Source organism: Panthera leo, chromosome B1 (assembly GCF_018350215.1).
Source record: "Panthera leo isolate Ple1 chromosome B1, P.leo_Ple1_pat1.1, whole genome shotgun sequence".
NCBI classification, from domain to species: domain Eukaryota; kingdom Metazoa; phylum Chordata; class Mammalia; order Carnivora; family Felidae; genus Panthera; species Panthera leo.
Window position 1 is genome coordinate 166,494,444 of NC_056682.1, and position 72,089 is coordinate 166,566,532.

The 72,089-nt window shown below is 35.0% G+C and overlaps 1 pseudogene; it reads right to left on the minus strand.

Moving 5' to 3' along the window:
* Positions 1–35,600: 35,600 nt before the first annotated feature.
* On the minus strand, positions 35,601–35,754 carry LOC122218857 (annotated as a pseudogene).
* Positions 35,755–72,089: the final 36,335 nt, after the last annotated feature.

Sequence of the window (72,089 nt, forward strand, 5' to 3'; positions counted from 1 at the left end):
CTGATAGAGCAGGCACGTGTACATGTTTTGGTACATGTTTGGTAGAAGGAGGGGGCTCAGCCTTGCCTATCTAACAATTTATAGTCCTTCCTACTTCTTCAAGGGTGTCCTTCAGTTGTGTTTTTTGAAAACCCTGAGTATCTGAGAAAGGTCAAAAGATCTGAATCACATCACCTTGAAAGGTTTTTTGATGTTTTTTTTTTTTTCTGAAATTCTAAGATCGACAGCTTTAAAAAAAAATCTAGTCAGCCTTCACACTAGAGATAATGGTTCATTTAAGAAGACACACAGTAAAGCTAGCAAGGTCTTTAACAAGCTGACTAAACTTAAGGAATGAAGGAGAATACTTGGGGGAATAAATAAAGAAGTAGGCAAAGAAGGTTTAGTATGATACTCTATTGATGAGAGATATCTCTTAGTACTTAGAATTATAGAGAGATTGGATATTGTAAACTTATTTATAAGTTCTGGAATGTGTTGAGGAGATTCCAGCTACTTAGATCACTGTCAGTCATGAGATAGATGATTGCAGATACAAGGGTGCTCGCTATTTATTGTTTGTAGTAATATGCATACTGCATACTTCACTGCTCTATTGAAAAACGAGCTTCATTGTTCTGATGTCCTATGGTTGTTCTTCAACCTGAATTCTGCTGAGGGGTAGGCGGGGGTTGTATTGCTAATAACAATTAGAGGTTTCCTGATTGTATAATTATCATTGTTGGCAGATTATGAAGTGTTCTGGTCTGTTGTGCATAAAATCTATTCTCACAATCTTAAAAATGCATTCTTATTTTGAAGCAACTTGCTGTATGAAACATGATTTGTTAAAGACATTTTTAAAAATCCATGGCAACACATGTTTTATAGAGTAGCTCTGGATTACTCACTGCAGAACAAATCCTATGATGCACTTGGCGTCGTGGTTCTTTATTTGTCAATCCTCATGTTAATATTAGTGAAAAATGGATGGAAATCAAACTTTTGGGTGGTGCTTGAAAGAGTCCATCAAAATAAGAAGTTGATTGGATGTTTCCAAGGACTAGCAATTAGGGAAATATGTGAGAATGATTTTATTTAAACCCAGTGATTGCCAATTAACAAAGCGACTGGTAATCACTAAAACAAATTACATATTTATTCTTTAAAAATATTTTCCTTTAAACACATATTTTTCTGGTTTCAGCTTTATTCATTTGGATTAAGAAATCCTTCCTTCCCAAGGACATTAAAATATTGCTTCTTTATTATTTAATATTTTGTATTAATTTGCTGAATATATATTAGGTAGATTATAAAATCTCAGAAATGAAAAATGTATATTTGATTACAGTCTTCCCACATTTGTCTTCTACTTACTAAGGTATTATACGATCTAAGAAGTAGAAAAGCAGGGTGCCCGGATAGCTCAGTCAGTTAACCATCCGACTCTGGATTTCAACTCAGGTCATGATATCAGGGTTTGTGAGTTCAAGTCCCGCATTGAGCTCTGTGCTGACAGTGGAGAGCCTGTTTGGGATTCTCTCCCTCTCTCTCTGAACCTTCCCTGCTCACTTTCTCTCTCTCTCTCAAAATACATAAACTTAAAAAAAAAAAAGAAGTAGAAAAGCTGTTATCTTTTTGTTTACCTTCCAAAGATTTCTTCGCAAATATATGTCAATATGAAAAGATACTACATTATGCCTTTTATAAACACATTTTAACATTAGCTTTGTACAGTTAAACTTTCTTTTTCATTTAAGTCTAAGTTTCAATTTAAAGATAGACGTGCTTATAAATTTCTAAGGTTTCAACTTTTAGAATTTCATCATAAATAGAAAATTCTCCAAAATCATTGATTATTCTCTCATTGTTCCATGCATGTGGATGTCCAGAACTCAGGTTTGTATAATTATCTATTTGCCTACTTATCAAATGCCATGTGTTAAATTATTATAGCTTTATATTTCACTGTTAGAACAAATTTCTTTCCCTCTCTCCTCTTCCTCTTATTCAAAATCATCTTGCCTATTAGTTGTTCTTGATTCTGCCATATAAATTTTAGAATTACCAGGTTCTGTGTGGGAAAATAATCTAAGTAGAATTTTTACCAGAAAAGAGAATTATGTAATAACTTAAGATAGGAAGTGTTTTGTGTAGACTATTTAAGGTAGTTATCTGTACAATGCACTATTATTAATAATAAAAAAATTAAAAATTATCTTGAACAATCAGGAAGCTCAGCAGAATGAACAATTGTCACTAGTAGGTTACCACATTTAACAGGGTCTTGATTTTTATAAAATTGGGTATTTCCCTTAGTTTATCTCTTAATTTCTATTCTTTTTAACATTTCCATATTAATTTTCTTCATAAGGTTGTTGTTCATCTTCTGTTAAATTTACATTTAATAGATTTGATGTTGGTTTGTTTTGCTTTTGGCAGTCAATATTTGGCTACAAACTTGTCAGTATGGAAGAAAGAGTGTCTTTTTTAGACTTCTAAACTAAGAAGGACAAACCTTTGAAGAAACAAATCCCACATGAAGATTACTGAAAGAATTAGTGTGGTGTTTAGTGGATCCTTTAATTACCACAGTAGGAACCAATCAGCCAAATCCAGATTATAGGGAATTCTACATTTTTTTCTCCAGAAATTCAAGTATCATGAAAATAAAGGGAGGAGCACTGCAAGAAAACAAAAAGTAATTGAGTGGCACACCAAAAAATATATAATCCGTGCTTTGTGGATCCTAATTTGAACAAAACAACAGTAAAAAGACATCATTTGAAACAATTGGGGAAATTTAAGTATGTATAGTACATAGCATTTAAGATTTATTGTTAATGGCTTTATGATTTATTTAAACATGTCTTTATTGAGCATACTAATGTATATAGGGAGAAATGACATGATGCCCAGACTTTCCTTTTAGAAAGACACACACAGTGGTGCTTGGATGGCTCAGTCAGCTAAGCTCTGACTTGACCCAGGTCATGATCTTGTGGTTCATGAGTTCAAGCCCTGATTCAGGCACTGTGCTGACAGCTCAGAGTGTGGAGCCTGCTTCAGATACTGTGTCTCCCTCTCTCTCTGCCCCTCCCCACTCAAGCTTGCTCTCTCTCTCTTTTTCTTAAAAAAAAAAGATAAATAAACATTAAAACACACACACACACACACAACAACAACAACAACAACAATTCTAAGGGGTGTGAATAAGGGTTGCAATAGATGTGACTCTGAAGACTGAGAAAACAAGAAACATGATTGCCAAAATACTAATAATTGTTAAAGCTAGTAAGGGCACATAAATTTAATTATGCTGTTCTTTCTCTTTCTCTATACTTATTTGAAATTTTTTATAGTAAAACTTAAAATTTTGTTGCAAAGTCCTGCATTCAGATTGTTTCACAGGAATCTTTCATTTAACATTCAACTGAAAAAATACAATTGAGTATTGTAGACTATGCATTATAAGAATAGCTTTTACAAGAATAAATATCTGGAACCCAAAACCCGAATTGAAAAGTAGGCAAAGGATATAATCATATAGCTGGCAAAAAGAGAAATACAGTTTTGCAATGGAAAGAGGTGGCACTTCATCTATATAAATAAGAGAAATACTATTTGAAACTACAGTATACATTTTCCTCCATTATTTTCAGTAGTAAATATTTTCTATCTTGCAATATGGCCGCAATTGAGGAAAACATGTATTTTCAGATATGATTAGGGAGCAAATCATTCAATCTCTTTGGAGTGTATTTTGACACCAAAACTGTTAGGAATTTATCAGAAAGAATATCATGCATCTAATGATGTCTGTGCTGACAATGAACGAAAAAGCACAAAGTTTATAATAAACACTGAATTCTTTAGATGAGGACTAATGAATTGTTTACTCCTACACAATGTAACAAAATGTATAGATAGTGATATGGATTAATTTTCAACATGTGTTGAGTGAAAAGAAAGGTAAATACAATGTGTACAAACTAAATGTGTGGACAACAATATCTGCACTCTTGAGTGTGTGTATGTGTGTGAGTGTGTGTATGTGGTGATACTCTCAACAATCAGTCATGTTATGTGCATGTTCTGTTCTGTGCTACCTGAGATGACTGGGTCACTGATACTTTTGAAAATATTAAGAATATTTATGAATTAAGAATATTAAAATTTTTTGTGTAAGGTAAAAGAAGGAAATGTTATTCAGAAAAAATATTATATTCCTGTAGAAAAATAATATACTGTAGGAAAAGTGCTTAAATTACCTAAAATGCACAATATTATTTAAAAATAAAAGCCATCACTCATGATTTAAAAGCTGGTATCAGCAAGTTTCTCCAACTGTTCTTTTCTCATCATGATGTTCCACTAAATTTAGAAAAAGATATTGCTATTCCCTTGAAGAAACCAAGGTTAATAAAGTGTAGTTATATTTTCACACCTGCATATCAGAATAGACAATGTAGGAAACATTTTCCTTTGTTCTAGGTTTCTAAGAAAATCTTCTCAAAGATAGCAATACAGGGTTTAGATTGGCTTACAGTTTGGGTCTATTTTAGATACATAACTATAGAAATCCAATTTGAATAATAATATAACATTTAATAAATTTTGCTTTTGATTAAGTTTGAAAAATTAACTTTAGTGATATCCTGGTGCTCTAAATATGAAGAGATCAAGTGGATTTTTTTAAAGCTGTCTAGAAAACAGAATGTAACCATCTAAGACAGGGATTTCATTGACTTTTCATGATACAGCATGGTCACAGTAACTCTTTTCATTAATATTCATTACTTATGTATAACATTTACTTTTTATGCATGGAAAGATGTAACTATAAGGTTCGTTGTCCCTCTAAGAAAGTAGCATTACTTCAAAAAATGCAAAAAATTAAAATACTTCTTAAATTCATATCTTGTAAGTAGTTTATGATGTATAGTTAATGATGCAAGAGAACTTTAAGCATATACTGCCTGCGTTGGCTCAAAAACTACTGCAAAATGCTTACATACAACTTATATTCTTGATTTTTAGCAATAAGAGTCACGGGAAGAAGAGCAGAGATTGAATGCCATCAACTTAGTCAACATTAGCATTTGTCGTTATTCCTTAGAGCACAGGTATGCTGAACCCAATGACAACTAGAGATATCAGAGCACCTCTTGTGATATTTATTTACTGTCACAACTTGATACTTACCTTGCCCACATGACATAATTTTTTAAAGAACCTAAGGAAAAATAAGAGGATAAATATACATGAATAAATTAGTACGTAGGGAATAACTTCATTCGAATGAGCTTTTTATTGAATCAAATTGCGTGTTTTGCATAAAGTTAAAGACTGTTAACAAATTACTACTGGTAGAATTGTGCATTCCGGTACTCATTGCACTGTGTTAATTCAAACTACTTTCCATGTGGTCACAGTTAGGATAACCAATCACTCATGATAAGTAAAACTTATCACTAACATTCTAAATTAGGATTCTCTAGTATGAATGAGAAAATTCAGTGAATGGCACATAGTTCTGCATTAAGTATTAAGCCAGGAATTCAGTAGATATTAGATATTTCAATAAGCTCTTCATTCCAAATGCATCAAAAATGAAAGAAGGTGGTATTAATGAAATGTTTTTTTTGTTGTATTCTAAAGATACTCTTGGGGCACTTGGTGGCTCAGTTGGTTAAGCGTCTGACTTCAGCTCAGGTCATGATCTCATGGTTCTTGAGTTCAAGCCCCATGTTGGGCTCTGTGCTGACAGCTCAGAGCCTGGAGCCTGCTTCGGATTCTGTGTCTCCTTCTCTCTCTCTCTCTCTCTCTCTCTCTCTCTCTCTCTCTCTCTCTCTGCCACTCCCCTGTTCATTCTCTGTCTCTCTGTCTCTGTCTCTCTCTCTCAAAAATAAACATTAAGAAAAAATTTAAGATACTCTTAAATTCTTTTTCAGTGATATTTATTTGGTACCTTGAAAGGGAATGCTCCATGGGAGCAACAAAAGAGGCTATTTTGAAGAGCGATGTCCCTTTTTATGAGAGAAGAAAATCCTTAGGTCAATGGTTTCTGTCAGTGAAAAAATTAAATTATAAATGACTATGTCAAGGATACTGCCTTTAAACAGAAACCAACTCAAGTAATTACCAAGTCTAAGTAATAAAATCGGATAATTTTCCTTCAATCTCATCATGGTTTTAGCAAGTCAAATGTGAGAATTTAAATGTAAATGGAAGTCTTGAGTCAAAGCAGAAGCTGGGAGTTATAATTAATAATGAAATATCAGTCATGTGCCTCAAAAACTAAACATTAAGGTGTGGTATATAAGTTGTGTTGCTGTTGAATAAAATGCACTGACTTTTAAGAAAATAACATTAAATTAAGATCAAGTGAATGCAATATGTTTTCTTTAACAGGAATATCTTAAGGAATCAGGAATTACAAGAATACTCTTGATTATCAAAGCAGGAGTTTGAAAGGAGGTTTTTGTTTTTGTTTTTTGTTTTTTGTTTTTTTACAAATTAAATGTATCTAACTAAATGTAATGAACATTTACAGATAGCTCAATGTGTTAAACTCTATTTCTTATTTTAACTTTGGACAAAATTTCCAGAATTATTAATATACATTCTCTTAAATGTAATTTGTATGTAGATATTTGCCCAACTTCTCCTTTGTTCATTCAACAAGTATTCATTTCACAACTATGATATTTGAGGCACAAAAATGCTAAAGCATGACAGGGATAAAATATGCATATAGATATTTGTTAATGTGTCACTTCATTCATTCAACAGATATTTATGTGAAATGTATTATGTATGTACATATGTATATGGCATATATAAACTTTATATAAGAGGATCTGATCACCTGAAAATTGCCTAACAATTGAAGCATTTAGATCAGTGAGGCCAAGTTATCCTGCAGTAATAAAATTGCCCCACCCAAATCTCAGGAGCTTAAAGCCACAGAAGTTTTTATTTCTTATCATCACACTACATATTTTGGGGGAGGGGGGTCAGCTGTGGCAGCTGTTCTTGTACTGTCACTGGACTACACCCAAGGACTCAGACTGATACAGCAGCCATGCTTTCAAATACCACTGGTCACTTTGGAAGAGGAGGAAAAAAAAAACAAAATGAAATAATTTCTAACAGATAGTTCCTCTATAATAAAGTTACCAACTAAGTTGTGTGTGGGTGATACAAAAATGAAGAGGTTGAAGGAAGAACAATTCTTACAAGGCCTTCTGAAACAGTGAGATGTCAAACTCCTCCCACACTTGATAAGGTGTAGAAATTAGGGAGAATTCAGTGAAATAACATCTTACCGGTTGCTAATCTGATGTCTGAAAGCACTTTGAAAATGACTCATTTGCGGACATGGAAAATAACTGGAACAATATGAAAGACACCTGCTGACTTAAAGCCAAAATCGAACATAATTTAAAATAATCATGTAGGTCTTTTCAAATAGCCAAATTTCACACTGTGTTGCTCCTTATGAAGCATTGCTATCTGAATATTAAGGATGCTTGTTTCTCAACTTAATTGCATAATGGAATGAGTAAAATGGAATACATAGGAATTGATTGGATATTTTAGCATTAATCTATAAATTGTCCCTACAAAGAATTTTGCTGTATATTCACAGTAGTAAGGATTTCATTAAATACATCTTTAATATCTGGGCTTTGGTACAACAGATTTGCTGAGACACAAGACTGGAAGTGATTCAATCTAGAGAGTTCCTAAAGATTTACTGCAGAAACTTGAATTGCCCCAGAAGCAACTCTGCAGTCTGAATAATCAGTTAGCCAAATTAATGTATTTTGTTCCTCTTCATACTCCAACTGCTTTTGCTAAACCTAGCTGGAGGAGAGAATGGAGATAATCAGCTAGTTTTATAAACCTGTAATACATTCATGTACCTGACATTCACCCAGGCAAAAAAAAAAAAAATACAATTGTCATAGAACACGATTGAGTACTGTTGTAATGCAACTTAAGAAACAGTTACCTTAATACCAAATACTTGATTTTGTGTGCACTCCAGCTAAAAACTGGTTTTCATAAAATGGATGACCAAGATGTATAAATAGAAAAAGAACTCATGATTGTCATCCCAAAACTAACTGTGGCAAGAACAGAGGCCAATAAAAAGTAGAAATATAAGTTTAGGAGTGCCTGGGTGGCTTAGTCAGTTAAGTGTCTGACTCTTGATTTCCCCTCAAGTCATGATCTCACAGTTCATGAGTTTGAGCCCCACATGGGTTCTGCACTGAAAGCACAGAGTCTGCTTAGAATTCTCTGTCTCCCTCTCTCTCTGCCCTCCCAACATGCTCTCTGTCAAAAATAATAAAGATTTAAAAAAATCTTTTTAAAAAAGTAGAAATATAAGTTGAATGATGGTCAGTTTTCTCATCCATGAGATCTTCTTTGACTTTTTCATAAACCCAATCTCTCAGACTTCTATTTTTTTCATTCAGATCAAGACAGTAGTTTTACATACATACTTGATAATATCTGTCTGTCATAAAGTTGCAAAATATCTACACATCCATGAAAAAAAACCCTAACTGTTTAAAAAACTAGTCTTTATTTAAGTTTCAGCACTTTCTTTCACTCATTCTCACATCATGCAATGGGCAGTGGTTTGCTTTGGAAGCTAGGTTGCCATAGAAACATAGTTCTGTTGATTCATTAGCAGAGAACATATACTGAGGGTTTTTATAATTCTGGAAAATGCACTTACAGGACACTGGGACTGCACTTCAAAATCGACATGGAATAATATAGGATCAAGTGGACAGATGAGATGCTACTTGGTGCAGTGGGGCAACATAATTATACTTCCAACAGGTTCAACAATTATGACATGCTGATACTTGGGATCTAATTTTGAATTCAAACAAATAAAGTTATTTTATTTCCATGTCTTTTGAAAATTGTGCAGTGTATCTGACCATTATGATATTAAGATGGTGCAGAAATATGAGAAAGAGAAAGATTAGCTCATGTATATAAACTCCTTTAAATGTGAAGTGGGTCAAATATGAAAATCAAAACTCCAAAGGCAAATGGTGAAATTCATATACAATTTTTGCTACTAAATTGTGTATTTGATGAAAGTGTCAATAGAACTGTAAAAGATAGCAGAATGTCAGCAAATACCAGCTGTCTAATAAATACTTGTTAAGTTATATTGAAAAAAATATCTCCTATATGCATGGTCTCTCTGGAAGGGAAGAATGTTTGTGTAAGCATGAGCATTAGTGAGATAATACGTATCTGTATTTCAGAAATGAAAAATATTGGGAATAAAAGTAAATGACTCAAAGATGAAAATTATAACAATTCAAAGATAGTCAAATTTCATGTGTAAGCCTTCAAAGATTAAGAATATTATATATTTAAGCCTGTATTGGTTTAGGGATTAACCTTAATTTACTATGTTACTGAATTTTCCTTAGAAATGTAACTGGTATGGCACAAAGCAATCTACATATTCAATGCAATCCCTATCAAAATAATACCAGCATTCTTCACAGAACTAGAAGAACCCTAAAACTTGTATGGAAACAGAAAAGACCCTGAATAGCCAAAGCAATCTTGAAAAAGAAAACCAAAGCAGGAGGCATCAAAATCCCAGACTTCAAGCTATACTGCAAAGCTGTAATCATCAAGACAGTATGGTACTGGCACAAAAACAGACACTCAGATCAATGGAACAGAATAGAGAACCCAGAAATGGACCCACAAACGTATGGCCAACTAATCTTTGACAAAACAGGAAAGAATATCCAATGAAATAAAGACAATCTCTTCAGCAAGTGGTGCTGGGAACACTGGACAGCGACAGGTAGAAGAATGAACCTGGACCACTTTCTTACACCATACAGAAAAATAAACTCAAAATGGATGAAAGACCTAAATGTAAGACAGGAAGCCATCAAAATCCTTGAGGAGAAAGCAGGCAAAACCCTCCTTGACCTTGGCTGCAGCAACTTCTTACTCAGCACGTCTCTGGAGGCAAGGGAAACAAAAGCAAAAATGAACTACTGGGACCTCATAAAAATAAAAAGCTTCCACACAGTGAAGGAAACAATCATCAAAACTAAAAGGAAACCGACATAATGGGAGAAGATATTTGCAAACAACATATCAGATAAAGGGTTAGTATCCAAAATTTGTAAAGAACTTATCAAACTCAACACCCACAAAACAAATAATCCAGTGAAGAAATGGTCAAAAGACATGATTAGACACTTCTCCAAAGAAGACATCCAGATGGCCAACTGACACATGAAAAAATATTCAACATCACTCATCATCAGGGAAATACAAATCAAAACCACAATGAGATACCACCTCACACCTGTCAGAATGGCTAACATTAACAACCCAGGCAACAAGAGGTGTTGGCGAGAATTCAGAGAAAGAAGAACTCTTGCATTGTTGGTGGGAATGCAAGCTGGTGCAGCCACTCTGGAAAACAGTAAGGAACTTCCTCAAAAAATTAAAAATACAACTACCCTATGACACAGCAATTGCACTACTAGGTATTTATCCAAGGGATACAGGTGTGCTGTTTCAAAGGGATACATGCACCCCAATGTTTATAGCAACACTACCAACAATAGCCAAAGTATGGAAAGAGCCCAGATGTCCATCGATGGATGAATGGGTAAAGATGTGGTATATAAATATACAATGGAATATTACTCAGCAATCAAAAAGAATGAAATCTTGCCACTTGCAACTACATGGATGGAACTGGAGGGTATTATGCTAAGTGAAATTAGTCAGTGAGAGAATATTTGAGAACAAACAGAGGGTTACTGGAGGGGTTGTGGGAGGGGGGATGGGCTAAATGGGTAAGGAATCTACTCTTGAAATCATTGTTGCACTATATGCTAACTAATTTGGGTGCAAAATAAAAAAATATGTCACTGGTATGGATTTTGATTTATCCTGGATTAAAAAGTGTATCTTTTCATTTTAGGATTTAAAATTTTTTTCTTAAAATTTTCTTATATAACAAAATGTAAATATGGTTTACAAATAAAGAGTAACATTGTTATTTATGTTTAAAAATTTTTTTTAAATGTTGGATGTTTAAATGTTGGCTTAGTCAGTTAAGCGTCCAACTCTGGCTCAGGTCATGATCTCAGGATTCAGGAGTTTGAGCCCTACATCAGGCTGTCTCCTGTCAGTGCAGATCCCACTTCAGATCCTCTGTCCCTATCTCTCTCTGCCCCTCCCCCCACTCATGCTCTTTCCCTTTCTCTTTTAAAAATAAGTAAACATTAAACAAATTTTGTTGAGAGAGAGAGAGAAAGTGTGAGTGGGGAGAGGGACAGAGAGAGAGAGAGAGAGAGGAGAGAGAGGGAATTCCAAACAGTGTCCATGCTTTCAGCATGGAACCCACCTTGTGGAGTTTGATCTCAGGAACCATGAGATCATTACCTGAGCTAAACTCAAGAGTTGGATGCTTAACTGACTGAGCCACCCAGGCGCCCTGTTATTTATATTTTAACACTGTGTGTTTTGACATGTTTTAAAAATATACCTTTCTATATATTTTAATTATTAAAAAATTATATATTGTCGATGATACTATATTTCTTCACTTACATTTGAATGTGCATTTCAAGCTTAAGTCAACTATGCAAATAATAATCAGACCCTGAAGTCATTCAAACCATATTATTTCAGGAAAACACAGCATATATCTCAGTTTCTCAATGCTTTCACATGTACATAATATCCAGACCAATATAGTTATATAAATGACTCTCTGCTAAATAGAAATTTAGTAATTCAGTAATTTTTTTGAAAAAAATCATATTCATGGATCCAATAACTGCAACAGCATATGGCAGGGACAAAAATATAAAAGTTTTTCAGTTAGATCTTAATGCAAAGGCCCAATCTTTCAGAGATTGTTATATGACTCTCTGAAAAAAGGTTTCTTCTCCTGTAACAATAATGTGATGGTAACATTCACTTACACAATCTTTTTTGCCTATTGTATGCCAGGCATTATTGTAACAAATCACTTATATTAATTCATTTACCCTTGCAACACTTTGGAGTAGGTATTATATAATCATACCTACTTTACAGAGAAAGACATAGGTACAAGAAACTGATTGTCCTAAGGTCCCCTCAGGACGTAGTGTCAAACAAAGGTTTGAACTCAGGAGTGCTGTCTCCATGTATTTTAGGTTGGGTTTGTGAAGAATATGCACACATACATACACATATAATGTTTATCAAGCCCTAGGTATTCACATTAGTAAATCTCATAGAAGCATATAGGCCAATGTACTTGAATTAATTCAACAGAGTTACAGAACCTTGCATTATCAAAAGAAGGAAGGAAGGAAGAAAGGAAGGAAGGAAGGAAGGAAGGAAGGGTTAGAGGGAGTGAGGGGAAGAAAAAGGGAAGGAAGGCACACAGTTTAGAATAAAATAAAAGTAAAACAAACAAACAAAAAAAGAAGCTTCATAGAATTTAAGTTGTATGTAATCTAAACCTCATAATATGATGCTGATGGGCAATTTTATGTTGGAGATTATTTTCCATAAAGTAATTTTATACTATCTTTCTTCAACCGTTCTTTGTATAGTAGATTGTGTTATTTTTCACAATTCACTGCTCTATCACAGTTTGATAATTTTATGTCCTTTCCCTTTGAATATGATTTAGAAAATGCCTCATTTCTTTGCCTTATTGTTGACCCTGGCCATAGGATCTTCTTTGGTTATTGGAATGTTTGTGGCCATGAAAAATGCCATTCCCAAAGAGAGCTTTAAGTTTATTTGAGCTGCTTGCCTAGGTTCCCTCTGTTCCCCATCTCTCCCTCTAAGAGTACATCCAGAGATAGGTTTCTCCTTCACCCTGGTCCTATAGAGGAATTATAGAACCAAAGTGACAGTTTGGAATAGAGCTACAGCTGACCCATAACCCACATTTAGCTTGAAGGAGGAATTAATGTTCATTGACATGGAAGTCACATGGATTTGGAGTTTTTGTTGTTGTTGTTGTTATGCAACATAGCCTAGCAAAATTTACTAAAGCATCATGACAATTTCCAACCATTTATATCCCTGCTTAAAATATCTTTCCTTATGACACATCTCTGTATATGCATATTTTCTATAGCCATTTCTTCAGGCATTTTTTTAAAGTTTATTTTGAGAGTGAGAGAGACAGCACGACTAGGGGAGGAGCAGAGAAAGAGGGAGAGAGAGAGAGAATCCTGAGCAGGCTCCCTACTGTCAGTGTAGAGCTTGATGCAGGGGTTGAACTCAAAAACTGTGAGATCATGAATGGAGCTGAAACCAAGAATTGGATGCTTAACTGACTGAACCACACAGGCATCCCTCTTCAGGCTTTTTTTCTCACAAATAATGCTTGAGAATTTTTTTTTTAGGTTTGGGTTTTTTTTAGGTTTCAATGTCTGAAATTTTAATACAAATCCCAGAAGATTATAATATGAATGTTCTGGAAACCTAATTTTCAGAAATCAGTGATTGCTATTCCACTTCTTTGTTTTAATGTTTATTTATTTTGAGAGAGAGAGAGAGAGAGAAAGAGAGAGAGAGAGAGAGAATGCATGAATACACATATGCAAGCTGGGGAGGGGCAGAGAGAGAGAGGGAGAGAGAGAATCCCAAACAGGCTCCATGCTGTAAAGGCATGGGCTCCATCTCATGAACCAAACCATGAGATTGTGACCTGAGCCTAAAGCAAGAGTAAGACTCTTAACCAACCGAGTCACCCAGGTACCTCTCCCCTTATTCTTACTAAAGCATTTACTTCAGTGAAATTTCTCCTTTGCAAATGCAGAATAAAGTGGCGTCTGAAAACATATATTTTCTTAAATGTGCATTAACCATGTTCATAGGTTTATCAGTATTCATAGACTTTTTAAAGCTTTTTAAGTTCATTTTTATTCGTTTTTCATATCATAAATTTTGCATATGTTCTATAGAAAAAAGAAAACTGCTGTGAAATGTGTAATAAAAAAGTTAAAATTCCCCAACCCCATACAACTCTCTTTAACATTACTTCCTCTGTGGAAGCTACTAATAATATTTGAGTGAATCATGCTCCCTCATATTGTCTATGCATAATCAAAATCAGTATAGCCCTCACTTTAAATTTTGCTCTATACTCGCTAACTCTGACTTATCTGTCTCTCTTTCTCTATCTATTATCTATCTATCTGTCTATCATCTATCTATTATCTATCTATCTATCTATCTATCTATCTATCTATCTAATCTATCATCATCATCATGATCTATACCGTCTCTCTACCTACCAACTTACCATCATCATCATCATGTCATCTATTTACCTTCTGAAACTTTTTATTTAAGCAGAAACATACCCTGAACACAGTTCTATAATGTATGTATTTATTTAACAATGTATTGTGGATTTCTTTTCACATTAGTAAATGAAGAAAATACCCCATTAAAAAAAATACCAACATAGAATTACCTTCTGTGGATACTTTATGCTTGATTCAACCAGACATGTACTGATAGACATTTGATTTCTATGTCTTACTCTTACAAACACCACTGAATGAAAGTATAAGCATACACTTACAGAATGCATTCTTTTTTGAGAAAGAGATGTTTATTGCATATCACTTTCTGTATAATTTATTTCCACTTGTATACATCAACTGATTTAGCATCTAAAAAATCACTATATCTTCAAAATCTTCTTGGCAGATAGTAGTTTATGACAAGTGGACTTGCTATCTGAAAAGGAAATTTAAATACTGACTAAATTGGTATGTTTGAAATGTCCCTCATTATAGTTAAATGATGAGTTTTGCTCTTTTGATGTGAAAGCAGCAGATAGGATAGATGGCAATCATTATGCTAATCAAGCTTCTTTTTCCATTGCAATCTCAGTACATTCACTTCTTTGCACATTTTACTTTCGTGCTGAGATTACCTTTCATTAAAATAAAACTTAATAGTGACCTCTATAACCTACTCTATTAATAAAATCTCTTCAGTATTCTTCTCTTTTGGTCTTCATTGAAGTTCTGATTGTATTTTTGATAAAGGTTCACTTATATTTTCCAGGAAGCATTAAGTGATTTAAGTTTTTGAGGATTTCTGCAGTGAACATAATATACCACATTGATTTCTACTCTACTTATACCTAGGCAACCACTTGAATCTTACTATTTTATTATTATTTTTCTTTTCTCCTTATTATTCATTAGCGTAATTATTTCTTTAATTTTCCCCTAGTTTTCTTTAGATGCACATGCCGAATAAATACAACATAAATATATTTTCCTAATATAAAATACCAAGATTCACTCTGATGACCTGATTTGGAGATATAATTTATGAGAGCCTATTACTACAAACAGATACTTGAGCGAAAAAATTAGCAGTCAGTAGAATATATAAAATTTGTCAAATGTTTTGTTTTCCTGAGAAAGAGTTATTAAAGATTTAAAGAAAATTTAATGTGCTACATTTAGGAGAATTACGTTTCTCTTCTATTTTTCTACCTTAGTTTATATAGACTAAAAATTTTGTTTTCTCATCACATGTGGAGTTCTGGAGAATTAGCTCTGGCTTGTTTTCTCCATCCTTTTCTTAAAATTTTCCCTAAAAGAGGAAAAACTGTGGCTTGGTCAGATGTGAATGAATTTCGTCTCACATTTTATCAGTGAGTGAGAATTTGACTTTTTTTTTTCTCTTGATCTACATTTGTTCAAGGAGATGAAACAAATACTTTCTTCTTAATTTTCTTGTTATTTTAAATATATGCCTGTGAGCTACCTGTCTCTTTGTTGTAAGATGACCAAGTATCGTCCCCTTGGGGTTAGGTCCTCTCTCTCTGTGGTCCTACTCTCTGCCTATGACTCTGTATAAAACAGTCAGCTAGTGTCTACACAGTAGAATATAACTCTGGCAAAAGGGAATGGTGGTACACCCCACTTAGGGTGGAATTTTTTTTTATTTTGGTGACTTTGAGAAGATTGACCGACCATTTTAATTATGGCACTTACTCAGATTCCTTTTGAAGGAGAAGTGTGTCCTGTCATTGCTAACATTTTTATTACTATAGAGATGGGGACTTCATGATCTCCATTAGGAGTTTTCGTTGTTTTATTTAAGCCACAATCATAGCTGGCCTTCTTACCCTGCACAACTGAACACTGTGAGGTAATTGTCTAGGCTGCACATAGTAGAAACCAGATAATTATTGAAAACAAATTACATAGAAAAAAAATTGGTATATTGTCCTATTTGTATGGAGAAAAGTGTGTATTTAGAAAGGAAATATAGTATTTCCAAATTTGTATGTGTGAAGCAACATAAACTCTCCACAAATCATTTTGCTATTTGCGAAACTTTTGCTTTCTATGCTTTCCAATCTAATTTTATCTTATTTTTATTGATTATTTATTGATTAAGATTGACATGCAATAAATATTCTCTCCATGTGTGCATATGTAATAACCGTTCTCTCCAATTCGCAAATGTAAATAGTGTGGGAAGGAGGGACACATATTTTCTGATTTGTTTTAAAAAATCTCAATGTACGGGCTAAGTTGTCTGCTTCTACTCATAGGATTAGCAATTCAAGCCATTTTAGATAGTATCAAAGATTAGTACAACCCCTCTGAATAATTTGTCATGAATCAATTCTAAATAATGGAAGTGGATCAAGTATTTACATGTTCGGTATGTCAGTTTGAGAAGAGTGCATGATGACCACTACCTACTACCATCACCATCACTCACACATCTGTAAACAAAATACACCCAAAGCAATACTTATCATTGCATAAGCATAAATTTGTGGCTCTTCCAATCCAAGTTTTGACTTAGTGATCCCTTGCGTGGTTCTGTGATTCCTTGTTTTGACATCCAGTATCAATATAAATCAGCCTAACCTAAAGAGTCTGGCAAGCATGTTAAAAAAGCACTTTCAAACTTATACTACAATCCCATATTACAGTTCTAATTTTGCATTTATGCTATTTTTAAGATATGCTAAATAGGGAAAAAACAATGAAAGATTAGGCTAGAAACATTTTGTGTTACTGTTTTCATTCTTTCATAAAAGAGCATTTGATATTTTCCATGCACAAATATATCTAAGCAAAGTTATTAATGGCTCTAAAGAATATCTCATTTCAAGCTACAATTAATTTAGAACAGAAGCGAACATGCTTTCTATAATGGAAATCTAAGGCCTCTTACATGGCTCAGTCAGTTAAGCATCTGACTCTTGATTTCGTCTCAGGTCATGATCTCATGGTTCATGAGACTGAGCCCCATGTAGGGATTCTCTCTTTCTCTCTGCCATCCCCCACTCACTCACACACTCTCTTTCTCAAAATAAATGAATATGTTAAAAAATAAAATGGAAATATAAACCTCTCTTATGTTAAAAGTTCCAGTTTTTTTTTCCCCATTGGTAAAATTTTCAGCCTCTTTGTTACTAATTCCAAGAAAAATAGGTTACCAATCCAAATATGTGTATGCAATACAATAAGAGAGAATAAGATTAAGAATACAGCCAAAACACATGATCAGTTATGCTGCATTCTGGATAAAGTAGAAAAATTGAATTCTTTAAAGAATATTGGAATAATTACAGAAAACCTGTTTCCTAAATCATTCCATAATACAGGTTAATGTAGCTACACACTAAAATAGATTTTCTTTCTTATAATTAGTTCTAAAATGTAATTATTTTATGAAATATGTAATTTAATTCCATGGGATCAAAGATTTTTACAAATAGATAAAATGATATCATAGTCAATAAAATATTTTAAAACTTTAATTATCTGACTCTGCAATGTTAAAATATTCTACTCTCTAATCACATATAGAATTAAGTGAAACTGCAACTTGGCAAAGCTGGATGTTATACTGAAATGTATGAGACTGCATTAAAGCAATCTACCTGGAAAGATAAGCGAAGAGTATAAAAATGATTGGAGTTAATTAATATAGAAATTAAGATGACATATTTTTTTGGCCTATTCAAAAATGGTCTTATATTTTACTTTATAAGAATCACTGCAGAGTCATCTTCATTATTTTTGTCATACCTGCCTGTCATGATTATTGTCATTATAAATAATCAATGAAATGTTACAAAGCCAGACAGTTGGTTAATTAAGTAATTAAAGCAGAGAAAATATTTTAAATGAGAATTTAGAGGCATTAAAGAATTCCTTTAAAACATGCTACCAAGATTAGTTCTTATAGTCATAGTGTGTTTGTAGTGTGTGTGTGTATGTGTGTGTGTGTGTGTGTGTGTGTGTGTGTAATGTGTGAATAAATGTGTGTGTTTGTGTGCCTGAGAAAAAGAAAAGAGTAACAGACAGAATAAGAGTCAATTAAGGGTATGAGTGCTTATAGATTTTCAAATTCATTTTGTTTTAGATTATGCCAAATCTTGCATTTCAGCTGCAAGTAGATAGTTTCACCGTTTGTGCACTTCAGAGCACTGATATTTAGAGTTAAAATGAAATGCAATAGCGAATAATGAATAGTATTTAAAATGGCTACCTACTAAAGAACATAGATTCCTTTGATTATTATTGAATAGCAACTTGCAGTATGAAAGGGAGATTTGACTAACAATTTGGAGATACAAACTCTACTTCCAGCTCTGACTCGATCTCATTTTATGACTTTATTTAAATAACTTCACTTACCTGATTTCAATTTCAATCTATAAACATATATTTTTATTTTAACTATGCTACATATATTCATTACCATATATATGTATGCAAATAATTTCTTAGATATATTATAAAGGTTTGATGTCAGATACCTCTTACGGTATTAAGAATATGAATGATGGAGTTAGAATTGATTTTTTTAAGTTTATTTATTTATTTATTTATTTTCAGAAAGAGAGTGCACATGCACACATGCACGTATGCAAGGGAGGAGCAGAGAGAGGGAGAGAGAGAATCCCAAGCAGGCTCTGCACTGTCTTAGAGTAGCTGGATGTCGGACTGGATCTCACAAACCACAGGATCACAACCTGAGCCAAAATCAAGAATCAGACACTTAAATGACTCAGCCACCCAAGCACCCCTGGAGTTAGACCTGATTTTTAACATTCACGTTTCAAAGATTGCAATAAACATCTAACTTCCAGAATTATAAAAGTAAAATGGTATGTCATTTACCAAGTATGTATGGAATTGCAGTAACTAGTTAATTTCAAAACTAAAACCTAAATAAATTGAAACTTGAAAAAAGTAATTAAAACCCAAATAAATAATACAAAGCTATTCACACATAGATTTGGACAAATAGAGAAATATTTTTCCAAAAAGGCTTAAGATTTTCTGTTAATATAGAATTTCATTCAATAAAAAATATTCTAAAAGGAATATAAAGTATCATTGTAAGAAAAACATCACTATAAAACTAACAGTTACATTTGATTTTTTAAAAATTCTTTCATTTCTGTAGACAGAAGATGAATACAAATATACTTATTAATAAAGGTACAGAATAAACAATTTTAGCTTGTTACAAAAGCTTATTTCATTCGTATATCATGTAAGCAGGTGCCTGTAACAATTCTTTATAGTTTATTCATTTTTTTCTGATAATATGGTATATGGATTGATAAACATTTATTACTTTGAGGATAAAGACTTGACTTTAAATAAATAATCTGATATTATTAATATAGTAAGTATTTTAATTTACATACTTAAAACCTCACTGAAGCATTGAAATGTTATCATCTACCATATTAATATCTAAATTGAAGTTTTGGGAAAGCATACTCATTTCAGAGAGCAGAGGTAGAATTCTTGATCTGACACGAGCCAAATGCCAGGCTAATGTAACAGAAATGCTCAAATAAGAGACAGGCAATCGCAGAAGTAGAAAGACTGAGATCAGACTAGGTTCAAAAGCTGATGGAAGCCAAAGAGCCTAGAAGAGTAAAGCGATGGAGCCAGCAGTCCACAGTGATTCTCATGGACAGCAGACGGCTTATTCTGCATCCTTTGAAGAGCTGAATTTTTTACTTTATGGCTATGCATTCACTAATGACAGAAAGAAAGAGCAGAGCTCTCCAAATCTGTGATTTCACTGAATGCTCACCTGTCCTCTTGCCCCAGTATGCAGAATGTGTAAAGAGAATGCCTGCGGTACTTTAGAGGCTTAGGAGACAAGTTAAGAGGTAACTGGTGGAAAGAGCAGTGCAGGTAAATGTGCCATAGAGCCAAGAGACTCCTGTTGTGTTGATGTAGAATGTAGGGCAAGGAACAGCTGAAAATGAAGCTGGACTAAATGCTAGAGTTCTTAATCTGAAGGATGATAGGTTCCTGCTTGGAAGATGATCTGTTGGATAAAAAAAAGATTAATTGAATGAAAAAACATGATCTACAGGGGTGCCTGGGTGGCTCAGTTGGTTAAGTGTCTGACGTAGGCTCACAGTCTGACTCATGATCTCAGGGTTCATGGGTTCGATTTCTGCATGGGGGTCTGTGCTGACAGCTCAGAGCCTGGAGCCTGCTTCGGATGCTGTGTCTCCCTCTCTCTCTGCCCCTCCCCCACTTGTACTCTGTTTGTCTCTCTCTCTAAAAAATAAACATTAAACATATTTTTAAAAGTGAAAAAAACATGATCTACTAAATGAAGGATTTTAAAGAAGAGAATAAAATGATGAGTACCTTCGTTTGAACAATTATGTGAGGAACGTACTGGAATCAAAACAGAATTTGTAAAGAAAGGACCAGAAGGTGTGCATTCACTGTTTTTGTTTCCCCAACCTCTAAGTTCTTGTCTAATAATTTACTTCTGGAAACTGCCTACCCACCGGTGTCAGTCTGTATATGTTGGCTGGAGTTAGCTTGCTGACATTTTAGAGTGGGCCTGTGACTCAAAGCCAATTTGGGCTACACTTAGAGGTCTAGGAATGAACTGAGAAAATGAAAATAGAGCAGATAACAGGAAAGAAAACAAAATGGGAATAGGAGAGAGTAAAAAGTAGTCCTGAATATATTGCTTAAATTCCTGCTTGTAGTTGGAGGAACAATTAAATATCACTTTTTAAAAGCCAGCTTGGATTGAGTTATATCACTTTTAACCAACCACGTCTAATATGAAAGTCTAATATGTAAATCCAGGTGAAAGTTCAGGTACCATAATGCTTTCTTTGCTATGGTCCTATGAGTTCCTCAGTTTCTCTTTCCCACTAGTAACATCCCATAAAACAATCCTGGTTGTAGCTCCTAATACTGCCATCACCTTTTAATATTTAAAGTTCAGTTGTACATCAGACTTAGAACCAACTGAGAATATTCTTCTCTGGAGTCACAATATCTGTTAGCCAGTCACCTTTAGGTTCCCCAGAGGGATAGCATCATCTAACTGGTAATCTCAAATGCACGTAAGAACTGTTATTCCTTTCCATGTATCCAGTAATTCAAAGTAGGTCAACTTTCTATCTGTAGTTACCAGAACCCTTTCTTTGATCTATTATTCAGCTACTCTGGTAGTACCTCTTCATAAGACGTAGTATATTCAAATATTACTAGAAACTTTGCAATTCGGTGCCATTGTTTTGAAGGTAGTCTGTAAACACTTTCTGGATCTTAAAAATCTCTACTTTTTTAATATACCATATAACATAGCAGTTGAAATGTAGAGATTCAGGAGTCATACTTATTTTTAGGTCTGGTTCCATCTGAACTTCGGTGTCACCACTGTGGGCAAGGTACTCAGTATCTATAGATCTCAGCCTTCTTATCTGTATAATTTGTATAACAATAGCATGATTTAATATGAGTGTCATGAACAAGTGTATAAATAACTGAAAAGAATTTAGCACCATGTCTGAAACATGCTCAGAGGCAAATGAATTTTAACTGTTAAGAAACCATATTCTTTGTGTCTGAATATGGGTCTTAAAGAATTATTCCCAATAAAAAAATAAATGGGCATCATTTAATAACAAGAAGATTGTACAGTAAGCTGTAAAGTAAACGTTTCCCTTCTAGGTGATTTTCTGAAGCCTCAAGGAACATAAATATGAAGGTAGGAAATTAGAAGAAAAATCTTCATATAATAATTGATTTGTTGAGGGACGCCTGGGTGGCTTAGTTGGTTAAGCGTCCAACTTCAGCTCAGGTCATGCATGATCTCACCGTTCCCAAGTTTGAGCCCTGCATCGGGCTCTGTGTTGACAGTTCAGAGCCTGGAGCCTGTTTCAGATTCTGTGGCCTTCTCTCTCTCTCTGCCCCTCCCCCACTCATGCTCTGCCTCTCTCTCCCTCTCTCTCTCAGTAATAAATAAATATTAAAAAGAATAATAATAACTGATTTGTTGAAAAAATCTCACTAAGAACCTATCCATACAAACACACAAAATTACAATGATATAAAAGGAATATACATATGATTAATTTTGGGAAATAAATAAAAAGAAATGAAAACCATTTTTGTGTTATGGTGGCAGCTTTATGAGGGAACTTATTTTTAAAATTTCTTTTAGTTTTCCAATATTTTAAACATGCTTTTGGTGTCACGGTATGTGAATACTTCCTTCTTTGTTGAATAAGTACCAAGTAGCATAGTTTTACATCAATGGCTTTTTCTAGATCATTTGTGTTCATGTGTGTTTATTTTAGGGGTCATCCGTAGACCTAATTAAAAAGAACTTGATGGCTTCTCCTGAATATCTAATATCTAAGTGTTCAATTTCAGTAACTCTGAAAAACAGTCTAAAGAAGAAAAACAAAATAAGACACCTGCTATTTCCCAGAAGGATCCTTTTCTGTCAAGTTCTAGCATACTTAATCTTCCTCCAATTGTATTTTGGATTACTTTTGTGGATATGAAGCTTGAAAAAAGAAATTAAATACCAAAGCATGCATAGCTAGATGATTCCTCAATTTAACATTTTTAAACATTTTAATTATAAGATTAGAGTCTTTCTATTTCCTAAATTCCATTCTAAGTATTTTAATCCTTTGATTCTTCAGGTATTATAGAATAATTTAGGTTCATATTCAATCAGTCTTATTTAAAGCTTTCACTCAAATTATGATTTCTCTGTACAAAATGGAAAAATAAAGTGGATGATGCAATAACTCTCACAGATACAAACACAAGGCATATTCATTTCTGCCCTCTTTAGCTTTGTGCGCTCTGCTTGTCTTATTACATTTTTACTTCCTCCTTTCTTGATGGTTATGCTCTCATAATTCTCATCTAAACAATTTAATTTAATTTTTCTTTATTCTGTAAAGGATTGATATCCATGAAATGGAAAAAAAATCCTATTTGGAGATGTACTTGTGGTTTAATGGGACATGGTGTTGTGGAAAGATTATGGACTTAAATGCATGCTCTTAATTACTCTATCATGTATTAGAGATGGGTCTTTTCTCATACATGTTAGAAGAACAGATAAGAAGAGACCAGAATAATCACTTATCATTATTTACATGTGCAATGCATCTAAGAAATATGTAACTAGAAATAAACAGTGATAAGCTAGTCTTGAGACTGGGAGAAGATCCCTCTCCTTCAGAGGAAGAAGGACCTACTAATGTTCAATTGGGTTTTAGTAGATTCTAGTAGATAAATCTTACTGAAGAAGCATTGATCCTAGAAGTAAGAAAAAGTATTCCTTGGCCAGAAAGCAGGATTTTCTCTCTCTTAAAAAGTTGCTGAGTATAGAAGTCCATGGATTGTTTCCAGGATTTTCATGAGCCAGATAAGCAAAACATGCATGTGACTGTCTCTTTCTTTAATTTGGAAATTGCTCATAGGAAACCATGATTTTTGTCCATGTCTTGAAGGTATTTATGTACTTATTATAAACAAAAATATGTGGTATGAGATATGATTTTAATTCTTATGAATTCTCATTTTTCTTATTATGCATTAGTATGAAAGCAAAACCAAAGATTAGCATAATTGAAATCACTTTCTTAGTTGAATCCAAACTTGATTTTGTATTTTTGCATAATCTTGTCTTTGTTTTTCAGCCAGTGGAAACTTATTTTTATAAGAAAATATAAATAAGTATGAAGGCCATATTTTTCTGTGCTTGTGTTAAAAAAAATCATTTTCTGGGATGCCTGGGTGGTTCAGTTGGTTGAGCTCTGACTCCTGATTTCAGCTCAGGTCATGATCCCAGGGTTGTGAGGCCAAGCCCTGAGTCAGGCCCCGCAGTGATCATGGAGCCTGCTTGGGATTCTCTCTCTCCCCCTCTTTCTCTGCCCTCCCCCAAAATAAATAAATAAACATTAAAAATTCATTTTCCAAAGTAATAGAGTAAATCATATGTTAAAAATACACTTAAGTGTAATTATTCTGGAGATCTTTGAACATTTAGTTTCTCAAAATTTCCATAACGCCCAGAAGTTAACAACTCTTATTGTAAACTACTGGGCTGTGTTCCGGACAGCCTATGCTGAGAAGCAGAACAGTGCATGTAATTGTCAGAGTCACTCAGTCTAGCAGATCTGTTAATAAATCCTTGCGGGTATATAAATACACAACTAAGTATGCATAAGTTATTAATGACTTTAGGCAACATAAACTTAGGCAAAACCAGGGTTATGATAACCTCAACCTGATTATGCGGGTTTATTTTAACAACATCTTTACTGAGATACAATTTACATGCCATGCAATTCATCCCCTTAAACTGTACAATTCAATGATTTGCAGCATATTCCCAGATATGTACAATCACCACCACAGTCAATAATAGAACATTTCATAATCTGAAAAAGAAACACCATGACCTTTAGCTATCATCCTCTTATCCCCTATCCCTAAGAAACCATCATTTTAACTTCAGTCTCTATAAATTTGCCTATTCTGGACATTTCACATAATTGGAAATATATTCTATGTGGTCTTTGTTTTCATGATTCATCTATGTTATAGCATATGTTAAGACTTTATTCATAATATCCCATTGTATGAACATACCACATCTGTTTATCTGTTCATCAGTTGATGGACTTTGTGTTTGTTTCCAAAATGGGGCTATTATGAGTAATGTTTCTATAGACATTTGCGCACACTTTCTGTGGGGACAGATATTTTCATTTATTTTGGATATATACCTAATAGTGGGATGCTTCAAAGGCCTCAATCAAGAAAGTGAAAAGACAATCCATAGAATGTGAGAAAATATTTTCAAATCATATCTCTGATAAGCGACCTGAGTCTAATACATAAATAACTCTTATAACTCAATAATAAAAGGATAAATAATGAAATCAAAAAGGAGCAAAGAATGTGAACAGACATTTATCTAAAAAAGATATACAAAATGGTCACTAAGCACATGAAAACATGTTTTGACATCATTCGGTCATCAGGAAAATGAAAATCGAAACCACAATGAGACACAACATCACACCCACTAGAATGACTGTAACTAAAAATTCTGATGATAACCAATATTGTCAAACTGTGGTACATCAATCAGAAGCTTCATATATTGCTAATGGGAATGTAAAATGGTGCCACCATTTTGGAAAAAAGTCTGATGGTTCCTCAAATTGTTAGAGTTACCATATAATCATATATTTTAAAATTATTTTCAGCTACCTCTGGTGGTAAACTCATGAATTATTTTCACAAGAACTGCATCTTTGTCAGTTTGTATCTTCAGGATAATTGCTGAAAAACATCTGTGGCAAAATATCATATAAGAAATTCTTTTCATCTTGTGTAATGTGGTTTTCTACCGGTTAAATGAAGGAGACCCTGAAGAATTCACTGGCCATATTAACTTCTCATCCCTGCATAATTTGTAACAGGATAAAGTAACCAGACATAGATGTTTCAGGATCTGGAGGAAGATAGATGTGCAGGTGAATCAGAACTAAAGTTGGTGGGAACTGATTGTAATAAAAGGAGATTTTTAATTATAAACAAAAATCACATTTAAATTTCCCATTGATTTATAAAATCTTGCCTTCTGGTCTCACGTAGTCCATGGCAATCTACCCGTGATTCCTTTACAATATTTTTCAGATCTTTTATAACCCGGTATCAGCCATCATGGTTCATTAAAGCACCACTGCAACAGATCAAAAATCCTTTTGATTTTCCTTTCAGCCTCTGGCCTCTCTTATCCATCCCATATATCACAGTGCAAATGTTCCTCAAATGTCTATTTGCCTCTTAACTGTTCATTTAATCAAAATAAAACCTCTAGTAAGGTCTTGTAACCATTGGATAGCTATTCTTTATATATCTCTGTACTCTAACCATGCAAATATAATAGGAACCTCATATATAGCCCTTATCTATTTGAAAATAATACATATGCCATGTTTGTTTTCCTTCATTCAAGTTTTTAGCTGAATTTTTATTTTATTTATTTTTTTTTTTAATTTTTTTTTTAACGTTTTATTTATTTTTGAGACAGAGAGAGAGACAGAGCATGAACAGGGGAGGGGCAGAGAGAGAGGGAGACACAGAATCGGAAGCAGGCTCCAGGCTCTGAGCCATCAGCCCAGAGCCCGACGCGGGGCTCAAACCCACGGACCGTGAGATCGTGACCTGAGCTGAAGTCGGCCGCTCAACCGACTGAGCCACCCAGGCGCCCCTTAGCTGAATTTTTAAAGCAAGGCTTAAATGATTTTTTTTATGTACTTGACCTGACAAAGATTAATAGCTGTGTGTCAAAGACCTGCTATTCAGGGCATAAAAGTTCGAGACCATTATGTTCGCATTTAGTATTATATTATTCATTACTATAAAATAATCCTTGTTTCATATACCATTTTTTTCCTTAAATACTACTTCAATAAGTGTTAAAATTACAATCCTACTTTCCTTTGTCAGGTTTACGCTTTATCTATTTTTCTTAGATGCCAATGCCATAGCAATTTTTTTCACATTTTCCCCTTCATTGCTTATGAACGTTTTAATTGGAGTTTCAAAGAAATTAAAACCTGCTACTGATTTCTTGACAAGGTCTGAACCCAGAAAACACCTTAATATGTTATATACTTCAGTATGAGGTTTTTAATTCATTTTTCTGACTCTCCACAAATGTTTAAATTTTATATAAAAATGTCAAATCTCCTATACACTTCTTTTCTTTATAGAGCGTATAATTCGATTATAACTTACAAAGAAAAAAAGCACTTAGAATACTTGTCAGAAAATATAAACTCAAATTGTCTGCACTCCAGGACCCATCAAAAGCTTAGGGAGAAGTTATATAGAGAGAAGTTTGTGTAGAGGTGCTGAAGAGTCCTCCCATGCTCTCTTATTGTAAGGCATGTTCTTCAATTGAGTACATAACTGAATAGAAGTATAGGTCCTCACAGAATCATTTTGCAGGAATGATATTTAATAGCAAAATCTTGACTTCTTTAATTAGTACAAGGAATGGTAATAAGAAAATCACTTTCAGACTTGACACAAAATTATTTCCAAAGACATTACCAGAAAGCAACATTAGAAAATGTTCCCCAATGACAATGAGAACATTAATTTATAACCAATTCCTATTAAAATTTCATCTCTGAAAAAAATATTTCTCGGGGCGCCTGGGTGGCGCAGTCGGTTAAGCGTCCGACTTCAGCCAGGTCACGATCTCGCGGTCCGTGAGTTCAAGCCCCGCGTCAGGCTCTGGGCTGATGGCTCGGAGCCTGGAGCCTGTTTCCGATTCTGTGTCTCCCTCTCTCTCTGCCCCTCCCCCGTTCATGCTCTGTCTCTCTCTGTCCCAAAAATAAATAAAAAACGTTGAAAAAAAAAATTAAAAAAAAAATATTTCTCTACTGAGTAATTTCTAGCATTTAGTTTCCCCTTTTGTTTTGGCTATCAGTAAGTTTATAGCCAAAGTTTATTTTTGTCCATTGTGTTAGAGAAGAGACTTGTGGGTGGAGACTATCGGAAGTTCCATAAACCAAGCTGAGTGGCAATCTTTGAGCATTTGCTATTTTCTTGCTTGATCTGTGGGGAAACAGAATTAAAGTGTGTCCATTGAAAGAATGGAATTAAAATATATCAGTTGGAAAGCATGACAGGCTAAATCCATCATCTAGACCAGGTAGAATATTTTTAAAAGGGAAATAAAATAAATAATAAAATAAATATGTAATATGATCTTCAGTTATCTGGAATTGTTTAATTCTTGCTACTTTGTTTATTTTTTATTTTTTTTTAAGTTTATTTATTTGGAGAGACAGGGAGCCTGGAGGAGAGGCAGAAAGAGAAGGAGAGAGAGAATCCCAGGCAGGCTCTATGCTGACAGCACAGCTAGTCTCACGATATGCTGGCTACTTTGTAATATCTCTGTTGGAAAATAGGAGAAGGTCTTCTCTTAACAAGGAAAATTACAGTTCTGTGTCATCAGTGTCAATCAGTGCAAAAGAGGGACATAGACCACCTTAAAAGAGAGAAGCACTAGGCATGTTCTATCCATAGGGCTTTGTCTGTGTGTACCTTCTAATACGCCATATGTTCAATTCTTTTATTTTTTTAAATTAATTTATTTTTTAATTTACATCCAAGTTGGTTAGCATATAGTGCAATGATGATTTCAGGAGTAGATCCCTTAATGCCCCTTAACCTTTTAGCCCATCCCCCCTGCTACAACCCCTCCAGCAACCCTCTGTTTGTTCTCCATATTTAAGAGTCTCTTATGTTTTGCCCCCCTCCATGATTTTATATTATTTTTGCTTCTCTTCTTCTATGTTCATCTGTTTGTATCTTAAAGTCCTCATATGAGTGAAGTCATATGTTATTTGTCTTTGTCTGACTGATTAATTTTGCTTAGCATAATACCCTCCAGTTCCATCCATGTAGTTGCAAATGGCAAGATTTCATTCTTTTTGATTGCCGAGTAATACTCCATTGTATATATATACCACATCTTCTTTATCCATTCATCCATCGATGGACATCTGGGCTTTAACCATACTTTGGCTATTGTTGATAGTGCTGCTATAAACATTGGGGTGCATGTGCCCCTTTGAAACAGCATACCTGTATCCCTTGGATAAATAACTAGTAGTGCAATTGCTGGGTCGTAGGGTAGTTCTATTTTTAATTTTTTCAGGAACTTCCATACTGTTTTCCAGAGTGGCTGTACAAGTTTGCATTCCCCCCCTGCAGTGCAAAAGAGATCCTCTTTCTCCGCATCCTCGCCAGCATCTGTTGTTGCCTGAGTTGTTAATGTTAGGCACTCTGACAGGTGTGAGGTGGTATCTCATTGTGGTTTTGATTTGTATTTCCCTGAAAATGAATGGTGTTGAGCATTTTTTCATGTGTCAGTTGGCCATCTGGATGTCTTCTTTGGAAAAGTGTCTATTCATGTCTTTTGTCCATTTCTTCACTGGATTATTTGTTTTTTGGGTGTTAAGTTTGATAAGTTCTGTATAGATTTTGGATACTAACCCTTTATCTGATATGTCGTTTGCAAATATCTTCTCCCATTACATCATGTGCCTTTTAGTTTTGCTGATTGTGTCCTTTGCTGTGCAGAAGCTTTTTATTTTGATGAGGTCCTAATAGTTCATTTTCACTTTTGTTTCCCTTGCCTCTGGAGACCTGTTGAGTAAGAAGTTGCTGCAGCCAAGATCAAAGACGTTTTTGCCTGCTTTTTCCTCAAGGATTTTGATAGATTCCTGTCTTACATTTAGGTCTTTCATCCATTTTGAGTTTATTTTTGTGTATGGTGTAAGAAAGTGGTCCAGGTTCATTCTTCTGCATGTCGCTGTCCAGTTTTCCCAGAACCACTTGCTGAAGAGACTGTCTTTATTCCATTGGATATTCTTTCCTGCTTTGTCAAAGATTAGTTGGCTATACATTTATGGGTTCATTTCGGGGTTCTCTATTGTGTTCCATTGATCTGGGTGTCTGTTTTTGTGCCAGTATCATACTGTCTTGATGATTACAGCTTTGTAATATAGCTCTTCAACTCTTTTAGAGGTTTTAACTCTTTAAAGGCCAGAGATCTTACAATTAGAAAGCTAACAAGCAAATTCTGGTAAAGTATTGTTACTTAAATTTATTCTGTGTAAAATAAAATCTCTCTAATAATTCCAAAATTTCCATATCGTGACATGAAAAATGTTTTTAATTAATTTGTTAATGTTGAATAATTTTGAAGCTTTGCTTTTCATGATATATAGTTCATGGTTAAAATGTAGTGTAAAAGTTCTGTGTCTTTGATACTGTTTTTTTTGTATTGGATTAACTTTTAAAACATGAGATACTTAAAAAAAATCTACCAGAAAAATCCAAGGAGAAAGTTCATGTTTTGCATTAGATTGGAAGAATATTATGGAACATACCAGGCCATACTTGTACCTGATAATGGTAAGCCATAAAACCAACGTCATGGAACTAAAAAACTGACAAAACGAAAAATATTACATCATTTTGGGGTGCCTGGATGGCTGTCAGTTAAACGTCCAACTTCTGCTCAGGTCATGATCTCATGGTACTTGAGTTCAAGCTCTGAGTTGGGCTCTGTACTGACAGTTTGGAGCCTGAGCCTGCTTTGGATTCTGTGTCTCCCTCTCTCTCTGTTCCTCCCCTGCTCATACTCTCTCTCTCTCAAAAATAAATAAACATTTAAAAAATAAAAAAATAAATATTATAGCATTTAAATATAGAAATATGTCAAATGAAATGAAATAAAGTAAAATAACTATGTTAAATAAAAAGACCTTGTGTCCAAGCACTCGTATATAATTGAAAATCTTTGGCAGTATTTTTTTCATGGTTCTTGTCTACAGCTTTTAAAATGTGGCCATGAAGAAGTGTGAATCATCTCTGTATTTCTGAATAAAGCTAACCTAAATTAAAGAAAAGGCATGGCCACTTATAACAAAAACTAATAAAACAGTGTTTCATGTGTTAGGTTTTAAAAGAAATTGTCTAGAATAATAGACAAATACTAATATCACAGAATGAAGTTCTAATATGTAGGAATATTTATAGTTTAAAAAAATTGGAGGAATTTGGGACACCTTTAAATGTAGCAACTTATTTTCTGGAATCTAGGTAAAATATTTATTATGAACAGCAGGGGAGTACAGTGGTCTATCCCCAGTAGATTCACTAATTTCACTCATTCCCAGGTCTTTATTTCAAAGATTAAATGATTTACACACAATCTGTAGATAACGTCAGATTCCTTGTATAATTAAATATCAGAAAAATCAAGAATAGGCTTTAAGAAGAATATGACCAAAGACCAGTTAGTACATAAATCATTTTTTAAAAATCCAGAATATAACTTAAAAATAAATTCCAAACAATCTGGTTATAGAAGATTGAGAAAGTTCAGTGAAGTTGGAACATACTGAATTGTCAGCATCCCAACTGAAATTGCCATTTCAGTGATGATACTTTTGTGACTGTTTTGAAATATATTTGGAATAACAGAAATATTAACATGTTATGAGGGTTATAATAATATAGCAATTCAAAGTACTCTTACTGTTCATGACAACAATCCTGGTAATGAAAAACTTTAAATAAAAACGAAGAAAGTAACAAAGGAGAACTTCCTTCCACATATCATCCAGACCTACTAAAGAGAGATACCCCAATTTTCTACAAAATAAAGTTTCTCCCTGAAATTAAAAGACATTGACTTCTTACCTGCCTCTAAATATATTGTTCTCTCCAAAGAGCTTTTAATAGAAGCTTGGCTACCCAAAAGAGAATGGGAAAAATTCAAGGTGCCAATGCTTTGTTTAGTCTCTGTAACACTTGCTCAGTCTAGAAAGAGACAAAACGATGAATGCTTATTGATTTTAGAATAAAACTGACCTTCAAAACCACAACAAGCTTATGGGTTAATGAATAAAATTCAAGTATTTCACCTCCAGGTCTGGAACAGGAGAATTTTTTATCAAACAAACTATCCTAAAAAAAATAGCTAAAGGAAAATTCTTGAGATGGAAAGGAAATGATAAAGTAAGGAATCTTGGAAGATCAAAATGGATGAAATCACAATGTAAAAAGTGAAAATCCAAGTAAATACAATAAACTCATGAGTTTTCTAAATTATGTTTGGCTGTGAAAGAAAATATTATAATATCATCTGATGTGATTCTTGAGTATGTAGAGGAAATGTTTAAGACAATTATTTTAAATTGGGAAAATGTAAAGGGACTTAAAGGGACATAAATTTTCTACACTTCCTTCAAAATGGTAAACATAAATAATTGTGATAAATTATACATGGATAATGTAATACACATAGCAACTATTAAACATCTGTACAAAGAGAAACACTCAGAAATAATATAGGTAAATCAAAATGAAATTGTAAAAAATAAAAAAAAAAACTATGAAAATCCGTAGGAAAACAGAAAAAGTAAAAACAAAGAAATGAAGAACAAAGAAAATAAACCTAAGAAATAAAATGCCTCACTCAATCTCTAATCAATAATTACATTAAGTGGAAATGCTCTAAATATATGAAGCAAAAGTCAGAGATTGGCAAATTGAATTTAAAAACCCACACGATCCATCTACATGCTATGTACAAGAAAATCACTTGAAATAATGATACAAGAGATATTGATACAGACTCTGAATTCATTAAACTCAACAAATATTAGAGGCATGGTGATGAATGACAGTTACATTCTAGTTTATTGTATGTATATCGTTTATTGATTGCTCTTAATATTGTAATATTCAAACCTAAGGGAAAACTATAAGTATATTCTTCTTAAATATGCTAAAACATGTTATTTCATTTTATTTCTGTTCTTTCTCATGGTTTGGACTGTCCAACATTTGGGTTATCTCTGTCTTTTTCCCTCAAAATTTAGACATTCTCATTAGTTTTATACAGTAAACATTTTCTTATAATTACTCACACACTTATCATTATTTTCTTTCTGATTATTTATTTAATTTCATATTTTCTCAGACATCATTTACCATTTTCTTGATATATACCCTTTAAAAGTTATTTTAGCAATGTGGTGTCTAGGTGGTTCAGTCGGTTGAGTGTCTGACTCTTGATTTCGGCCTAGGTCATGACCCACACACAGTTCGTGGGTTTGAGTCCCATCTGGCTCTGTGCTGACAGTGTAGAGCCTGCTTGAGATTATCTCTCTTTTCTCTCTGCCCTTCTACCACTCACTCTCTCTGTCTCTCTATCCAAATAAAGAAACTTACATTTTCTTTAAAAGGTTATTTTAGCAAAGTCCATCATAGTAAATTGTTAGTTTCTTTTAGTATAAAATGCTGTATTCTATTTTAATTCATGAATTAGTATTAAGCTGAGGTTATAAGGTGAAAATTTCCTTCTTTCTGAAAATTTGATATTATTCTGTCTTCTCACTTTCACTGTTTCTATTGACAATGTTTGTATTGATTTGTTATGTTTTCAGGATAAACTATATCATCTGGATATTTTAATATAACTGATTTTAACATTCTGTAGTTTTACTATTATGTAGCTTATATTTTATTTTATATATGCTGCTTGGTGTTTATTATGGTTCTTTAACTATAAATTAAAGTATATCATCATCTATGGAAATATTTCACTTCAAATATTGCCTCTTTTACAGTCTCTCTTTTCTATTTTGGGACTCTGATTACATATATATTCCATCCTCTATGTCTTTTATTTTTTATTTCATATTTTCTACCTCTTTCTCTTTAATATCTTAAGTTATGGAAGACGTCTTTGAATGTAAGTTCCAGTTCACTAGTTCTTCATGTCTACACTTAAAATATCAAATTTTGGGGGCTCACAGTTAAGCATCCAACTTTGGCTCAGGGCATGATCTCATGGTCTATGCTTTCAAGTTCGGACAGCTCAGAGCCTGGAGCTTGCTTCGGATTCTGTGTCTCCCTCTCTCTCTTCCACTTTCTCACTCATGCTCTGTCTCTCTCTCAACAATAAGTAAACATTAAATAAACATTATTTTTTTAAATGTCAATTTTTTTCTTGATATCATTTTTTTTTAAATATCAATTTTTTCCTGCAAGGCTTATGGCTTTCATTAATTAAAGTTCTATTTTCTTAAATACGTCTTGTTTTTTCTAATTTTATTCCATCTTCTATATCTTCATACAGAATATTTTTAGATTTCCTATCCAATATTTCCAATACTTCATTTTGAATTAGCTCTAATTCTAGTTAAGCAGATAGTATATTAGAAACCCAGATAGACCCTTTAAGTCCATCCTTAAGATCTCACTAATTCTAAATTGTTAATACCATATCCTTTTTCTACACTTTTAAAGATTTTTTAAAAAATAAAAAAAATTTTGAAATTCTTATGGCTCTTTTGTCATATTTAAAGATACATTACTTATCTAATATTCACAGATATATCAGCACTTGATTTAAGAATTCCCAACAATGATAGAAAGTGAGACCTCTCACCATAAATTGGTGAAATTATTGCCCCAAGTTGTTCAATATTTTAACCATATAGTGTGTGTGTGTGTGTGTGTGTGTGTGTGTGTGTGTGTGTGTGTAAGTGGTCTCCCAGGCTAGGAGAACCTCTCACAGGACTCTTATACATTAATAATCACAGATTTCACATATCATAATGAAAGATACAAAGCAAAATCAGCAAAAGGAAAAGGCACATGGGACAAAATCCAGAGGAAAACAGGCACAATCTTGCAGAAGTCCTCTCCTAGTAGAGTCAGGCAGAATGTGCTTAATTCCCTCAGTAACCAGTTGTGACAACGAATATGAAATACTTTCTACCAGGGAAACTCACCAGAAACTGAGTGTCTAGAGTTTTTCCTTGGGACCATTCATATAGGCACCCTTTGTCTAGCAGGTACCACATTTCAAGACTATCAGTAGGAAATAGGTATTCACAGAAAACCACTTTTTTAGAACAGTTTATGCACTTCGTGAGCCATTCTCATCAGTTACGATTTTTCCCATGATTGAAGTTTCTAGACATCGTTAGTAAAAGGACAACTCTTCAAGCAGATCTTTCTCAAGATAGCAGTATCAGGTCTTCAATGTTAGCTATTTTCTGCCACTGTGTTTGTGTCTGTGTTCTATGTTCCCACTTTAATTTCACTGAGAAAAATAATAGAAGAAAATTTTCATGTATTCCCAGAAGCACATTTACCAAACCATTGTATATATACCCATATGTTCTCAGTTCTCCCCTAATACTCCAGATTGTTCTCTTTAAGACCAATTGCTCTGCTTGTAGGGCCTATTCCATCTACTCTCATTCCTCCCTCTCACTACTCTTAGCATACAAACACCCTACAATATTGATATATGAAAATCAAACAAAAGAATCCTTATATTTAGTAAGTATAATAATAAGAATCCCATTACCAAATCATCTTTAGATCACTCAAATAAATTCCACATGATTAAATATTCTTTTGCTACGGGGGATTTTCTTACTTTTAAAGATTTATACTCAATCCCTTACAAAGGTAGCATTCACATTATCTAATTACCTAATTGAAATATAATAAAATGGTAGGCATTTCATACTTATGCATATAAATTTATACATATTCCACTTAAAATCTTTAAAATGAAACAAAATTAAGTTCAAATCACGGCTCTGCCATCAAGTCATCAGAGTTATTTTTTAACCAGGAAAAATGTGAATGCAGTCCCCCACTACCACAAATTTTGCAGTTTAGTTTCCCACATTTGGAGAAATTGCACATCGAGAGTGCAATGGATAAGCCTTGCCCTTGGAAAACTAACTTCATAATCACGGTATCTCCCCTGCCAGGTATTTCTCATTTTTTTGAAGTTTATTTTATTTATTTTGGGAGATGGTGGGTGGGGGAGGGGCAGAGAGAGAAGAAGATAGAGAATCCAAAGCAGGATCTGCTGTATCAGTGCAAAGCCAGATGCAGGGCTAATCCCATGAACTCTGAGTTCATGACCTGAATCAAAATCAAGAGTTGGACACTTAACTGACTAAGCCACCCAGTTTCCATAAGTCATCAGATTTTTAAGTCTGAAAAATTTATATTTAACTTTTCTAAACTTCAAATCCTATAATGTGAAAATTGTCATAAAAATTATCTGGTGTATTCATGTTTATGAATCTCTAATATTGCTATAAAGCTTGGAGTATCATGTGTTAGTCTGTATTTTCTTCCAATCCTTGCACATTTCCCCCAAAATATCTTTTGCTGATAAAGAATGATTGAAAAAATCACAGAAATATTAAATTATTTAGATGGAAGTTTGTATTAAGGGCTCTGTCCCTTGATATAGCATGATGTTCATTCAGCTTTTAGCAGTTAAGTTCAAAGAATACACGTGAACTCCTTTACTGAATCTTATCTTACCCCTACTGACACTACATGCTAGAGCTTTTCATTTTTATGAGCATCTGGGAAAGCTATATGCCTACCGTGTTTTAATTCTTATGTATTATGTTTATTGTGAAGCACATTTTTAATATAGCCACCCTGCAGATAATGAGTATTAGACTACTTTTTCTCTGTTTATTCTTTGTCAGAAGCTTAGGCTCTGTTACCATTGCAACATGTGTTTTTAATAGCATCTTAATTTAAATAGATTAATTTAAAATCCAGGTTGAAAGCAGAGGTGCAATAAAATATTTATTTAGAAACAGCTTTTGTAGTTTTACAAAAAGCCTAAATTATCTACTTAGAAACAGCTTCTTTATTTCTAAATTTCTATAAACGGAATTGAATTTAACCTATAGATCAATTTGAAGGAAATGGAATCTTTACAATGCTGAATGTTATAATCCTTACAGATAATGTTTTTCTCTAGTTATGTTTGTATTTATTTTAGCAGTCAGATATTTGCAGTTGTAGAGATCTTTCAAATATTTTCATAAAATTATACTTAAGAGTTTTATGTTGTTGAATTCTTTTATAAAGGACATTTATTTCTTATTTCATTTTACAAACATCCATTGCTAGCACTGAGATATACAATTGACTTTTACATATTGATTTTTTACCCTGTTAACTTATTAACTTATGTGCCTTTTTTGGGTACATTTCATGGGATTTTTATATACAGACTATTTTGTAGTTTATAAACAAAGGTAGCTTTATACTCGTTTCTAATGTGTGTGAATTTTTTTTCTTGCTTAAGACACTGGTTATGATTTTTCTAAAGTTTTTCTTTTAATATTTATTTGTTTCTTAGAGAGAGTGCAAGCAGGGAAGGGGCAGAGAGAGAGGGAGACACAGAATCTGAAGCAGGCATCAGGCTCTGAGTTGTCAACACAGAGACTGATGTGGAGCTTGAACCCACGAACTGTGAGATCATGACCTGAGCCGAAGTCAGACAGACCCTTAACCAACTGAGCCAACTAGGCACTCCAAGATCTTAATGCAATATCATGTGGAAGTGATAACAGCAAATATAATTGTTTTACTCTTAATATTAGAGAAAAAAACACTCCCTCTTTCATCATTAAGTATCAGCTGTAGATATTTTGTGTATGTTCTTTTTGGGGATGAAGAAATTTCTTTCTCTTCCTTGTTTGCTGGGGATTTTTATCATGAATGAGTGTTGAATTTTGTCAAATGCTTTTTACACATTTGTGCTATTGCCCATTTTTTTTTTCTTTTATAGTCTCTAATATGATAAATTACATTGATTTGTTTTTCAATATTAATTCAGCATCTTGCACTGCTGGGATAAAACCCATTTGGTGGTCATAAGTTATCACTTTTATTTATTGGTAGATTCAGTTTGCCAACATTGTTAAGGATCTTGTTATCTACATTAATACAGAAAAGTATCTCTTTATAATGTCTTTGTCTGCTTTTGATATCAGGGTAATAGTAGTCATATAAATGAGTTGTATAGTATTCCCTCATCTTCAATTTTGTGAATAATTGTGCTTAGAACTCGAATTATTTTGTCTTGCCTCCAGGCTCTTTAACTTTCAGACAAATTATCTTTATGCCATTAACAACTAAGATATCAGAAAAAGACATATCAAATTTTTAGACATGTTTTCTTATATTGGACAATAGGATGTATAGGAGTGTAAAAACTGACTAAATTAAAGACAACTTGAGTCCTGTGATTGCCTTAGTTTATTTACTATCTGAAGTTGGCTTTCAGGCCATAGCACAAAGATGAGGTAACCAAAATAGTCCCTTATTTGTTGAAGAGAAACATATTATAGTTCAATGAGCCAGAAACAGAAAGAATGTGTGGATAAAATATTGAAAAAGAGAAAACTAGAAAGAGAACTTTAGAAATCAATGTAGGAGTTTCTTTAAATCTTTCAGTCCTTATTTTTGCAAACATTGGGTGAAATTCCATAAAAACTCAAAGAAACCACCAGAACCCAGTAAGCCAAATAATTTCTGTAAATCACATGAGTTGAAGTTCTCAACAACCAGACTAGAGAGGCCTTGTATTACATAGAACATAAGCAGTGTCTTAAAAGGATCATGCTTTGAGAGTAGATCAAAATTAGGCCCAGAATCTAAAGTCAAGTATACTTATTTATAGTTTTTTAAAAGCATTTTGATGTATCATCCATCTAGGTTTTATTTTATGAATGGTGTTTGATAGAAATAGGTGTATAGGAATATGTAGAGTGTGTATACGTACATAATATATGACAGTTTCTTTGTACTATTAAGTCACATTACAAATCAAAGTCAGACAACACTGGAATATTATTAAGTCAGTTACCTGGGCAATTAACAAGAGTTTTATACTTCTTTTCCCTGTACTTTTTAATTTCCTTTAAAATGGGAATGCTTCTTTCTGTCTATTTGGGTTATCACCAAAATATATTCCTTCTTGTTTATTAAGGCCAATTCAGTTTTTTTTTATTTGAACTTCAAAAGAAGAAGGGAAGGACCTAGAGGGTATCATGCTAAGCAAAATAAGAAAGAGAAAGAAAAATACCATATGATTTCTCTCATATGTGAAATCTAAAGAAGAGGAAGGAGAAGAAGAAGAAGGAGGAGGAGGAGGAGGAGGGGGAGGGGAGGAGAAGGAGGAGGAGGAAGAGAAGAAAGGAAGAAACAAACAGCAGATTCAGACTTATAAACACAGAGAACAAAATGATGGTTGCCAGAGGGGAGAGGTGGGGGGGGGGATGGGAAAAAAGGGTGAAGTGGAGTGGAAATACAGGTTTCCAGCTATGGAATAATGTCATGGGAATAAAAGGTACAGCATAGGGAATAGTCAATGATATTGTAAAAGCACTATATAGTTACATATGGTAGCTACACTCTGGTGAACATAGCATAACATATAGAGATGTAGTGTCATAATGTTGTACACCTGGAACTAATGTAACATTGTGTGTCAACTATACTTGAATAAACAAACCCCAAAGGAGTAAGGGAGAAAATAAAAAGCTATTATAAATCTTATAAATATATACAAAAATATAAGAAGAGCATGATTTTCATAAGAATAGAACTGTTAAGCATAAAACAGAAGAACAAATGGATCTTGAAAGGTAAAATATACTCTTTGGAATGAAAAAAAAATGAGTGAGAGATGAGATTAATACTAGATGGGGCATATCAGAAGACAGGATCAGTGAAGTTAAAGGCATAGAACTTTACCCAAAATAAAGTACAAAGTAACAATAATCAGAAAAGAAGGTTAGATTATCAGTAAACTCTGGGAAATATTTGATATTCATGGCAATAGAAAATTTGAAAAAGGAATAATGTAACTAACTAAGTTTCAGTAGCTCAAAGAACTTTAAACAGAAAAACACAAAGATAATCAGATCAAGACAGATCACAATCAAATTGTTGAACAAAATTGATGGAGAAAAATCTTGAAAGCACATAGAGAGGAAAAAAATAACATATTATTTGTAGAAGAGAAAAATATGAATAAGAGTTCATGTCTCAAAATCCTGTATTCTAAAAGACAATGGAATGGCGTCTTTAAAGTAACATCAAGAAGTTTTTCCATCATTTCCTTTGTGAAATCTAGTATTAGGCAGTGTTTTATTTTTAATCTTATCACTTTATATGTTGGAGATATACTTGCCTCCTGTCATAATTTTTACACTGGTTAGTTTTCAAGTCTGACCTTAGGTCAGACTTACGGACCATAAGAACATTGCCACTAATGTTGCTTTAAACATTTTATAACTAATGCCTATTAAGATTAGCATTTACATCACTATCATTTACATTTCCCTGTATCATACAACTCTGTTTCTATGTATTTGGGAAAAGGTGGTAAAGACAGGAAAAAGGGATGCTAGTATAAGCAAAGATATGTCACTTAGCCAATGAAAAATACATGTATTTATTTTTATAAGTATTTTTAAAAGACAACTGATTCGAGTACCATTTTATTAAAGAGTTGTACATATCAAAAACATAAAATATGTTTAGATACCTATAAAATTCAAATTCATAAACTGTGCTTGTGAATTTTTTTATTTTTCACAAAGTAATGGTGAAATATGTGTGAAATTATTAACATCATAAGCCACTAAAATGGATATTTATTTAAACCTTCAGCTTTTAAGGTCCAAGGACATTGAGAATTATGTTTAGAAAAAAGAGGTTCTCGTTTGCATTGAAGTAAATAAACGTCAAAACCCAACCATAAGTACAAGATCTGACTTCCACCACCTCCATGATTTTAAAGTGTAGAATAATTTAGGAATGAGTAAGAAAATGATGAAGTAAATGTGAGCACGTTTTTATAATGTTATTACAATTTTTAAATAATATTATTCAGAAGGAACCACTTAGGCAACTTTTTTTTTTCTTTTATAAAAGCCTGATATAAAAGTTTCAGGAAGAAAAATATGTGAGGGGCACCTGAGTGGCTCAGTCAGTTGAGCATCTGATTTCAGCTCAGGTCATCATTTCATGGTTCAGGGGTTTGAGCCCCCATGTCAGGCTTTGTGCTGACAGCACAGAGCCTGCTTCAGATTCTCTGTCTCCCTCTCTCTCTATCCCTCCCCTGCTCATGCTCTCTCTCTCAAAAATAAATAAACATTAAAAAAATATATGCGATATATGTAATATACAACATAGAAAACATCTTGTTTTAACATTATAATATTTAATACTACAATGTTTATTATTAAGCATTTAAAATATTTAAATATTAAACTTAATATGTAAACATTTAATACTATAAACATGTAATATATAATATAGTTGGAAAACACTATATCTACATTTAAATGTTACAATACTTGGCACCAAGAAAACATCTGAGGAATCCAGATATTCTTACTCATTTTTAGTTTGTCCTGAAAGCCTGAAAAATTTTACAGTATAACTTAGAGGGCTTGGAATTTTAAGGCATTTGAATCTTTTTCTTATACATAGTGATTTGGTCATTATTATTTTAGTCATATTCTGTTTATTTTTTATAGCTTATGCAACATTGGACTGTTAACTAAAACGCTCCGTGCCTCAGTTTCCTTGCTAGTATAAGAACTCATTATTATCCTAAAAACCAGTAAGAATTAATGTGTTATTTACTATGTGTCATAAAATCCTTAAAACAGTGCATAATTACTGTGGAATTACATAATTACTCAGGTCATGATCTGGTGGTCCATGAGTTCAAGCCCCACATCGGGCTCTATGCTGATAGCTCTGAGCCTGGAGACTGCTTTGGATCCTGTGTCTCCCTCTCTCTCTGCCCTACCTTGCTTGTGGTCTGTCTGTCTGTCTCTCTCTCAAACTAAATAAATATTTAATTTTTTTTAATTAAAAAAGAGGGAAATATAAATAATACAGGCCTACCTCAAGAAACAAACAAACAAAAAAATTCAAATGAACAATCAAAACTTACACCTAAAAAAAGAATTAGAAAAAAAAAAAAAAGCAAAGTCTAAAGCCAGCAGAAAGAAGGAAATAATAAAGATTAGAGCAAAAATGAATTATAGAGAAACTAAAAACAAACAAAAAACAATAGAATAGATCAATGAAACCAGGAACTAGTTCTTTGAAAAAATTAATAAAATTAATAAACCTCTAACCAGACTTAACAAATAGAAAAGAGAAAGGACCATATAAATAAAGTCACAAATGAGAGAGGAGAAATCACACCATGAAATACAATAATTATAAGAATACAATAAACTTTATGCCAACAAATTGGACAACCTAGAAGAAATGGATAAATTCATAGAAACATATAAATCACCAAAATTCACACAAGAAGAAACAGAAATTTGAACAGACAAATAACCAGCAAAGAAATTAAATCAGTAATCAAAAAAACTCCCAACAAACCAAAGTCTAGGACCAGATGGCTTCATAGGTGAATTCTACCAAACGTGTAAAGAAGAGTTAATATCTATTCTCAAAATATTCCAAAAAAGTAGAAAAGGAAGGAAAACTTCCACTTTCATTCTATGAGGCCAGCATTACCTCAGTACTAAAATCAGATAAAGACACCACTAAAAAGAGACCTACAGGCCCATATATCTGATGACTACAAATAAAAAAATTCTCAATAAAATACTAGCAAACTAAATCCAGCTATCCAACTATACATTAAAAAAATCATTCACCACTAACAAGTAGAATCTATTCCTGGCTTGCTAAAATACTTCAACACTTGCAAATCAATAAACATGATATACACCACATTAATAAAAGAAAGGATAAGAATCATACGATCATTTCAACAGACACAGAAAAAAAAAATTTGACAAAGTACAGCATCCATTCATGATAAAAATCTTCAACAAAGTATGTGGGGGGGCATATCTCAACATAATAAAGGCCATCTACTAAAAATGCACAGCTAATATTATCCTCCCTGGGAAAAAACAGCTTTTTCTCTAATGCCAGGAACAAGACAGATGCCCACTCTTACTACTGTTATTTAACATAGTACTGGAAGTTTTAGCCTAGCAATCAGAAAAAAAGAAATAAAAGGCATCCAAATCTGTAAGGAAGAATTCAAACTTTCACTGTTTGCAGAAGACATGATAGTATACATAGTAAACCCAAAAAACTCCACCAAAAAACTACTAGAATTGATAAACAAATTCAGCAAAGGTTCAGGATACAAAATTGACATACAGAAATCTGTTGTATTTCCATTCACCCATAATGAAGGAGCAGAAAGAGAAATTAAGGAATCAATCACATTTATAATTGTACCCAAAACTGTTAAGATACCTAGAAGTCAACCTAACCAAAGAGGTTAAGGACCTGAACACTGAAAACTAAGAAACACTGATGAAATTGAAGATGGCGCAAAGAAATTGAAAGACATCCCAGTCTCATGGATTGGAAGAACAGATATTGTTACAATGTCTATAATACCCAAAGCAATCTACATATTTTAATGCAATCCTTATCAAAATACCACCAGCATTTTTCAGAGAGCTAGAACAAACAATCTTAAAATTTGTATGGAACCACAAAAGACTCTGAATAACCAAAAACCCTGAAACACAAAGCTCGAGGCATCACAATTCCAGACTACAAGTTATATTACAGAACTGTATAATCAAGACAGTACGGTACTCGTACAAAAATAGACACATAGATCAATAGAACAGAATAGAAAACCCAGAAATGGACCCGCAATTATATGGCAAATTAATTTTCAACAAAGCAGAACAGAATATCCAATGGAAAAAAGTCTTTTCAACAAATGGTTTGGGGAGAGCTGGATAGCAACATGCAATGAACAAAACTGGACCATTTTCTTACATTAAACACAAAAATAAATTCAAAATGGATTAAAGACCTAAATGTGAGAAAGGAACCCATAAAAATCCTATAAGAGAATACAGACGGTAACTTCTTTGACATTGGCAATAGAAACTTTTTCCTAGATATGACTCCCCAGGCAAGGAAACAAAGGAAAAAATAAACTCTTGGGTCTAGATCAACGTACAATAATACTTCAGCATAGTGAAGGAAACAATCAACAAAAGTAAAAGGTAACCCTCTTAATGGGAGAAGTTATATGCCAAGGACATATCTGATAAAGGGTTAGTATCCAAAATCTATAAAGGACTTATATAACTCAGCACCCAGAAAATGAGCAATCCAATTAAAAATGAGCAGAAGATACAAATAGACATTTTAACAAGGAAGACATCCAGATGGCCAATGGACACATGAAAAGATGTTCAACATTTCTCATTATCAGGGATATACAAACCAAAGCTACAATGAGGTATCACCTCACACCAGTCAGAATGGCTAAAATCAACAACACAAAAAACAACCAGTGTTGGCAAGGATGTGGAGATAGGGGAACTCTCAACCATTGTTGGTGGGAATGCAAACTGGTGCAGCCTTTCTGGAAATAGTATGGAGGTTCCTCAAAAAGTTAAAAGAGAACTACACTATGACCCAGCATATTATACTTGTAGGTATTTACACAAAGAATACAAAAATACTAATTGAAAGGGATATACATATCCCAATGTTTATATATAAGGGATATGCACACCCCAATGTTTATGTATATATATGAATATTATATATTATATATAATAATATAATTATATTATTTTAATTATTATATATTTTAATTAATATATATTATATATAATATATAATAATATTATATATTATATATATATTATATATATATTATATATAATAATATTACTCATCCATAAAAAACAATGAAATCTTGCCTTTTGCAACAACATGGTTGGACCTAGAAAGTATTATGCTAAATGAAATAATTCAGTCAGAGGAAGAAAAATACCATAAGATTTCAGTCAAATGGAATTTAAGAAACAAAAAAAAAAAATGAGAAAAGGAGGAAAAAAGAGGGAGAGAGGCAAACCAGGAAACAGACTCTTAATTATAGAGAATAAACTGATGACACTAGAAGGGAGCAGGGCGGGAAGGATGGGTTAAATAGGTGATGAGGATTAAGGAATGCACTTGCTGTGCTGAGTACTACGTGAGGTATAAAAGTGATCAATCACTACCTTGTACATCTAACACTAGTTAGATGTACACTAGTTATGTTAACTAACTTGATTTAAAATAAATTTTTTAGAAGTTTGAAAAAAGAACATTGTATAATATTTGAGAAGGTTTTCACTCCTATAAAAAGCAATAAAGACAGGTAATGGGATGAGAGTGCTGGGTTAGAATTTTAAATGGGATGATCTTGGTAGGCCATCACCAAGGAGGTGCATTTGAATAGAGCTGAAGCTAAGGAAAAGTAAAGCCAGGTGGCTATTGTGAGGAGAACACTTGAAGAGAGGAAATAATACAAAAGCCCTGAGGCAGGAGACAGACACAATGTTGAAGAGACTGTTGTTTCTTCAGTACAGCTGAAACAGAGAGTGAGGGGGGTAGTATGAGAAGATGAGGTCAAAGAAATAACAGGGTCAGTATATTGTGGTGTGGGTCCACTGGGCTAAAGGTAAAAATTAATAAAAGGAAACCTCATTTAAAATGAGGTCAGAAGGCCAGAAAGGGGGTGCTCTCACTTTCTACCACTCCAATTGCAGACTCCAACAGGAAGACTTTACCTTGCATTCTGAGCAAGCAAAAGCTTATTTTACAACTGCAGCAGGAGGAAGAGTCTCTCATAGCTCAGCAACAGCCCAGCCAATGAGAGAAGTCACAATTCAGCCAATAAAAAGCCCCTACACTTCAAATTCCCAATTTATTTCAATGGATTTTTTTTTGTTTGCAACAACACCTCCCCAACATGCCTTACCCTTCCCTCTATAAAAGAGTGTTCTTCTCCTTTATTCTCTGGATGTGCCTAAGGTTTTGCTGAAGGTTGGCCACAGTGGCAATTCTCGGTTATCTCCCAAATAAACCCATTTTTGCTGGTAAAAAAAAAAATCAAATTGCATGAGTTTTGCTTTGTTTTTAAATTTCTTTAATGTTTATTTGTTTTTGAGACAGGGGTGGAGGAGAGAGAAAGAGAGAGAGAGGTGGTGCATGAGCAGGGAAGGGGCACAGAGACAAAGGGAGACACAGAATCTGAAGCAGTCAGGCTCCAGGCTCTGAGCTGTCAGCGCAGAGCCTGATGTGGAGCTAGAACTCACAAACCCTGAGATCATGACCTGAGCCAAAGTCAGAGGCCCAACTGATTGAGTCACCCAGTCGCCCCAGATTGTAAGGGTTTTTAATATATTGTAGACTATTTATAAGAACCAAAAGATGTGTGTGTGTGTGTGTGTGTGTGTGTGTGTGTGTGATATGTATCTCGCTCCCTCTCTCAATCTAAAAATTAGATGGGGTACATGAGTGTGTTTTTCAGTACAGAGGAAAGAATCTTTAAATAAGAGATTTCATGGGCAAAAGAAATAACTTTTTAGGTTACGACAATGACATGCTTCTGAGTGTGATAGAACACATGACTCTTGGTCTCAGGGTCATGATTTCAAGCCCCACACTTGGTGTAGAGATTACTTAAATAAATAAAATACTTTTGGGGCATCTGTGTGGCTCAGTCGATTGGGCATCCAATTCTTGATATTGGCTCAGGTCATTTTCTCACAGTTTGTGGGATCAAACTTGGGATTTTCTCTCTCTCTCTCTCTCAAAATAAATAAATAAACATCGTTTTCTAAAGACATGCTGCCAAGTGCAATGGTTAAAGTTGTGTCTTGTACAAACCTTCACTTTCCACAGACGGTTGATCTGGCAAAAGTGAATACAGTTAAAAGCATCCATTCTGAGACTCAAGTAAATATTTAATTTTTCCGTTTCTGTTGTTGGGGGCATGTTGTTGTTTTTGTTTTTTATATCTGTTTCGTTTAAGCTTTTGTGTTCTTATTGTTGCTACTGTTAGTCAACAAGAAACAATTGGAACCAGGAAGTTTCCAATTTCTAAACTTCCACTGATATGAAAGACAAACCCAATATCTAATAACCAAATTTCCGGGAATAATAGACCATGGGTACACTACAACATTTCTAATGGAAGCCTTATTTAATTTATTCTTTCAAGATGTCAAAGTAGTTACGATATTCTCATGTTGAAAGTACTATTGCATGTTAGCATTTAACAGCGAAGACGTTGCAAGTGTTTATCACGTTAAAGAATTAATCACATGTAAGGAAATTAATTATTTGAAAAGTACAAATGGGAAATTTAGTCTTTTAAAATCAACACGGTTCTTTAAATGTCACAAAAATTATAATACAGACTGTGCTGTCAAATATATATAAAGTTCTGGGGCGCCTGGGTGGCGCAGTTGGTGAAGCGTCCGACTTCAGCCAGGTCACGATCTGGTGGTCCGTGAGTTCGAGCCCCGCGTCGGGCTCTGGGCTGATGGCTCAGAGCCTGGAGCCTGTTTCCGCTTCTGTGTCTCCCTCTCTCTCTGCCCCTCCCCCGTTCATGCTCTGTCTCTCTCTGTCCCAAAAATAAATAAAAAACGTTGGAAAAAAATTTTTTTTAAATAAAAAAAAAAACATATATATATATATATTTTTTTTTTTTAAATAAAAAAAAACATATATATATATATATATATATATATATATATATATATATATAAAGTTCCAAATATGTATGAATTTTGTTTGCCCTTCCAATTAGTTTGAAAAGGCATTGCTACCTCTTTATGGAAAAAATATGGGTGACATGAGATGATCCTAAGAATATATAATTATATGCCATTTATTCATACTTCTTCTATCTTACTTGGAAAGAAGAAATGATTTCTATATAAGTAAATGAAATATGGAGGTGTTAACTACAAATGCCTCTTCTCCATGCTGCTCAAGCCATCTTTACCAGTTAATGAATAGATAACAACCAATTTATGTGAGGTCTCCAGAGAACCCATAAGATGAGTATCACAACACTATAAAATCATTTTCGTTCTTTGTAGTGCTAGAAACTAAAAGAGAATTCACAAAATTTCTAGTATATGAAGAGTTTTTGCCCGAAAAACTGACAATTTAGCTTGTTTACCTCCCTCTTCATAACTATCGTGATTTTTTTTTAAATTTTATTGTGCCCTTAGGAATTGATAGTGGTAAATGTGAACCTATCTTTCAGTGATCATTATATTAGTCTCTTAAATTGATATGAAACATGATTCTAAATCATACCTCACAAATTTTTTAACTTGAGATGAAATGCATCACATAAATCCAGTTATCAATGATTCAGTTTAAAGCCATAGAAGTGCTGGGGCACCTGGGTGGCGCAGTAGGTTAAGCCTCCAACTTCGGCTAAGGTCTTCATCTCACCGTTCATGAGTTGGAGCCCTGCATCGGGCTCTGTGCTGACAGCTCAGAGCCTAGAGCCTGCTTCGGATTCTGTTGTTTTCCTCTTTCTCTGCCCCTCCCTAACTCACACTCTGTCAGTCCTCAAAAATAAACATTAAATACATAAATAAAGCTACACAAGTGCTTTATAATCACTCTGAGATTTCCTTGCAAATTACATAAGCTGGAGTAACTAAATACCTTAGTTATCTGATATGAATATTTTCAATTTTACCTTATTTCTGTAAAGGTATATGCTTTTTCTGAATTTAAGATTTCCTACTTAAGAAATGAATGACTTCTTACTAGACATGTTGCTGAAGGCAAAGGAAACAAAAGCAAGCATGAGCTATTGGGACTTCATCAAGATAAAAAGCTTCTGCACAGCATAGAAAACAATCAACAAAACTAAAAGGCAGCCTATGTAATGGGGGATGATATTTGCAAGTGATGTATCTGATAAAGGGTTAGTATCCAAAATCTATAAAGAACTTCTAAAACTAAACACTCAAAAAGTAAACAACCCAGTTAAGAAATGGAAACAAGGCATGAATAGACACTTTTCCAAAGTTGACATCCAGATGGCTAACAGACACATGAAAAGTTGCTCAACATCACTCATCCTCAGGAAAATTCAAATCAAAACTACAATGAGATACCACCTCCACTTGCCAGAGTGGTTAAAATTAACAACACAAGAAACAACAGATGTGGGCAAGGATGCAGAAAAAGGGGAGCCCTGTTGAGCTGTTGGTGGGATAGCAAAGTGGTTCAGCCACTCTGGAGAATAGTATGGATGTTTCTCAAAAATCTAAAAATGGAACTTGCCTATAATCCAGCAATTGCACTATTAGGTATTTATCCAAAGAATATAAAAATACAGATTTGAAGAGGTACATGCACTCAAATGTTTATAAGCAGCATTGTCAACAATAGCCATACTATGGAGACAGCCCAAATGTCCATCAACTGATGAATAGATAAAGAAGATAGAGTACACATATACAATGGGATATTACTCAGCCATCCAAAAAAACAAAATCATTCTATTTGCAATGATGTGTGCGGAGCTAGAATGTGTTATGCTAAGCAAAATGAATCAATCAGGAAAAGATAAATACTATATAATTTAACTCATGTGGAATTTCAGAAACAAAACTGATGGACATATGGGAATGGGGGAAGAGAATAGAGAAACACCACAAAAGACTCTTAACTATAGAGAACATACTGAGGGAGGTTTGGAGGGAGGGAGGTTGGTGGGAGATGGGCTAGTTGGATGATGGGTATTAAGGAGGTTACTTGTTGTGATGAGCACTGGGTGTTGTATGTAAGTGATGAATCACTGAATTCTACTCTTGAAACCAATATTGCACTGTATGTTAACTACCTAAAATTAAAAAAAAAAGATACAGGGCATGGTCTATAACTGCAACTGCAAAGCAAGATTAATAGGAATTAGGGCATAAACTGTTAAATAACTATCCTGAAGGTAAGAATACACCCAAACTCTGTATGTTCACTCATTGACAAATATTTTTGGAACACTTCTTTAGCATATTGTTCTAAGGACAATTCTAAGAGCTAGGATTACAGAAGTGAATAAAACAGCCCCAATCCCTACCCTTAAGAAGACTTCACACAACTGGGAGAGAAATTGCAGGAAATTAATACACACATAATAAATGTGTATTAAACATATATATGATAATTTCAGTTGTTAAGTGTTAAGGAGAAAATGCAGAAAAAATGGAGAAATGTAAGGGGTAGGTAAGGCTTTTTAGATTTTAGGCTGGGTTAATCTAAGATAGGTGACATTTAAGTAAAGGTCCAATAGCAGTAAGGAAAGAAAACATGTGACTATGTAGGGAAAGAAAGTTTCAGAAAAAGGAAGACCAATGCTTTGTAAAAAGGAAGACCAATAGTTTTTGCAAGAAGTCTCTTAAGCTACTTTACACAGAATCCCTCCACCCCTGATTTCTCATCACCCTCAACAGTTGATCAACTTCCTCATCCCTACCATTCTCTGATGTGATTACCTGATCACTCTCACTTGCCTTCAGCAGTAGTTCTGTTTGACATGATTAGCAAAAATTCCCCCTACCTTTGATGTCTCCTCTAAGGAATTTCCTACCCAATGATCCTCCAAATTGCTCCTTAACTATAAATCCCCAGTTCTTGAATAAAGTCTCCCTTCTTGTCTTACTGATTGTCAGAATATTTTTTTTTCTTTAATAGAGTCATTGGTCATCATCAGTCTAATGGACTTCCAAAAACTAAAGATAATCTATGATGATCCAATAATTTTTTTTCATGTTTATTTGTTCTTGAGAGAGATATTGAGAGAGAGGGAAAGAGAGAGAGAATCTGAAGCAGGCTCCAGGCTCTGAGTTGTTGGCACAGAGCTCAATGTGGGGCTCGAAGTCATGAACCATGAGATAGTGACCTGAGCCAAAGTCTAATAAAACTAATCAAATTCATGGAGAAAAATGAAAAAAAAAAACATGATTTTTTTACAGTAATAGAAATACTTATACTGGATTATGTAGGGCTCAGTAGCTGTAGCTTCCAACATTTATTCTTCTTGACATTAGGAATAATTCAAATAAAGAAGTTAAAATATTTACCATTGAATAAAATAAGTGCTTACTCCATCTATAAAGAAAGATATTAGATTGGATGTTGCTGGATTGTGAAGCTCTAATGATTGCTGCTAGGGGAAAATTAGCTGTTACAAAGGAAGTATTAAGATGATTCACAATGGGAGTCTGATTTTCAAATGAACTCAAATTATGAAGAGAAAGAGAAAAAAAAGTAAAGCTCACGTCATTGCTGAAAAAAGAAATCTTACTGGCAAAATATAGGAGGAAAAAAGTGCTGAATCTAAAGACTATGTTAAAAGGGCCAACCAAAGAGCAAGGTATATGCATCAGCTAATTAACAAAGCAAGAAATAAAAGCTTTGCAAAAGCATTATTGAGGAGCAAAGCCTTTCATGGAAATTAATTAATACACACGGTAGGCAAAGACTGAGGATTTGTAGTGTATGACTTCAAGGCAGAAAGAGTGCTAAAACACACCTACAATCTCAGTAGGAGCACAGATGACACAACAGTGGCCATTACTTGCTTGGCTCCCTGGGTAATGGAGCGCATTAGTTTGAGGAACTGGAATTATGTGTCAGAATCCCGTTAGATAACATTTATAACTCATGTGGACAATATTCCTCCACAGCACACAGTGTGTGCTACTGAACAGTCCTCTGTGTATATGGGTGTTTAATTTTAGAGTTTGGATTGTCTTAAAAAATCGACTTGACTTTATTTAAAATCCCGAATTTAAAAATTCCTCTTTCTTTCCCCTTCATCAGCAGTTCCCAGAGTGATCTCTGCTTGAAAATACAGTAAAAATTCTGGTTTCCAGTTTTTTTTTCCCTAACACTGTTGACTTACTGTGTTTTTTATCCTATCCTGAAAATAACAGTTTTCAAAGGGTCAATCATTTTGAGTTCTGTGCAAATAGCCTGTTCAACTTCATCCCAACCCACTTATGGGCCAGCTAATGCATAGTATGATTGATTCAATTAAGTATTTTTATCAATCAGTAAGGCTTTTCATGAGGTGCTTGATTAAAAGTTCTGTGGTTTCTTACAAAAATAATTAAAATCATGGTAATCTCTGTGTGTTTTTTTGAATTATTACTCTACAAAAAATTTTGACAATTCAATATGAAAATTATTCTTCCTTTTTCTGTTATGATAATTCATGGTTGGGACCCAGAGGAAGTTAAAAGTGAGATGAAAATGTATACTTTGTACACATGGCTTAGATCTTTTGATGTTCAAATTTTCTAGAAGGACTTGTCAGCATCTCCTGACACCATAGTACTGCTAGTACATTAGGACACCTGCCTTCCAACACTGTGATTGAGAAAGCCATATCACTTGGGAGTACAGTTGTTTTCATTTATTTTGATAAAATTTTATGAGTAATTGCTTCTGCTGTTACTGCTAGCTATATATTCTCACAAATTTTAACCCCAAAGCAGTATTTATTTTCCTAAAGGGAATAGGTTTATAATCATGGATAGGACTCCTAACCAACAACTCATCCCCTCTCGGAACAACTGGCCTTGAGTGGAGGTGGATATATTTGATAATCAGAGTTCCAGAAATGATTTTATAATTTAGTTGGCTTTACCACTACCTAAGGCATATCTGGCAATTTAAAGTTCCATAGCTACTTTGACCTACCTGCTGAGTCTGGAGCAAAATTTTGAGATAGAAAGTCTAAAGACTTTCTAGCATTGGTGTCAATAAAACCCCTTTTTAGCATCAATATGAAAAGAGTGGGCCTCTCAAAAATTAAACTAACCTTAATGCTATCCTAATTAGGGGACAGGTTACGGCCTTGTTACTGTCTATAGGTCTTTTGTTCAAATTCATGACTTGATCCTTCTGCATATAAAATCAGCTAACTTGATCTTGGTACACATTTCCCTAAGACTGGGTCAAAGTGCAAATTAGAGGGTCTGCTCAATATCAAGCTCTAAAGCATCTGTTCTTGATGGTGATTACTGAATTAATTCAAATGACTTCATAGTTCCGTGTTTAATCAAAATTAATGAATTCATTACCAGTGCACTGATTTATTTGTGTGATTAGAACTAAAAAGGTCATTCTCATCATTTTTCACCTCTTTTAGTCTTGGTTTCTCTATTAAGGAGAGTAGATTTAATGCCTCTTGAAAATAAATGTTTCTTTTCCTTATATTGTGTGAATCAATTTAATTCCCTATGAATAGATTCTACTCAGATTTTCAATAAGTTTTAAAAGGATGTACTACAAAGGAAAGCCAGTGTGTATCTATTTTCTCTAAAAGATGTCCTGAGAAAGAGTTATGTGCCCCCACAGAGCTTTAGGAACATTTCTGTTATTGTTATCTGACAGTGTTAAAAAATTCCCTCTTATAAGTGTCCATTTCTTTTCCTCTTTCTCTCCCCACTGAGTCTGAATTTGTAAAGGAACTCTGTCATATATTTTGTACTCTTTGTGACCAGTGAGTGATAGTACTTAGCAGTTGTTCAATTATATTTACTGATCAAATGGATGGAATGATTACATTATACAATTGGATTATAAACCAATTTATACCTTCTATACCCTACAACTGTTTTTCTTATGCCAGGAAACTATTGCCTTGCTCTACTCAGGGAATAAGCATCACATCAAAGTGAAAGGTAAAGGACAAAAAAAAAAATGTGAAAAGCTTGTATTATTTTCTGTTAGGGAAATGAGATGATGATAAAAGAGAAGATAAAACACATATATGTAGGGTCCCTTCTTCTAATAGTTCCTATTGCTGCTGTATCAAATCACCGCAATATTGGCACCTTAAAACTCACAAACCTATATTCTTATAGCTCTTGAGGTCAAAAATCTAAAATGGGTTTCAGTGGAATAAAATCAAGTTGACAGAGCTGCATTCCTTCTGGGGTCACTAGGAGAAAAGATGTCTTCTTGCCTGAACAGTTTCTCAAGGCCACCAACTTTCCTTTGCTCAGGCCCTTTTCCTGCATTTTCAAAGCCAGAAATTTGTGGCTGAGTTCTCATGTTGCCATATGTCTGGGTTTCCACTTTTCTGCCATATGTCTGGGTTTCCACTTTTCTGCTTCCCTCTTCTAGTTTTTTGAGGGTTCTGTGAGTAGCTTGGACTTATGGGTATAACCTAGGATACTCTCCCCACCTCAAGGTCCATAATTTAATCACATATTCAAAATCCCTTTTGCCACGTAAGGAAATATACTCATAAATTCCAGGGATCTGGACATTAGGCATCTTCAGGGAGCCATTACTCAGCCTAACACATATCCTATTCCAGATTGTAACGAAGTGTTTCTCCACCAGGGAAATGATTTTGAGACCATTTTTCTTCTTTATAACACAAGAGAAGAAGGAAATGGCATTTAGTAAGCACCAGCAATGTAATTAGAACTACTCTGTTACTTTCCCATAAATTATCACAATAAGCCATTATATGCTAAGTATATATGGAGCATTTCCATGTAGCTACTTTTCCATATGTAAGCTACTGGGCACCAAACGGTTACCTAGACCAACGTGGCTTTCCTCTGATGCACTGAATATTCTAGTTTGTTTGATGATAATAAAAACAAATGAATGAGCAAAAACCAAACAATTTCATTGCTTTAGAGGAATGTTTTACAAGGAGAATAGACATTGTGACTTATAAAGTAATGTGCAGAGGTTTTCTTTAATTACAAAGGTAATATGTAAACACTTTTTTATATTAAGACTGAAAAGTGAAAGTCATTCCCAGGAAGACTTGATATGTTATTACTCTCATAGTAAAATAAAAAAAAAGTGAGGATATAACGGAGTAATTTGTCTACCTCATATAGCTATTATAATAGCAAAGTTGGAATTAAAGTCCAGATCTGCTGGCTAAAAGTAAAATCATTTTGTGAAACCTAACTGGCATTAGGTTGTGGCTACTTTAACTGGACAGATGACAGCATAGAGGGGTGTGAATTTGCATCCCCTCTTCCCTGAGGGCATTTGGCAAGGATATTACTGATTGCCACAAATTGGGTAGATGTGTTACTAGCATCTAGTTGGTCAAGACCAGAGATACTATTAAACATTCCACAGACACATGACAGTCCCTCTCCCTACAACAAAGAATTATTCAACCTAAAATAGCTGTGGTGTTGAGGTTGAAACAGACTGATCTATATGCATGTGGTGAACAATGGCAATTTTAAGAAAATGGGCATGTCGTCATTCTGGAATTGTAGAAATGAAATTATATAATCCATACAAAGCATATGTAAAGTTACTAGGTAGCCAACAAATGATGGTAATTATAACAAGGGCAATATTGGTGATGATGGTGATGATGATGATGACACATAGAAGGTGTGGGAGTGAAGGAAGAGTCTTATTTGACAGAGGCTTTGTGTATACTCAGAGACTCTGGGTACATCTAATTTCAGTTGACAGATACTACGCGGCTGTCAAATTTTATTAATCCTGTAAAGACCTATGTCCAGTGTTAATCTAACTCAAATATTTGTTTCATTTTATACTTGCAGCTGCAACTCTTTTTCTCAAACCACTGATGAATAGATCATTATGGCTAGTCCTCTTTTCATTGACAATCTTGATTGGTATTGTGCGGAAATTCGGTGTTTACTGTTAATGACTCATCTTTAAAAGTGCAATTGGTAAAGAAGATGATAAAACCTTACATTTATGTTGTGCTTTACAATTTTCAAATATTTTCATATGTATATATCATTTGCCCCCAAGTAATCCTGTAAATTATTCATGCCAATTCTTTCCAACACTTTTCCAATATTATGTATAGCAAATCTAAATCATGTGTCTCTTTACTATTTCTTAAGATATTATGGTTGCAATGAAAATCTATAATAACCACATTCTCTGTAATTAATCTAGATTTTTTTAGTAGCACAGTGATTATAGTCTGCATTTTATTTAGGAATATTCAATGTTTTTAAATATATTTATTCATCATTTAAAAAATAACACCCAATGCTCATCCCTCCTTAATGCCCATCACTCATTTTCCCCACCCCCATCAACCCTCAGTTTGTTCTGAGTACTTTTGGGTCTCTTATGCTTTTCCTCCCTCTCTGTTTGTATCTCTTTTTTCCTTCCCTTCCCCTATGATCATCTGTTAAGTTTCTCAAATTCCACATATGGGTGAAATCATATATCTGTTTTTCTCTGACTGACTTATTTCACTTAGCATAATATCCTCCAGTTCCATCCATGTTGTTGCAAATGACAAGATTTCATTATTTTTCACCGACAAGTAGTATTCTATTGTATATAAAAATCACTTCTTCTTAATCCATTCATCAGCTGATGAACATTTGGATCTTTCCATAATTTGGCTATTGTTGATAGTGCTGCTTATAAACATTGGGGTGCAAGTACCTCTTTGAATCAGCATTTTTGTATCCTTTGGACAATTTCCTAGTAGTGCAATTGCTGGGTCCTTGGGTAGTTCTATTTGTAGCTTTTTAAGGAAGCTTCACACTGTTTTCCAGAGTAGTTACCCAAGTTTACATTCCCACCAACAGTGCAAGAGGATTCCCCTTTCTCCACATCCTCACCAACATCTGTTTTTTCTTGAGTTGTTAATTTTAGCCACTCTGACCATTGTGAGGTGGTATCTCATTGTGGTTTTGATTTGTATTTCCCTGATGATGAGCAATGTTTCATGTATCTGTTTGCTATCTGGATGTTTTCTTTGTAAAAGTATCTATTCATTTCTTCTGTCCATTTCTTCACTGGATTATTTTATGTTTTTAAAAATATCTATTATTACCTGTTCCCTGAATTTTATTTTTTATTTGTATATAATTTTTATGCTATAATTTTTATTATATAAGTTTTATATAATAATTTTTATTATTTTTATTATATTTTATATAATTTGTATGTTATATATATTTATTTGTGTATATATATATACTTAGAGAGAGAGAGAGAGAGAGGTATAACACATACACAGAAAAGAGAGTAATGCATAAACCAATAAATAAAAAGGTTTTCACAAAATACAACATAGTGTAACCTTTACCAATAAAGAGAAAGAATATTACCAATCCCCTAAAATCTCCCCTTTGATCCTTAAGTCACTGTCTCAAGTCATCATTTTAATGGGGTAAGATTTACATTACAATAAGATGTATTGTCTTAGTTGTCCAGTTGCATGGGATTCAACCATTTATATACCAGTGTAATGGCGAAATCATTAACCAAACAAGATCCAGAACATTTGCATCACATCAAGAAGTTCCTCCACACTCCTTTCTTATCAATATTCTTTCCTCATTCAGGCAATCACTTTTTAATTTATATCATCATAGATTATTATTTTTCCTCTCTCACTGTATATACATAAAATAACAATGTAGTTTTGTGTGCAGGTATGTTTGTATGTAAGAATATGGCTTTTTTGCGCAATATGTTTTTGAGTTTCACCCATTTTGTTGCAAGAGTAATTAGTTTGTTACATTTTTTATTGCTGAAATGTATTGTGTGAATATACCATAATCTTTTTATCCAGTCTCCATTGGATGGACATTTGGTTTATTTCCAATTTTAGGTTATTATAAAAATGATCCCTATGAACATTTGTGTATGTATCTTTTAATGAACATATATATGTGTATCTTGGACAAATGTCTGGAAGTGTAATTGCTATGCTATACATGGAGGTATGCCAAAGCTGCTAGGCAAATTTTAGTAATAATTCTAATCTTTCATATCTAAAACACGATCAACGAAGAAGCAAACATAATTGTTTTATTGCATGTCATAAACAAAGTTATCATTTAAAAATTATGAGAAAGCTTTTTTTTATTAATGTTGATCCTTATCTCAGGTACTGGGGACTTTTCATAAATTAGAAATTAGGAGTGTTAAGAGTGACAGAATACAGACTGTCACTCTATTTCTTACATTAAAATATGGATAAAAATGACAATTTTTTTTTTTTTTTTTTTTTAATTTTTTTTTTTTTTTTTTCAACGTTTTTAATTTATTTTTTGGGACAGAGAGAGACAGAGCATGAACGGGTGAGGGGCAGAGAGAGAGGGAGACACAGAATCGGAAACAGGCTCCAGGCTCCGAGCCATCAGCCCAGAGCCTGATGCGGGGCTCGAACTCACGGACCGCGAGATCGTGACCTGGCTGAAGTCGGACGCTTAACCGACTGCGCCACCCAGGCGCCCCAAAAATGACAATTTTTAATTATCTCCTATGAATGAAAAATGAACATTTCTTAATTATCTCCTACATAGCATAAACTACAGTAGACACTTTGAAAGCATCAAAGACAGCTCCTTCATTCTATAGTATTTCTACAGAGTAAATTAGAGAAATAGATGGTACATTGGTTTACTATTGCTACAGTAACAAACTACCAAAAGCTTACTGACTAAAAAAGAACACAAATTTATTACCTTATACTTCTATAGGTCTGAAGTTTGTCACATCTACAGTTGCTGTGTTTTTCTCAGCCCACAATTGCAGTACTTGTCTATTTAAAGTCAAAATTGGTCAAGAGTGCTTAGAAATATCCCAGTGGATCAACCACCTGTTTGCCAAATTTAAGTTTATCTGCCTCCATTATATATTAGGAGAACTCAATTTTCCAAATGATCAGGGTACATTATCTCTTCTGGGAAAAGAATTTCTTTCCTTGCCTTTTGGTTCTCTTGGTATTAGAAGCCTAATGCGACCAACCATTAGCTATAGTTCAACATTTAAATAACTAGCCATTTCTCCTAGTTGAAGTGTTTCCACTTTCTTACACCATACACAAAAATATATTAAAATGTATGAAAGACCTAAATGGGAGACAGGAGCCATTAAAACCCTACAGGAGAAAGCAGGCAACAACCTCTCTGACCTGAGCCACAGCAATTTCTTACTTGACACATCTCCAAAGGCAAGGGAATTAAAAGCAAAAATGAACTATTGGGACCTCATCAAGATAAAAAGCTTCTGCATGACAAAGAAAACAATCAACAAAACTAAAAGGCAACCAACAGCATGGGAAAAGACATTTGCAAATGACATATCGGATAAAGGGCTAGTCTCCGAAATCTATAAAGAATTTACCAAACTCAACTCCCAAAAAACAAGTAATCCAGTGAAGAAATGGACAGAAGACATGATTAGACACTTTTCCAAAGAAGACATCCAGATGGTCAACAGACACATGAAAAGATGCTCAGCATCACTCATCAACAGGGAAATACAAATCAAAGCCACACTGAGGTAACACCTCACAGTGGTCAGAGTGGCTAAAATAAACAGGTCAAGAAACTCAGATGCTGGTGAGGATGTGGAGAAATGGGAACCCTCTTGCACTGTTGATGGGAATGCAAACTGGTGCAGCCACTCTGGAAAACAGTTTGGAGTTTCTCAAAAAATTAAAAATGAGGGGCACCTGGGTGGCTCAGTCGGTTGAGCGTCCGACTTCAGCTCAGGTCATAATCTCATGGTTTGTGGGTTCGAGCCCCACGTTGGGCTCTGTGCTGACAGCTTGGAGCCTGGAGCCTACTTCAGATTCTGTGTCTCCCTCTCTGTGCCCCTCCCCAGCTTTCTCTCTTTCTCTCAAAAATAAATAAAACGTTAAAAAAATTAAAAATGGAACTACCCTATGATCCAGCTATAGCACTACCTGGAATTTACCTAAGGGATACAGAAGTGCTGAAGCGTGGGGGCAAATTCACCCCAATGTTTATAGCAGCAATTTCAACAATAGCCAAATTATGGAAAGAACTTAAATGTCCACCAACTGATGAATGGATAAAGAATATATATATACCATGGAATACTACTTGACAATGAGAAAGAATGAAATCATGCCATTTGCAGCAACGTGGATGGAACTGGAAGGTATTATGCTGAGTGAAGTAAGCCAGTCAGAGAAGGACATATATCACATGTTTTCACTCATATGTGGATCTTGAGAAACTTAAGACCATGGAGTAAGGGAAGGGGAAAAAATAGTTACAAACAGAGAGGGAGGAAGGCAAGCCACAAGAGACTCTTAAATACAGAGAACAAACTGAGGGTGGTTAGGGGTTTGAGGAAGAGGGGGAAATGGGTGATGGGCAATGAGGAGGGCACTTGTTGGAATGAGCACTGGGTGTTATATGTAAGCCAATTTAACAATAAATTACATAAAAAATAAAAATAAATAAAAGTTCTCCAACTGAACCACTGAAGCCACTGGGAAAAGAGTGACTTATATTTCTACTTTTGGTTCCTGGACCCATGCATTCTATTTATTGGAGAAACAGAGTAATATAATATTATTAATTTGAGGAGTTTTAACATCCTAGGGGATAGTGTCACCAACTTGCATCATGTCATCTTTAAGCTATGTCTTAGTTGCACATTGAAAGACTGTTTTATTGCTCTTTCACTCCTAAATCTGGTGGTGTGGTATGTGATAGGAATAATGGATCCTATGGTCTTGTGAAAAATGCCACACCTTCTTTGTTGTATGGTGGATTCATTGTTCTAGTGTATTGATTCCATATCAAAGCATTAAACATTCTGTAATTCACTGAGAGTGGTGCCACCTGAGGTCTTACAGGAAAAAAGAAAAAGCCAATTTTAAACAAGATACATCACTGTCCCTGCCAAGGTGGAAGAGAAACAATGCCATCATTTGTCATTAAGTAATAATTTACTTATTTTATGGATGGAGTCATGTTGGTCTTCTTTGGTGGCAAGCTGGACGTTTGGTAAGGACAGTACATAGATCAATTGTTATGATTATAAGTCTGTGCTGTTGGAATTATGCATGGCCTTCCTATATGTTACTATGGCTTCATAAACTCATTGTGTCAACACTGGGGTGCCCAATGCCATAAGATGGATAATTTTAATGGGCTAAATCATTTTGTCTAATTGGTTGTTTAGTGCTTCTATGGTGGATTCCATCTAGTGAAGTTTAGCTTGCAAGACACAAATTTTTACATTCCATTCCCACTGCAGTAGGTCCATCCATATACTTCCATCCCTGACCTCCTTCCAGTTATTCAGTTTTTTTTGTCTCCAGTTGCCTAAATAGCCAAGCTGCTCACTGTTTTCCATGAGTGATAATTTTGACCACTTTTCTTTTCACCCAAAGTAGATGACCAAAAATTCTTCCTGAAGATCTTCCATTGGGAAAATTTCCCCTCAATTCTCTCTTTCATGGATACACCTGAGTGAAGCTATAATGCATTTTTTGAACTTGTTCTACCATACAAACCACCAATCTGTGAGAAGAATTTGATCTTTTTCTCTTTCATTAGCTCCTCATAAGGGACCTCACACACAAAATAGTCATAGTCAAAGTGGTAGAAGACATGGAAGTCCTAGCCATCTTCTTGTGTAGTTTGCTGTGACTTCTGTCTTTACTAATTCCTGATATTAGATTTAGCACTTCCATATTTATAATATATTGTTCCTAGGCCCAACCTAACTGAGTCCTGACAGAACTTAGTGCATGAGGGACAATTTGAGCTACATGGTTACTTTCTTCCCTTGATCAGGGACTCCATCTCTAGCAATGCCCAGTTTAGCAAAGACAGGTTTTTGTTGTTATTGTTTGCTTGTATATAAATTAATGATGTATAAATTGTATGCTGCAAATGACATGATTTTGTTCCAGTACCTTAGAAATACACATTTTGGTTCTCCTATAGCGTTTCCAAAAAAATACACATGACAATTTTTCTTGCCATATATACCTGTAATACTATAGAGCCCTTTCGACATGAGATAAGAGCTAGACTTGCTTACACCACAGCATAGAGCTGCTACACAACACTTTTTCCAATCATAGCTTTACAAAGAAAAGAAACTTTCCATGGCACTCAGTAATTGAGCTAAAGCTGTATTTCTAAGTGCAGATGTGCTTTGTCAAAGTGTGAAGAAACTTACTAGGCATTGTGCTTCTTATTTAGTCCTGTGAGAAGTTACATGAAATAATTTGTACTTTATTTTAGAGGGAGATGTCCTCATAACCCCAGACCACTGTGCATCAAAATTTTTGTTAACATGATAGGCCTTTCATACACCTTCTTGCTCAAACAGGTCAAATGGCATGCTGTTATGGAGACAATGGACTAATACGTTGTTCTGTGGAAGATCCAGGTGGTCTAATTCCTTTTACTTGAACTATAGTAGAGGGTGGTACAGCCCTATGACAGGCTGTAAATAAATATGGTTTCCATCATATATGAATTTAAACTGGTTTTGAGCCTCTGTCCTGATAGATACAATGCAGCTGTGATAATGTCTTGTACTGTGGTAGAGGTAGAGCCCCTCCCCAAGGAATGTGGTGGAGGCTTTCTCAGAACAAAGGAAGGCAACGTGGCCAAATCAACTCCTATACATGTATGCATAGCTCTGACAGGATTCTGACTGTGTCCAATCAGACTATATGTGTCACCATATATGGGAGACAAAGAAGTAGAAGGTTCTACTATGTACTTGCATGAAAGGTTACATTCATCTGCACCTGGGGCTCAGCTTTTTGGGGCTCATCCCTCTGATCCTGTGCTAGCACAAATAAAAATGCTTCCTGGAAAGAAAGGCCTCAGTGTCCCATTCCTCTGTGCAAGAATCGTGCTGCAATATAAAAAAATATTTCATTAAGTTTTCAGTAGTCCACCATCATCCTCAAGATCCATCCTGGTTTTGAAGAGTCAGGCTAATAAAATTGAATAGGATGTGATAGTAGTCACTACTACTCATCCTCACTTTTTTTAAAGTGTATTTATTTTGACAAAGAAAGAGATTGCACACATGCACGTGCTGGAGAGAAGTAGAGGGAGAGGAAGAGAGAGAATCTCAAGCAGGCTCTGTGCTGTTATCACAGAGCCCAACATGGGACTTGAAATGGCCAACTGTGAGATCACCACCCGACCTGAAACCAAGTTGGGTACTTAGTTGACTGAGCCACCCAGGCACCCCACTCATCATCATCTTTTACATCTTCAAGATGGCACCACTTTCTGCAGTTTTCTCAGGGATTTTATTTTATTTTTAAAATTTGTTTTCTCCAGAAGATTGAGTCACATTTAGAGGTTTCTACTTAGGCTATCTGACTACAGTAGTTCTTACTTCACTAGCAAATGAGCCAAAGTAGGGTGTCTGCAATGCAGCAACTATCTCTTTTCCTATTATATGATCCAAGAAAAAAAACAAAAATAACCACTGTGTATGCCAGTAGATGTACATCATGCTAGACTTTGCACAGGACTCCACTTACTTGTCTACAATACACTTCTACTCTAACAGGGAAAGCATGATTATGGTTTGGGCCCCAGATATTAATGTGAACGGCCAAGCAGGCTTTGAAATGGTGTTGTCTTTTTGCCCTCTTGTATGCTTAAAACTAAATGGCTGTAGGCTGCAAATTCATTACCATATATATTGCAATGAAACTGTAGAGTCCCTCTTCTTGGGGACTTGAATTCTCTTCCAGTTAATAGGTTTTGGATCAGAAAACCAGCTAATTTTGGAAACTAAACAACACATTATGACTTTTGGGTAAGTTGCCCTCAGGCTCTTGATCATCTATTCTTGCTTTCTTTTGATTTTATGGATTTAGCATCACCCTTTCTGTCTGCCTATCTCTCCTGCTGCTGGGGATACCATTTTCTTTTAACTATTTCCATATGTCTCTGTGAATTATAACCTCCTAGCTGCTATTCACCCTTGCCCCTCATTAGACCTATCTTTCTTCTGGTATTACCTGCTACCACTTTGCTTCCATGATTTCTGGATTCTGCCATCCTCATAACTATCAGGGAGCTGAGCTCAGCCTGGAATAAAACCACTTATTATCATCACTGGCTTAGAGAGAACAGTCACCAGAAATTCGGAAATCACTGAATTTCTCAATTTTGTTTCTGTCCCTCTCAGGAACAAATTCCTTAAAGCTTTAGTCTTAGCACAGAACACAGGCAACTTGTGGATTTATTAGTCTTTTTAAAAACTGTTTTAGTGAGGCATAATTTATGCATAAAAAATCACATATGTTTAAAGTATAACACTTAGTAATTTTTGACATATGCATATACCTATGAAACCACCACTACAATGAAAATAACAAATATATCCATCACTCCAAAGTTTTTTAAGTCTCTTTTATAAATCCTCCTTGACACTAGGGCCACAACAATGTCTCATCTCTATACTATCACTGAATTGTTTTTTGTTGCTATAAGGTTAGCTTGCATTATTTTTGAATTTTAAATAAATGGGATATTTTATAAGCTATATTTTAAAAGAGTAAGTTTTACTGTATGCAAATTATACCTCACAAAAACTAATTAAAAAATTAAATATTTGATCAGTTTAAAAAGTGTTTCTCCTTTAGCACAAGGTCACACTGTAGCGGGATTCTCCCACAGAGAGACAGGACACCGAGGCTTTCTGTCAAGGAAGCAACTTTATTCATCATGCCGGCACAGGCTCAGTGAGTTCATACCCAAAAAACTAAGCCCTGAGAACAGTGAGGTGTAGCCTTTTATGCAGTTTCTACTTCTTTGTCTCCCATTTATGGTGACCTATAATCTGATTGGACACAGTCCACAGTCAGAGTTATGCCTATGTGTATAGAAGTTGATTGGTCCACTTTACCTTCCTTTGTTCTGAGGAGGCCTCCACCACATTCCTTAGGGAGTGCCTCTACTACATCCCCCCCTTTGATACTAGGACCCTTTATTTTGGGTCAAAGAGCATCCTCTTGGTTTAGAGGTTTATATTTCTGTAACGTCATCTCCTGAATGACTGTTTTCCTTTCAAACACAATGAAGCTGGAGACAGACCATATAACCAGGAGAATTAGGCAAGGTAGAATTAAGCAAGTTCCCAATATCAAGAGAAAAATACCTGTGAGGGTTTTGAATCCCTGAAGGTTGAAAATCGTCCTCCAAATAACTCTCCAGGGTTCCAGCCCTTCCAGGTTTGGACTGGGACATGGGCGATGTTTCTCATTCGATCTGTGATATCCTCTATGACTTTTCTTTAATCATCTCACTTTTGGCAGCAGTTCTTAGGTTAAACTTTCCAAAAACTTCTCCCTCAGAAGCAAGCAGGTAATCTAAAGCCAAGTGATTTTGATAGCATTGCACACTTTTGTTTGCTGCTTGGCTAGTAAGTTAAGAGCTCTGACAGTTTCATTGGTTATAATTTCTACAACTGTCTGCAGTCTGATTACATGATTTAGCATGTAAATGGGAGTGCAGTAGCCTCAGGACTCTGCCCAGGTGGCAAGGCCATAATACTGGATTATACGTTCAGGAGGCCATTCATCATCTTTGCCAATTTGTAGGGCACATATTTTCTTTGAGTCTTGCTGTCCCCATACACTTGGACTCTCAAATGTTTCCCTCTGGCAAGTGGGAGCAGGAAGAAAGATGGGTGAATAGTTCCCAGCACACATGACCCTCATTAGACTGAGGGAAGTACTATACAAGCCGTCCTTCCACATATCCAAAATAGTTCAACTGGGGCCTGCAATTCAATCGCTGTGTCGACATTGTCCTCATTTTCAGAGATGAGAGAAGTTAGACAAAGGTGGAGATCTGGCTCAAGGTGCTCTGGGGATGCCCACCATTGGGTTTCCTAAATGGTTGAGTTATAAAATCTTTGGCCTATGCATGTTGAGCTTCCAACAGAGACAGTGAACTTCCTTCTCCACCAGGTAAAGCAGGTTTTTCCAATAACTGAGGTTTTTAGAAGCCAACCCCAGTAGTAGGATTGGGGTATTCCGTTCCAGTATAAGGTTCATGGGGATCTAATTTTCAAGCTTTCCATGGTCATTGATTCCCCCATGTTGATTCCCCCACATATGTAACAAGCAGTGACCTTTAGAGTCTGGATTACGGTCTCTGCTAAGGCTAGAAACAGATTTTTTGTCATGATGGAGACAGGAGGAGGGCCCTTCTGCATTTCTTCATACAAGGAATGAAAGACCTGGTGGATCGTGATCTTATGTGTGACAGTAACTCTCCTAAAATACAGCATGGTTCCTGGGTCTGTGTCCTGTCCATAGATAAGGATACCAATCTGGCAGTCCGTTTTCCATTTTGAATCTCCTCGGTCAAGGATGGTCAAGTTAACAGGGTTACATGTTCCAATTGGCAGTTTGACTTAGCCACACCCTTTAAGAGGAGTGCTGTTTTGTCTTTAGTCTGCCAGATGGTCCATGTGACACAGCTCCAATAAGGACAGATGGATTCTGGTGCTTGGGGCCAAGAACCACATATACTAGATCCCTCACACATGTATTTATCATTGAGTCGATACTCAGGTTCCTATGTCAGACCTACACATGGCAAACCATATAGCAGTGTGTCACCTATGGCTATACATATATCAAAGAATATAGATACTGGCCAGTTTGGATTGATAATTTGAGTTTTGCTGATTAGTCAGCCTACATTGGCGGTGCCTGTCTTGAGGTGACTCCAGACCTCTAGCCATTCCTCCATTGGGGAGTACTGTGAGTTGAAACAAGTGTATTGACTCTCCTATTGGCAGATAGAATAGGAGGTCTTATTGCTTATGCAGGTCCCCAGGATCTTTCCCTGGCATGAGAAGTGGGTATAGTATATAGTAAGGTTCAAGTGATTCCCTGGCCTGACCTGGTTACGTGAATACATGGGTCATATGATGAGGAATCTACGTCTACAGAAGGGGTCCAGATTAGAAGCAGCCAATACCAATGAAGCATCCTATCCACAAAAGGAAGGTGAGTGCTAACAGAAACCTGTCACCACACTCCCTGCTGGCCACGGCAGCCTCTGCAATCCTATGGTGAAAAGTAGAGCAAGAATCACAATAGCAGCGAGAAAAAGGGGTGACAGTGCATCACAGTAAGGAAAGAGATATAGAAAATAAGGACAGTCTATTTGTTCCACCAGACCATCGATTTCTCAAGCTTCTGCCATGCATAGACGAGTCAACTTCCAGAGAGACTAAAGCAGGGCTATAGTCTCCCAGAGCCTCTGGAGTTGTAGATTACTTCTTCTGTATGGTCAGCTTGCATGGCATTGATGGATCAAGGATACACTCCCAGTTTCAACATGCTGGCTTCACTCTGCTGTGAATCCAGGAACCAACTTCAGGTACCTTTACTTCAGTAGGAGTGGACAAAATGACAGTGAATGGGCCCCTCCAGAGGGGTTTTAGGGGATGAACATTCCATTTCTTCATCCATACAGCATTTCCTGGTTTAAAAGGGTGAGCATCTGTAATCAGACTCACAGGTAATCACTCTCTAACCCAGCGGTGTAAGGTGGTTAGGGTAGAGCCAAGGGCCCACATCTGTTGCCTTAGGGTTAGATTGCCTATCTCATTTAGATCCCCCCATATACCCCTGATAAGGAGGAGAGGGTGCCCATAAAGGATTTAATAAGGGGAGAATCCCATCTCTTACTTCAGCCTCCCACTTGCAGCTTCAGTCTGCCTCCCTGAGGATCCCTTACCTCTCTCTGCCTAATGTTAACCCTTTCAGTACTCATTCCTCCCCCTGGAATAGGGCCCCTAACTGTCCTGCCATTATGGAAGAGGAATGATGACAGTTCTGACTTCTCCAAGCTGATTAGGGACTGTGTGGTAGTACAACAGTTAGAGTCTACCCAAGGGTTGGTGGAGTGGCCCATGGTATGGTTCTACAAGAAGGCAGGCAAGCATGAGGTGGCACAAACACTGGCAAACACAAAAAGAAAAACACAAATTAAAGATTATACTGACAAACAAGATGGCATCTTAAGATAATGTCCCCAGTTTTCAAATAAGTAAAACAATCCAGGAAAGACCCTGACTTTGTCCAATTATGCCCAAATGTCATCTATCAATTCTAATACTCTGTGAGAATTATGGATTATATTGAAACAACACATGTCAGGGAATCTTTCATAACCCAGGTGATGGAGGAGCAGTAAGCAATCAATTGTGGCTCTATTTCCCCCAGAGTCCAGCCCTAACTTTATTTAATTTTTTATTTAAAGCATCTAATGCTTGTGAGGCGTTATTTACACTTTTGTTGGGTATAAGCAGTTTGCTTTATTTCAACGTGTTAAACTTTTTCAAGATCTGGGAGTCCTTACCATTATTAATTTGCAAATTTTTAGGTAAGTTGAACCTGGGTATTATTTTATAAAGCAAAGCTTGTATTACTTCTTGTGCCTTCCCCATTTTTTGTAGGGGAAGGCCTCTACCCAATTAGTAAATGTATCAACCCATACCAACTGATGTTGGAATTCCTTTGACCTTGGCATATGAGTGAAACCTAATTGTCAGTCTTCCCTGGATAGCCTCCAGTTCCTTGATTACCTGGGAGAGCAAGTTTGTGGTTGACAGGATCATATCTGAGACATACTTCACAGGTTGATACTACTTGCTGAGCTTTCCTTGACAAACTTTTCCCAGTAAACATCCTTTGGGCCATTTGATAAGTTTTATCCCTCCCTAAGTGGAAGGCCTGATGTAGTGCTTTAGTGATCTTTTAGTTCTGTAAGCTAGATAATAATAATTGCCCCGCTCTGTTTGTAACCATCCTGAGGACTGGAGTCAGTGTTCATGAGTGAGACTTCAGTTTATTTCCTTGGGAGAGTAGGTGGGATTGAGTCTCCTTTAATAATTGATATAGTGGGCAAGCTATTTTCCTGAGCCATGCTATCTACTGCCTACAATATCCAGTAATTCTCCAAAACTTACACAATTGTTTATCTGTCCTGGAGTTAGTAGCACTATAGTTTCGAATTCAGTTATAGTGGCCCTCCCTAACAAAGGAGTAAGGATTTCCGGTATTATCAAGAAAGAATGAGAAAATATTAGTTTTCCCTAAATGCATCCCAGGGGCTGGGAGAAAAAAATAGTTATAAGTTTTCTGGAGATGCCTCTAATCATCATGTTGCATTTGGATAGTTGGCCTGGAGTGGAAAGGAGGACAGAAAATGTGGCTCCAGTATCAAGAAGAAAATGAACCAGCCTTTTAATTACCTGAGTTTTCCAGTTACCCAATGTTCCGGGGTTCCAATAGACAGTTGGTTCCAGGGAACCACCCTGAAGAGCCCCAGGCCCCATCAGTCCCTTTTAAGGATGCTGGTTATCTGAGCCCTCAAAGATGGAGGTCTCTGAGGGCATTCAGACTTCTAGTGACTGTCTCCACATAAGGGGCATGGCTTGTGGGACTTTGACTTCTGTTGTCCCTTCTGATGGCAGTCTTGTTTCCAGTGCCCTCACTGGCCACATAAGTGGCATTTGGTGCCAGGACCTCAAGAAGTCTGGTCGGACATAGTGTGTAAGGCCACGACTAAAGCCTCAGATTTTTCTTAAGCCTTTTTTCCTGTTTTATTGTTGTTGTTGTTGTGTTGTTTTGTTTGTTTTGTTTTGTTTTTTAATTTTGATTTTGGTTGTAATATACCCAATTGGCAGCTTGTAAGAGCTCCTCCAGGGTCCCTTCCACCCCGCGGTCTATTTTTCCATTTCCTCTGAATATTTAGGGCTGATTGAGTAACAAATTTGTCCTTTAAAATCATCTCAGCCTTAGGGGTGTGAGGGAACATAGCCATATATTTAATGAGAGCCTCCCTTGACCTCTCCAGGAAGGCCATTGGGTTCTCATTCTGTGTTTGTAAAATGGTGGCTAATTTAGCATAATTTAAGGACTTAACCTTAGACCTCCTTAATTTCTCTAAAGCACAAGCTTGGAAGTGGTGGCAATACCATTTCTTAACGGCATGGTCATAGTCCCAACTAGGATCTTGGGATGGAACTGCCTGGGCCCTAGTAGGATACTGTAAGTTCCCTAAAGGACCTCCAGCCCCAGGATAATTATGAGTTTTTTTTTTTTTTCCTTCTTTCAGTTTGTGGATCAAAATCATCCCAGTTTTTCAGAGTGCATCCCAAAGGAGTATTGGCCTTGGTTGAGAATTGCCTATCTGTAGGAAAAAGGAGGAAGTGGCATCCCCTACCTTTATTTTCCATAGCTGGCCTGGAGAAACCTCATCTCCTGACCTCGATAGTTGGTCAGGAGAAGCCTCATCTCATGGCCCTGTGTTTAGGCTGGCTATTCGACTGGCAGCCAAAAGTTTTGCCAGTCTTGTGAGGTTCTGGGAGAAGTCACTCTTATCCAGGCTTGACCTTACCTCTGAGAGCTGACCTTGTTTTTCTTTATTTCCCTATCCCTTTGTTTTCACTGTAAGACTTTGGGGGTATCAACTGTGACCAAGCAAGACTTCCCTGGTTATAGAATGATGTACAAATTTTATTTTTGCCCAAAAGTAATATTCTTTAAAAATATATTTTAAAAGGCTGGTGAAAAATACTTTTTGTAAGGATAAAATTGGCCATCAAGGGGGCTAAAAGGGCCAAAGTCGAGGTCTGTTCCCTTGCCTTTTCAGCAGTGCCCACATAAATATGTTCCAGCAATATGGATATCCATTTTAGAGCATGTAGGTTGTTATAAATTGGCATACACTGGGCTAAGTGTAGCAAAATGGCTCCTATGTATTCCAGTAAAAGCCCTTTATTTATCATAGTCATCTATCCTTTATATGGCATAGGCATCCATTCTTTTACTAAATAGAAACAACACAAATGTGGAGTATTAGGAAGCTGGCAGCGAGGACATCATCACCGTCTCCCCAACCATTGGATCAAAGGAAGGGTAATTTCAACCAAGGTTTGAATAAAACAACTCAAAGGGCATGCTGTCCTGCTGTTCTGCTCTTTTGGTTAAAATTATATATTTTTTCTATCTTTTTGGGCAGAGGGGGATAAAAAAACTTTGTTTGCCTCTTTTTTTAATCGAAAGCTTACCAACAATCCAAGAACTTTGCCTTTTTAACAGAGAGTAAAGCAGAATTTTAATATTGTACCAGTGTGCTTTTAAAATCCATTTATTTTAGAAGGACAGATATCATATGTTTTCACTCATATGTGGATCTTGAGAAACTTAACAGAAGACCATGGGGGAAGGAAAGGGGGGGAAATAGTTACAAACAGAGAGGGAGGGAGGCAAATCATAAGACTCTTAAATACAGAGAACAAACTGAGGGTGGATGGAAGGGGTGGGGGAGAGGGGAAAATGGGTGATGGGCATTGAGGAGGGCACTTGTTGGGATGAGCACTGGGTGTTGTACGTAAGCGATGAACCATAGGAATCTACTGCAAAAACCAAGAGCACATTGGACACACTGTACATTAGCCAATTTGACAATAAATTATATATTATAATAATATATATAATATAATATAATATAATATAATATAATATAATATAATATATTATAAAATAAAATAAAATGAAATCCATTTATTTTAATCTTGGTCCATCCTGACCACATATAAAATTTCTTTCCAAAGATTTCCCTTCATACACCTTCTACAACTTATCTTTGCTTTCAGATTTTGACCAAAGCCCTTTTCTCCAAACAACCAGTCTCATTTAGGACAAAATTACTTTCTTTTACCTTCAACAAAAATGTATGCCCTTTCCTTATATCTTTCTTACATATCTTCTACTTTTCTACATACAGAATTACTTTCCTTATTTTTGCCATTCTTAATTACATTTAGAAATTTAACTCTTAGAAATCTTAGTCTCCAGTGAAAACTAAGTAATTCTAGACAATCTCCCAAGAAATGTAGCAGTATTCTCACCCAGAGAGACGAGACACTGAGGCTTTTCTATCCAGAAAGCACTTTCTTCATCGTGCTGACAAGGCCTCAGTGAGTTTGTACCCAAAAACTAAGCCCCGAGCTCAGTGGGGTGTAGCCTTTTATATAACTTCTACTTCATTGTCTTCCATATATGGTGACATATAGTCTGATAGGACACAGTCCAGGTTACAGAGTCATGTCAGAGCTATGCATACATGTATAGGATTTGATTAGGTCATGTTGTCTACCTTTGTTCTGAGGATGTCTCAAACCACATTCCTTAGGGAGGGGTTCTACCACAACACTGCTAAAAAGTGGTGCATTTGGGGATCCAACTCAGCCAGCCTGACTTCAGAACATTGTCTTTTTTTTTTTTTTAAGTTTATTTGAGAGGAAGAGAGAACCACTCAGGCATCCTGAAAATAGCAAGGCTTCAGGTATTTTAGGAGTCCTCTTTAGCATTTCAAAGGCCTTCTAGAGGCCTCTCTTTTGCCTTTACCTCTCCCAATTCAATAGTGTATCACCACTCTTCACAACCCTAAGGCATCTCTTTCTGTCCACGGGTCCTGTCCCCTTGCCTTAATAAAATCATCTTTTTGCATCAAAGATGTCTTTAAGAGTTCTTTCTTGGCTGTCAACTCTGGACCCCACCACTCCAAAACCTCATAAGCATCAATTATGTCCTTT